The 60,861-nt window shown below is 38.8% G+C and overlaps 1 protein-coding gene across 1 annotated transcript; it reads left to right on the top strand.

Annotated features, from left to right (window-relative positions):
* Positions 1–32,325: 32,325 nt before the first annotated feature.
* Positions 32,326–60,608, top strand: LOC104469243 (mucin-2-like; the record flags this gene model as incomplete). The annotated part of the gene is made up of 31 exons (XM_010083686.1): positions 32,326–32,395; positions 34,044–34,308; positions 36,798–36,912; positions 37,567–37,657; positions 38,057–38,166; positions 38,355–38,571; positions 39,025–39,150; positions 39,870–39,987; positions 40,290–40,428; positions 41,080–41,184; positions 42,197–42,266; positions 44,040–44,177; positions 44,759–44,923; positions 45,529–45,623; positions 46,562–46,692; positions 47,309–47,575; positions 48,481–48,527; positions 48,808–48,914; positions 49,334–49,485; positions 50,442–50,580; positions 51,155–51,265; positions 51,580–51,759; positions 52,802–53,041; positions 54,243–54,399; positions 55,066–55,194; positions 56,259–56,406; positions 57,298–57,332; positions 57,564–57,638; positions 58,251–58,280; positions 58,642–59,181; positions 60,414–60,608. Coding segments are annotated over exons 1-31 (4,507 nt in total), but the record flags the coding sequence as incomplete, so codon positions are not given.
* Between the last annotated feature and the right edge of the window lie 253 nt (positions 60,609–60,861).

Here is a 60,861-nt window from a genome sequence, read left to right as displayed (position 1 = left end):
TTAATTTGAACTTAAATCTTCTTTATTTGTAGCATGCAGTTTTGAAACTCTCTGTTGAAGTGCATCACAATAATCAAAAACGTAATAAAACTCAAAGGTCACTTATGTGGATGAGGTGTATCAAACTAAATTCAGTCATGGGATTAATTTAATCTGTTTTGATTATTCAAATTTTAGTCTTAATTTTCCTTAAATTCCTTGCTGTAATTTATTCAAAAATATAATATTTATATGCTCTGCTTTAAAATCCAGTTACCAGTGAGGTGTCCAAAAAGCAGTATCTTTTTGATGTGATTTAAATCTAGTATGCTAGGAAGATACATTCAGTTCATATGTTCTAGGCCAAGAGCTGGAAATTAAATAATAGGATTTTTTTTTTTTTAATGTTTTTCATTTTGTAGATCAGTAATAATTTTGTGGGGTTTGGGGCATGTGTGTGTTTGGTTTTTAGTTTTTTTTGGCTGTAAGTACGTAAGTTTTAGGCCTCAGAGGGTCAACAGGCACTTTGCTGTCTCTGGAGTCCAGGATTCTGAGTAGGTTAATAATCTCCAGCATCACTTTTATATCAAGGAATACAATAAAATGTTAATTGTTTACTCTTAGCTGAGTTTCCAGGACTTTAACTACGCAGTCAATAAGATAGGGTATGTTTACATATTGCTAGCAGTCAGTGAGTCACTATTTAGCTTTTGCATTCAGTGATGATGTTGCTAATACCAGGTTGTGATATCTCTGCAAGTTCCATACAGTTTTTTTACACTGCTGGTCTAATAGCCAAGTTTATCTCATGTTGTACCTATGGTATATAAAGAAATTTTCAGGATATTTGTATAGATTTTGTTCAAAGGTTGAAACTAAATCCTCTAAAGCAAGTAGATATGGAGAAAATGGTTGCTTGACATCTTTTGGCAGTATTTCTTTGGGACAATTGCTGAACTTGTAGGAAAGTTTTCGGAGTAAAGTGTTGCATATCTGAAATAAGAAATAATTAAAAAGGAATTGGTTTTTCGGCACTTTTAATAAGTATTGCCAGTTAATTTAGGATCTTTGGAGCCAAACAAGTTCTCTACTTCCATTTAAAAATAAGTGGTGAAAAAATAACATTTTTTATATATATATATATATTACTAAGTATCAGGCATTGTCTAGTAATTTGTATGAGATTTGTGAGGACGGAAATTTTGTTTTCTTATAGAGCACAACATAAAATTTATATCCAGGGTCCGTTTTCTATGAGCGGGATTAAAAAAATCACTTTCTTTTTGCTGTGAGAATGATTTTATCTTTAATTCATAAAGTGCTATCCAAATAGGTCTTAATGAATAATCTTAAACAGTGTATCTTCAAATTTTTTTCTGAATTTCAGTACAGCATGTCTCTTATTCCTTCCTGCTTTCATATTTTTCAGTTTTACTTATTTCCTATTACAAAGGCCAAAAAAGTAATGCTAGAAGGTGAATAAAAACATCTAAGAATCACAGAATTGTTAGGTTTGGAAGGGGTCCTGCTCCCCTGCTCATGCAGGGCCACCTAGAGCTGGTTGCCCAGAACCACATCTAGATGGCTTCTGCGTATCCAGGGATGAAGAGTCCACCACTTCTCTGGGCAACCTGTTCCAGTGCTCAGTCACCCTCATGGTAAAAAAGTGTTTCCTTATGTTTAGATGGACCTTCCTGTTCTTCAGTTTGTGCCCATTGCTTAGTGGAGTAATTGTATTTTGATTCCTTAAGTATTGCTTAATACACTAGCCTCTCTAACATTCAAAACACTTCAGGAGCTATTATTAAGTTGCTCTGACTTCTTTGCATGCCTCCTGTCAATTGTCTGTGTATTCTTCAGTAAGATAACAAAAGTAGTTCCTTAGAGAGAACCATTACTATTAGTTAGTAACCATTACTTGTTCAAATTGCTAAAACTAATTGCTTTTTATTCTAGTGATCTTTCCTTCCTGCTGTTTGAGGACATGACTTCTGGTCAAGAACCCAGCAATCTTCCCTTACCTCTCTCCTCTCCTCATCCCTTTAATGTACCAGGGCCTCCCTGAGAGTTCTGTACCATGCAAAAATATTAGACACCCTCTGCTACTGCCTGCTGTGCAAGTGCTCTGCCCAAATGCCAGGCAGAAGGACTGCAATCACTGGGTGGGCTAGTGATTAAGAAAAAGTTCATGTCTCTAGTCCCAGGCAGAGAAACTTTCAAGGCAGTCAGAGATGGTAAACAGCATTCTGTAGAAGGTTCAGACCTAGAGATCTCCTACAGAGCTGAGACTGGATTCCTAGCTCTGAAATCATGGGAGCAGAGGCTGTTTCTGTTTTAAGGTGAGCTTTTCCTGCAAGGCCTGAAATGTTATGACTAATTTGCAAGATCTGGTTTCTCTGCCTTCCCTTGAGTTGCACAGCAAGGTGACTTTATCGTTCAATCTCTTCTATTCCCTGCTTCCTTCTATTCCCACTTATTAACTCCCACTACCACCTGCACTTCCTTGATACTTCCTAAGCAGCATATGGTTAACACTGTTCTGCCAGGCAGGAAGAAACTTATTTGTGCCAACCCAAAGATGAGGATACTAGGAGAGGAAAAGATAGCCCTGGAACTGGATCTGGTTTTACTGGTTGCTTGACTGACAAGAGTTTATGGCAGGACTAGTGTCTCAGGGTGCCCCTGACAACCATTCACCAGCACAAACCAACTACTTCCTCTGCACCAGCCTGTACTATAGAAAACTATATATGGGTCTGTGGTTGTTTTATTCACCTTTAAAATCTGTCACTCAGAATGTCTGGCTGCTTTATCGATGACAAAAGCAAACCCTGATTGAGCAGCCATCTTCTTCTAGTGCTCTGCTTCTGTCACCTACTCGGTGTAGCTTTGCATTGTCTCTGCTGTGTAGGCCTTAGTGTAGGCTGAGTAGGCACCACAGAGCTGCAGTCATTTCTCCTGAGAGCAACTTTATGCTGCTAGAAACTAATTACCACATCTTTATATGTGGTAAAAACTTTGAGGAAATGTTGACCATTTTGAGATTTCACTACCTGAAGGAGGATGGCAGCCATTCTGAACAACAATGTTTATGAGTGGTGACCTATTATCATGTTATTCTGGGGTTAGTTTATACAAAAGGCTGAAGTCATTAGAGCACTGCACAATTTATAAACCTGTACAGTATGTGATGGAAAGAAACTAATTTGGGGTGTATTGACTCCTCTGAAGAATACAGAATACTGTACAGCTGCTTCCTCTCTGTGAAAGGAAACCCCTAAAATTGCAGGAGCAAGAGCTGTAATATGCCAAACAAGGTGATTTGTAAAATTAAGCATAGCAAGTGCATGCAATATAAAGGGGCAAGATATATTTTTACTTTTCTGGTCTACTGGGTACATGGTAATTAAAATGGTACTTGGTGACCCTTCAGGTTCACATTAGCTCATGCGTTAAGGGGTCTTCATTTGTGCTTGAAAGGCTTGGATAGGACTTTCCCTTATCATTCTGTCTCATGGTAATTCATATGAAAATGCTATCTTCAGAAATTTGGAGTGGTAATATGTAGATGACCGCCCACGTACCAAATCATATATTTCTGTGAGCAGAAGTGAAAATTATTTGGTGGTAAATGGTATAATAACATATAGTAGATAAATGGAGTAATTGCAAAATTTTCTGTTGTCTGGCTATAGGCAGAAGTTTCTCAGTTTCCCTCAGTGTGGGACCGGAAATCCGTTTTATCGTACAGAGAATCCGTGTGCCTTGGCAGTTCTGCAGTTTAGACTTGATTGCCCACCCAGAACTCCCTATTGTAATCCTCAAGTAGACTTGGCTGCTTCTGCATGCACTCCACTGTCCCTTAATTGATTAATATTGCTTCATTTATAAAGTTCCGTAGGTAGAGGTGACATTTGTATGGCTGCATTTGGATGTTGTTTGAAATATTGCTGAGTACAGAATGGCTGTCACATTTGACAGCACAGTAACAGCACTACCCATATTTTATATGCAATTGTGCAAAGTGATTTGGGCATTTCTGAGTCTGAAAGCCAAAATGTTCTTCTTCAATACATGTACAAATTAATTAGAAAAAAATGGTTCACAAGTTTTCACTTTTTGCTTTACATATAACAGGAAAAAATCGGACCTGACAAGCTCTGCTGCTGCATAGGAGTAATTCCCTGGATTTAGACAGGTGTAGCACAGCAATATTTATCTACTTGTAAATAGAAAGTAGTCAGAAGTCTGAGTGTAGTTACAGGGCTGTCACCTCATTGGGATAATGAAGACATGGTAGAATAGCTCACGTGATTGGAGTGTGCCTGTGGTGGGATCCATCAAGGCAAAATCCAGCTGTTGATGCACATAATTTGCTCTCATAAATCCAATACCTTCTCAAAATGAGTATCATCCAATGTGATTTCCCACTGCTGTAGAAGGAGAACTAAGGCTATAGCAAAGATGAGAAAAATGGTGATGATAAAGGAGGAAGTGGCAAATTTAAGAAATAAAGGATCAGAATTTGCCCAAAGTAACATTAAGAGAATGACCTTATTTAACAAACTTTTTCCTCTGTTCACATTTAGATATTTCTATTTTTAAAATGTTTAGCAAACATCTTTAAAATACTATAGTGAATGAGACAAACCAATTTAGAGCTTTAAAAAGTAATGAAAAATCTTCCAACCACACAGAAAAAAATAAACAACCAATAACAAACCAAAATGAAATGCCACCACTAATAAAAGATGCGGAAGCTAGAATGATAATAAATAGTGAGACAATAAGTACTCCAGAATAGAAGTATAAATTATGTACTTTGATATCTAGTAGTGTTAAAAACAAAAACAGGAGTGGGATGCTTACTTCACTACCAACTTCTGACTAAATTGAAAATAAACATCTTAATATAATTTTATCATAATAATAGTGTTTTAATAGTGTCATATTAATTGAGGAACTGCCTTGTCATTGAGTGTTCTGAATGGATCATCATCAGTTGCTGATTTGTTATTTTCTCTGATGCTCATTTATGGCAAAGTGTTAGCCTTATATTTTTTAAAAACATCTGTCTTCTCCATTGCCTCCCTGGGCGAAATACAGATGAAAAATAAAATTAATATCTAAATCAAAAATAAAACTGTAATTATAGCCATGAGACCTTAAACAAATCTTAGAAATACAGTATGCTTAAATACCTGAATGCAAAAGTTGAAGTCACAATATACTTTTGGGGAACTAGTAATAGAAGGACTATAAACCCTTTTTTGGAAAACAAATGCTAGGAAGATATTTGTCAGTTGTCTACTGACAAAATATCTTGGTATTCTTTTTTTCTCCAGAATGGTCAGTCAGCCCGAAGGAAGGGAAGGCAACATTTCCATTTATTGACTTTGTCTATTAGGGAATTAAAATAGCATGGGGTTTATAGGGTGACTGTTGATCCCATTTGAGATGGGACAGGGAATCACAGTCATCCAGGTAGAGTGGCAGCTATGTTCTGGACTGAGGAAGCATCATTTTTCAGGAAGGATGCGTGTATGACTAGTTGTAGAATACAGATGTTATGTCATTTAGTATGAGGTCAGAGTGTGCCCTGAGCAGCTAATAGATATTTCTAGTAGAGCCTCTCCATTAGTCAGACAGAAGAAAATACTATTTGAATTGCAGACACAGTGATGTTACTTAATCAAATCATATTAATGAACTGAGTTTCATGCCTGGTTTTTCAGTGCCTTAAAAGTTTCTGTGAGGGAACACCAAAAAGACGTACAGAACTCAACTAAAACCTGCTTTTGAGCCATCATAATAGTTACTGAAGACAATGTATACTTTAAAAAGAAAGTCTAAATGACTACTGCCTTTTCCTTCTCGCCTCTCACAAACTGGACTATAGAGCTATCACAGTGAACTTGTTAGATTCTTGGCCAAGAATGAAAGAGAACAGTAGTGTAATGCTATCTAGATAGAATGAAGTATGTTCTAGAGAATTGGATAGTACTGAGTAATGAAGACCTGCGTGTCACCATCATGCAGGAGATAGGAAGTTTCTCTGTTGGGATTTTTTGTGACTGGAGCAGTTATTTCATGATACCTGCCTAGATTCCAAACACCTACTCTTAAATTTTTAATAACTGCTCTTATGTATTAAAGGCTTTTGTTACAAGATACAGACTGCATTAACAATGTCAGCTAGAAATATGCCTTGGGTTTAAAAAAAATAACGTGAGTAGTCTCATGGATGAGTCATTTCTTTTTGTCATTTCAAGAGCTTAAAAACAACAGTAGGTATCTGGAGTTGATACTGAGACAGGGTTTTAACCTCTTCCCCATGTGTTTATTTCTATGGCTTTGACAGATAGCAACTGTTCTGTAATTCTGGAGTCCAACATGATAAGATTGTTTAATTTTACCTAACCAGCCTGGCCATCTAGCCTGCAGATTTAATGTACAGAAAAAAATGAAAAAGGCAAAGATAAGAACTGTACTTGTTTTCACAGTGATAAAGTTCTATGGATAAACTCTTAAGGTGTATAGAATTTGAGGGAACACACTATGTGGCATGCTTTTGTGGAAAATGGGAATGGGCTGTCCCCTGCCAAGCAATACAGCAGATCAACAAATACTCTGCTCATTTATCAGAGCTGCAAATGCAGGTGAAGGAACTTAAAAAAAGAAACTCCTAAATGTAGGCCACTGAGCAGTCTTACCACCCTTAGAAGAGACAAGTCACAGATGTGCATTAACACTTTTCTCAGTGTGTACCATGTGCATGAAAAAAGTGGGGAAAGCTTAGTCTGAATCAAGCAAGATGCGTTGCATTCTTACTTAGCATTTTAAAAAAAGGCAGCTTACAACTTCTGAAAAATATAGACTATAGGTTTCTTCCAGCTAGTAAGAATTGTGCTATTACCTATTGACTAGAAATCCTTTTGATGTTAACTTATGATTTTAATTGTAAATAATATTTCTAAATAATAACAATATTCTGCTATTCCTGTTGGTGGTTTAATAGGGCCAGTAATCCACACCAGTATCATATTTTCTATGTGGTGACAGTTTGGGAATAATGAAAAGAATGCAGGAAAAGACAGACAAGATCATTTTATCCAGTTACTATAATTACCCCTAACATGTGAGCAGGATGACTGTTCATTGTGTTTAGCAATGCCAGGCAATCTGTTCTGGGGCATGGAATAACTCTTTGTCATTTTTTACTGATGGGAACATTTGTCATTGCAATTGCCAGACTGTTCATATGTTGGCATTAGATAAATTCTCAATATGCTGCTTGAATATTTTCTGCCTACCGAATGATTTGTGGCCGAAAGCAAATTTGAGGAACTTCTGTCTTCTCCAGTAAGTTAATCAGAAAGGGAGTTCTGTTCCCTCCTCAGTCTGTGGGAATACAAATCCACATCTCTTATGTTTCACCAGTGTGCACTGATCACCATTAGTCTGTCTCCTGGTCTGTGCAGCAATACTTTTTCCTGCCATATTGATGCTGTGACACTGTGCAGCAAAATTCATGGAAACAGAAATAAAGTGAACAGGAGCATGGTCTTGTAGTTTCCTGGGATAGGGCACTCATCTGAGAGATGTATTCAGCCCTGCAAAATTCTAGTTCAGTTATATCATGTAGTCATTTAAAACCAGGAGTAATTCTGGGATTTGTAGCTGTGTTACACTGTCACCAGCGTTATCATGCTGGTAACGTGAGCTGGCAATGTGCACTTGCAGCGCAGAAAGCCAACTGTGTCCTGGGCTGCATCAAAAGAAGTGTGACCAGCAGGTCGAGGGACGGGATTTTCTGCTCTACTCTGCTCTGGTGAGACCCCCCCCTGCAATGCTGCATCCAGCTCTGGCGTCCTCAGCACAGGAAGGACATGGAGCTGTTGGAGCAAGTCCAGAGGAGAGCCATGAAGATGGCCAGAGGACTGGAGCACCTCCCCTTTGAGGACAGGCTGAGAGAATTGGGGTTGTTCAGCCTGGAGAATGGGAGGCTCCGGGGAGACCTTGTAGCAGCCTTTGTACTTACAGGGGGCTATGGGAGAGATGAGGAGAGACTCTTGATCAGGGAGTGTAGTGACAGCACAAGGAGTAACGGCTGTAAGCTGAAAGAGGGGAGGTTTAGATGAGATATTAGGAAGAAATGCTTTCCTGTGCGGGGGGTGAGGCAGTGGCCCAGGTTGCCCAGAGAAGCTGTGGATGCCCCATCCCTGGAGGGGTTCAAGGCCAGGCTGGATGAGGCTTTGAGCAACCTGGGCTAGTGGGAGGTGTCCCTGCCCATGGCAGGGGGGTGGAACTTGATGATCTCTAAGGTCCCTTCCAACCCAAACCATTCTATAATTATAATTTCACACATACTGGGATACAGTTTAAAAAGGGTTAAAATATATGTCCTAGTGGACTTCACCTAACAGGATACTAGGGAGGTTAATGGCCACATTCCTGTGTTCATTGTAGTCCTTTGCAAAAACAGAAGTACTAAATGCTGACACATCTCAGTGCTTAAAATCTGAAACCAGTAACTTGAAAGATGTGTTTACAGACTTTTTTTTTCATTGTGGATGATTCTGAATGGGGGCAATGTTTACCTCTCTGTGCATATCTGTTTTCCACTAATCCTTACCTCAGGATATTAGAACTTCCGATTTCTGAGAGCTACATGTAAGAAATTAGTGGAGTAATTAAATCAGTGTAGTTATCTTAGTGTTTTTCTTGTCATGGCAGATTTTACTGACTGACAAAAAGAAAGGGAAAACTTAGTCCTGATAGTTATGTGTAATACATTATCTTGTTCTGTGTTATTTAAATAGTCCCACTGTGATGTCTGTGCCTTCTACCTGTAACGTGTCAGGGCAAGCAGCACATGCAAAAGTGTGGCAGAAAGTTATCTTCATGTAATTTTCTTTCCGTGTTCATTCAAGATCAGCTGTGTTGCTGCCTTTTACAGCTCTCTCGCTGAGCTAGTTCTGCATGCTCACATAACTTCTGATTTTCTCATGGTTTTTAAATACTGCTTCATTGGGTGGCAGTAGAATTCCTGCCCTTTTGGAATTGCCATTGTGTTGCTGCTCCAGGCATGTCATGATTCCAGAAAGTAAAGCCCGTGCTTGCTTTCCTCTGTGAGTAGCAGTTCTTTCCTATTTTGGAGCAAAGTCAATCTTGCCTTTAGCCAGTACAGTGGCATCACACAATTTTCACCATCAGCATTATTTGCTTCTACAGTTTGATGGCTCCGTTTTTTTTCCCCGAGACACGTTTGCATCTCCTGGGAAAGAGGATACCTGTATTTTTACCTACTGTGTCAGATAGAAGGAGAAATTAAAATCTTCCAATCATCATTATTATTCCAGGTACCTGGGGTAAAAATGCACTGGGTTAACTCAATTACTATAATTTAAAGAAAACACTCAAAATTAGATCACAAATTCTCAGTGAATGCTAATTAGGTGCCTCCTGGCATTGAATCTGAAAGATAAATCATTACACAGGTAAGTGCCTGCACGGATTAATTCTGGATCCTTAATAAGCCCTATTTGAAGCCATCCTGTTATTCTTCTTTCAAAAAAATCTGTGTAAACCAGCTTTTCTTACTGGTTGTACCCCCGAGTAACTTCCTGAGGTAGGCTGGTTGCTGCTGATTGCAACAGGCTCCCAGCAGTTCTGTGGCTGTAGAACTGTGAACAATGCCAGGAGAGAAAGTTGGTTAATAAGTGACAATGCCCTCAGGTTAGTTTATTGTGAGTGACCTGGATCATGGTGCGTGCTTTACAATGCAGTAGTTCGCAGTGTCTTGTTTTGAGTGCCCATTTTGAAGTATGTTGGAATATATGCAGTGAAAAGCCAATGGGAAACCAACAGCTTTTGTACATTACTGCAGAAAAGTAAATAGCAAACTTTCCGAGGCCACAGACTGTTTTCTTGCTATTTTTTCAGGATTCTGGAATTTGGGCAGCACAATTGGCTGACAGAGGAGGTAATCAGAGGTCACACAGGGCATGAGACTGGCAACTGTCACCCTGCTATGGGAACAAGCTTGGGTCTGTATTCTTTGGGCTTGCCCAGGAATAAAGGGAGCAAACATGATGATGAAGAGAGACTGTTATTACTGTTTGCAGGCTTCCTGCCCTTTCCCCCTTTGGTCAATTAATTCCTACCAGGGGAAGTTCCTTCCTGTTATTTTCTATTTCCTGTGCAATGCCTCTATTTTTTAACCCCCACCACGTGTTGCCAGGGAATTTTGACAGGTTACTACTGCTTAATGTTTATTCAAATAGTTTTTCTCTTTGGAACACACTGTAAAGGCTGTCTGCTGCTTGCACGTTCTCACAGGGCTAGGGAGGCAAGTGGTGCTAGTTTTGCTGTAAGAAATGGAGGAGTGACTCATCCAAGATTGCAAAACCTATTGGCATTACTGCTAAAAAGAGTCTCTGTACAAAACTGTATCTGAAAATGGTACCTATAGGAAAGGAATTTACCTTTTCATTAGGAAAGTAGTGGTGTTCTGATCAGAGTCACTTAGAATAACCCTTTCAAGCTCCTCCTCTCCCCACTGATCAACTCCTTCCCCACATGGCTGACACAGATAATCCTCTGCTGGGGTTTCTGTCTACAGTGATGCTTTTGGTATTTGTCATCTTCCAGTCAACCTTTTTATCCATCTTCACTTGCTCCACACGCTCACTTTCTTTATATCCACTGAGATGAGACATGCGCTGCAGAGTAGGTAGCTGCTTGATGTGAGTGCTGGAGTGCATCAGGTGACATTGCTGCTTGACCTGGGGTCTTGGAGATTGGGTACCAAGCTGGGAAGAACCTTATTTTTTGTGATTTTATAGTTTAGGTTATAATTTCAGCAAGTCAGTGTATTTGCCCACATCAGCTGATCTTTGAAAATCTTGCTCCTAGTTTGAGGCAATGCAAGGTAAAACAGATTAAACTACTGCATAAATTGTAGAATTTACTGTATAAATTATAATACTGTATAAATTACTGTGTTTTGCCTACACTTTCCATCAGTCAGTTACTGCGTCTCCACTAACCCAATTTATCCTGTCACCTAGCATCATCTGTGCTTTGTTTGCCAGTGGTGCGTGGGGGCGAGATGGTAGAGCAGAAAGAGAAGTGGTGACTGAAAAGCTGCCTACGGCGTGAACGCTGTCGCAGTGAGAAGCTGGAAGCTGGTGCTGCAGCAAACGCAGTGCCGCAGTGAGTCAGTGAACTGAGCACAGCTCATCACAGTGAACTGCTCTGTTTATGAACTACACATGAAGATCCCTTTGCTCAGCCACAGTTGTTGAGGGACTTACTCAGCAGAACTGGAAGCCCCAGCTCTTGCGCAGTTTGCAGAAAGCAAGCAGGTTGGTTGCAGGAGAGTTCAATTTGCGAGTCAGGAGGCTGTGTGGGTTTTGAGAGCTGTTCCTTTAAGTGGCTCAGTGCTGGAGCCAGGAAGTCTGGGGATGAGCTGCAGATACTCCCGTGCTGGTATGCGGAGACAGATGGAACTGATTGCTCAAGCACCTTTGGCCTGGAATGATCTTTAAACATCACAAATAACATGTTTTCTCTCAGAATATTGGATTAGTGTCCCAATGTAGTGAAAAATAGGCCTGATAGAGTTCTGTCTTCTTGGGCAGTATATTCTTCTGTCGAACTAATCCTGCAGATGACTATACATTTTCATATTACTGCAGGAACTCTTCTGTATTATTGCTCCTTAGGCTTAAATAGCTTGTACACTTCGTACCAGATCTAACTGTGTTACAGTGGTAGGTAAATAATAATTTTAGAATACAGGAATTACTCCTAGCATAAAATCTACTTTTTTAATGTTTACTGTCTTCTTTCTCGATAGTTATTCTAGTATTTCTAAGCAAAAGTCGTGGCTGTAGTAATACTGGAGGAGTTCCAGTGTCTGGATAAAAGATAGTATGTAAATGCATTTTGTTGAACATCTCTGCAGGAATATGCGTGTGTGTATACATCTATACTTGTAAAGCAAAAAAAAAAAAATCTAGGAGCTAATCTAAAAAAAAGTTTATGATTTCCTTTGTATTAGCTTAATTTATTGGCCCCACACAATGTTGAGTCATAGTAAGCAAAAAGGTTCATTGCAGCTGTGCTCCTCTAGCTTCGGAATTATATTTCTTCAGCTGCATGCATGCGTGATGTGTGTGGACTTCTTGTGTTTGTACAGTTAGGAAATTATTTCACTGCTGAAAAACAGCTCTCTGGTAGTTTGTATCAGATCCAATTATTTGGAAGCATTAAATAAATGTTTTTCTGGAGAGCGTGACTTAAAAACACAGTTCTCCCACCTCCTTTTTTCTGTGCTGGCTTACTAGTTTGTTTTTATTCTGTCTTTCAGGGAATCTGGCAGGCCTAGGTCTTCACACCTCTTAGCCAAGTTTTTGAACAGATTCAGAACGTTATTGTCAAACATTCATTTTAGGATGGCTTATGTATTTTCACAGGTTTGGTTCCAATTTCTCTGATCAGGAAAATTAAATATAAGGTAGTAAAAGGTGTGCTGATCTCCACTGGGTTCTGTTCTTGAAGATGGAGGGAACTAAGAAGCAGCAATGTATGTTTGGTATTTAAGCAATGGTGTGGAACAGTTCCTGAATATTGCAGGAATACTGTGAGGCTACATCTCTAGCAAGACATAAGTTATTCCCAATTTTCGGCTTGGTCATCCTCTGTTATCATTACTGAGATATAGGATAAAATGTCAGAACTCTAAGGACCTCAGGAAAAAATGTAAGCTGATGGTCTGTAGATGTGGTGGTTGCTAAAAATAAATAAGGCAGTTGAGACACTGGATTTTAAAATCAAGATGCAAAATTTGTGGAAATGTGAGGAAAAATTGGGTCTTTTTTCTTTTTAAGGGACGCTAACTTGCGGATAGTTCATTTTTCTCTAGCCACTGATTACAAGGATAATTTAGAATTATTACCTCTTCCAAATCGAGTATATTTCTTACTCTTTCTCTGTTTGTCAGACTGAATATAGATGTTGCTGTACAGAATATCACTCAATTATGCTTAATTTTGTGTAGTGAATAAAAGAGAGAATAACAGACTAATGATTCTGCAATGATGCAAAAAATATGGCTTTGTTTACAGTATGCCAGCTTTAAACAGTGTATTGTATTATATTATTGTAATGTACAGGACAAGACTCAGAACATATTAAAGAATTGCTATCTCTCAGGTGTAAGAAACCTTTGAGTTTCAGATTGAATGACAAATACCTTTATCCTAAAATATGCAGTTATACTGTATCTTCTCTGAAGTTGCAGAGAAAAAAAAAAATTAAGCCAAAATTACAAACCAGTGAGGCAAGGAAGTACTTTAGGCACTATAGCCACTTTTTTTACACAAATAATTCTTCATTGACATGTATGTATAAACTATTTCTATTGAAGTATCATTTCTATTTACAAAAAAAACTTTTCTAGTGGGCATTTCATTATAAGATATTGCTTTATACAGAGCTAAACCTAGGCATTTCCAGTTAAAATTAAGCTATACTAGAAGATTGTTGCAACCCTCTTTAGCTGTAGAGAGCTATAGGTTTTTAATGTGTAGTATTACATATTAAATAGATAAAAATACGTATCACAGTATCATACAATATCTCAAGCTGCAAGGGACCCCTAAATATCCAAGTCTAACTCCCTGTTCCTCACAGGACTACCTAAAACTAAACCATATGACTCAGAGTGTCATCCATTCAAAGATGCTCCTTTGAACTCTGACAGGCTTGGTGCCATGACCACTTCCCTGGAGAGTCTGTTCGAGTGACTGACCACCCTCTCAGGGAAGAACGTTTTCCTAATGTCCAGTCTGAATGTCCCGTGATGCAGCTTCATATGATTATGTATTATGTAGGGCTGTAGCTCTGTTTAATAGGATTATTCATGAATTATTTCATCACTTAATACCTATTTGTAGAAAGAGAAGAATCTTTTAAAAATATTGTGATTCAGGGCCTGAGTGCATCTGCAGGGGAGGATTAAAAGAAAAAAGTGTGCAAAATAGTTTTTGTATGTGAAAACGTCATAAGTAATTATTTATTATCTGGACATTTGTATGGGTATAGAATTAGATGCAAGACTGTCTCTGTAAATTCTCTCTGTGTACCTTTTTCACAGGCCCAATCTTTAGTCTGCCATTACAGTGAGATTTGATGTTTTCTGTCTCTTTCTCTCAGCCTCCTGGTGTCGTCAGGTTGTGTATGGTCTTAATGTTGTCTGTTGCTGTCCTCTGGAATTCAAAAACAGCACCTAAGGCAAAAGCTTCTATCTTATGTGAAAATAAAAGAGCAAAAATACCTACATGGTGGCCACAGCTCTTGCTGATAACGCAGATGTTTTCCTTGATCCTTTTTCCTAAAGAGAAGTAATGATGCCATCTACTGGCAGAGCACAGATCGCTTCTGGGATCTGTATTTCTCGATAAAGTTTGTGCTTTCCCCTGGTGAGTTTCAAATCATCTTTTTTCCCCATGTTTAATTCATTGATGTCGGCCATAAATATGACACTGAGGGAGTTATTTCTGTGTGAGGTCCATGAGTTGAATCAGTAAACAAAGGAACTTCCTTCCATCAACCTTCTCTTAATAAAGGAGTTTAACAAAGCAATAATATAATCCTCATTATTTGTTAATCGATTTTGTAATCCCATTTTGCTTATTTCCCCAGATATTAACTGTTACCTCTGTAGAACACCTGGAATTGCAGAAAAAGTATGCACCAGAGTACTGGGTCACCTGAAGACATCTGAAATTGTGTTCATAGTGCTGTACTCAGAGACGACCAGCTGAAGCTGGGAAACACTGAAAGGAAAATTTATGAGAACTATATTAAAAAGAAAAGAATTCACCAGGGTAAGTTTTGCAAACAGCCTTTTCTTGTTATCTGAAATACATTTTGCTTTATTATCATCCCATTTGGCTTCTTTGCTTTCTGCCTTCTGAACACAAAGTACATGATAGTGTTCTTCCTCTTTTCCGAAAACTGCTGATCCCGAGGAGGCAGATGGAGGAAGTTCCCTGTTTTGACCTTGCTTAGTTTTACAGATTTTATGTAGGTCACAGGGCACTGGTGGTTGAAAGCCCAGGCCTTTTGAAGGCCGTTGGGGATGATTTTTCGTGAGTAACCACAGAAGGGCTCTGAAGGTGTGTGATGTTAAACAATTATCTCTGAAAAAGAGCAGTATGTCTGATGTTGATCATCTGCACCAACTGCAGGATGAAACAAGGTGCATTTTGGTTGGAAATGGAAGGTTATAAATTTCTCCTCTGTGTAAAAAAAATGCTGTGTCTCATGCTGTGCCTGTTAAGTTCTTTATTTGTTGTTGGCTATCAAATGCTGTGGACTAGAGGAAGCAGTTGCTTTTCAGAAGATAGAAATAATCCTGTTTGTATGATAAGGTTGTCTTATAGGATGGTCAATGAGAAGAGTACAGGTATCTAGAGAGAAAAGCTTCTTATTTCCTGGGGTGTTGGCGATCAAAGGGCAAGTTGTAGCAAACACTGCTTAAGTTCAAGGAAGGAGGAGGAGGGAAACATGATAAGAATTTGCAAAGAACCCTCTCTAGTTTAGGCCTATGCCGATACTAGCATGGCATCCTGAGAGATCTCAGATCTCAGCCTTTGCGTGACTTGCAGGTGTTGTTTGAATTTGTAGCTCTTCTGCGTCCCTGTCTCCAGAGAGAAACAGAGGGTTGCTGCGGGTGACAGAGCATATCTGACATTCTTCTAATGAATAGACTAGAGTTTGGAAGAGTGTGTGCTGGAGAGGAAGGTCCTTGACTGTCCGGACAGCAACTATTAACATCAGTATGTTATCAGCCTACTCCACACAACTCCAAGACAGCCTCACACTAGCTACTGTGAAGAAAGTTAACTCTGTCCCAGCCAAAACCAGGACACCTCCTGTAGAAGAAAAGAGGATTTATGCAGAAACTCAAGGCTAATCCTCCCTGCCTCACACAGTTGAAACTGCATCAGACTTCCCCTTGCTCTTCCATCATCTCAGTTTTGTAACAGCAGGAAGGGAAAGGGGAAGAGGGGACTCCCTGAGTGGGACAAAGCTGTCTCCTACCATTTCATGCCTGGGCCCAGGAGGAAGGTGGATAATCTTTGAGGATGAAGGAGGATAGTAGGAGCATGCATCAGAGTTGAAGCAGGAAGCTAAAGCATGTATAGTTAATTTGGGGGATAAAGGAGTGGGGTGAGGTGAACACTAAAGGAATGAATTAGAACTTGGGGGGTGGGAGGGTATGGACTAACAGGAAATTGGATGCCCTGAATCCTAGGGCAGACTTCTCTGTAACCTAGGTTACTTCCTGTAACACCCAATTGTACTCTATTGAGGTTTGTTGATCTCTAAAGTAGCGCGGAGGCCTGAAATGAGATCAGTCTGAAAAGTGCTGCCTGAAATGCAGCACTTTTGTGTTGTGCAAGAGGTTTCCAGCAGAAAATTCCTGAAGTGCCTAAGGAGATGTTAGTGTATATGCTTCACAATCAGTGACTTTGCTTTAAGCTGTCTACATGTCCCATCTCCTTCCTTGGCACTATAAATCCAGGAACAAAGTGACCTTGCGTTCAAACTCCCTGAATAAGACTGGTATGTTTGACTTGCTTTGAACATACGTAACTCCATCTGACTGTGCTGAGTCAGACTCAGTAGGCCAACACTGACTCAAAAAATATTGCTGCAGGCTGAGAAGGTCAAAATATAAATTTCAAGAGTGTCTTCACCACCAAAATTGTGGGAATGTGGAGGTGGATATCCGTCCATTCCTACTGAGGCTAAATAAACTGTGAGAAAATCATCTAGTAAATCAGAGGGAGCTCTTACAGGAAAGAGGGAGCCCAGCTTTCTTAGTTTCTGTATCAACTTGAATACATTTCTTAATCATATTAAGTCTCTGTGTTTACCATTACACTTCTCAGATGGTTAAAAGCAATTGTGTCCAACCTGAGTGGGACTTCAGTAGAAGTATAGCTGTGGAACGGTAAGATTTACTTTACTCTGGCCCTTTTTCATGGGTATTTAGTTACTTTGCATGCAAACACTTAATTTTGACTCTCAAGCCAAATTCTATAGAAGAGTGATTTGAAATTGGCACTAACAGCTTTTTTAAAGCGGTGAAATGAAGTGGTAGAATCAGTGTGTGGCTTGTCAAGAGAACTTTTTGTTGCCAAAATTGTTACTGCTCAAAATGGCAAATGCTCTTTTGATATAAGAAGTGAGAAGTTCCAACATACGCTGCTCAGTGGTGACAGTTGCCATAAGATTAGTGAATTCACATTTATAATGAAAATGTTACCTCTGTGTGAATGCCATTAACTTTAACATTGGATTAAAAGATCTTTGAGTTGAGGAATATAAGTGAATGAGAGGTAATTTAGTGCTTAGCACAGCAGGTTCATGTCTGGGTGGACAGATCTGTGCTGCTGCTACAAGATGGGAGAGCTCAATCTTTTAAAAGTTCTTTGTCTTGGTCTAAGTCTGCCCCCAACAGATGTGGTTACAAAGCATTCATTAAAAAATACTGGCAAATCTCTCACAAACCTAAGAATGTAAATTATTTTAAATTAATAGCAATAAGGCCCATAAATTAACATGTTAGAGAATATTCTTACGCACTTAAGTGTATTAAGTAAAATGTATTTAAGTGGACAATGTATTGTACTTACTCTCAAGCCTAAGTGTAAGAACATAAACAATATTGAGGTTTTTTTCACATGTTAAAGTTCTGTTTGTAGCCCTGTGTTCAACTGAGATGCTTTAACAGCCACTTCATTTCTGTATGATGATTATAAAATACACTGTGCAACAGGATATGTGGCTTTTTAACCTGCTGTCACAGCCAAACTCACTGACTTGCTCTGTTGCGTACAAACATGACATAATATCACTGTGTTATCATGTAAGAGAACTGTCTATTGTAATGTTATAGGAAGAGGCTAATTTTCTTAGGAAGTCCTATATTTGTACAGTTGTCAGAAGGGCAATTGTTTACAAAACCGGAACTCCCCTTCCTTGCACCAGGAACTTGCCATAAGTCAAGTCACAAATGTGAAGATGGGTGCAAACTCCACATATATGTAATCTCATAGTTGTTATTTTTTTATCAGCTGTGGCAAGCAGCTGTTCTTACTTCTTCAGCTCCTCCCTGAACGTTTATTGTTTGTTCCTCTTGGAAACTGGGCAAAGATTAAAATAATGACTGTCCTTACTGGGTGTTTATCTTGGGCCAGGCAGCTACTTTAATGAGAGTGCTGTTCTTCCTCTACTGTAAAAAGAGTTTCCATTTTCAGTATCTCAGTATTACTGCAGTGTTTTGAGAATTTAAAACTCCTTCTTCAGAACTGTCAGCTTTTCTCCAGTGTTCTTCCCCAGAGCTGGTCTGTTTTCTCTGTGCCAAAGCGATCCAGTTTCAGAGATGCTTTCCTCCACAAAGAGTGATCGCTGACTATAAATGGCCTTACCTTTTGGTTGAGAATCCAGTTCATGAAAAATAAACGTGTTATGTCCAATAAATTAAAAGTACATGTCTGTGTTATGATGAATGAAATATCATTCACCTGCTGAGCTGCATATTAATGCAGCTTATTGCAATACAATTCTGGAAGGCAGAAATCCTTTCTGGATACCTTTCAATCCCATTTGTCGGTATTCTTTGACCAATATGTGCGTGATTGATCAAATACAGTTTTACATTCACCCTTTCTTAATGTGGCTTTTATTTGTCAGTCTTTTTTTTGCAAGAGCTTGAAATAACTTTTATGACATAAGAAGGAACTAGCACTAGCGTCTATAAAACTATTGTGTACATAAGTAGTTTAGTTTGTAAAAAGGATACATTTAAATGAAGTAGGTAAATAGACGTGAGAAGGCAAATCTTATCTAAGAAATGAACCTTGTAAAAAAAGTCAAGCAACTACCCAGATATTACACAAGCTCTCACTCTGAAACTGATAGGAAGAGACAGTAATAAGCAGTCAAGTCCTCAGAGTGAGAGAATTAGTGAGTGGTTCTAATTGTGGGGCTTCTATTTCATAAGTCCAATCTTGGCAGAAAGTGCTGAATATTGGTGTGTTTTTCCCTTCGTACATTATACATTTTTCTGATAATTCCAATGAGAAATTCAGAACTTTTTCTGCACTGAACAGTGTCTAAAACTGAGCAGAAATCACTGTGCTAATATAAATCTGTAGAAACAGAATCCTCTCCTAGTTTAGGGAAGATGCTGGTTGCATGTTAGGACTATGTTAATGCACTTTTGATTATACATGCAACATAGGAAGAGGCAGAAGTGGAGGAATGAGTCAGAAGAAGGAGAGAAAGCACGTAAGACAGAGAATAGAGTATTTGTCTGCTTAGTAGTGTATACCCACAGCAGTACTTTATTCAAAAGAACTGGCACTGTTTTTCTCACACTTGTTTTTTGAAGATGGTGAAATGGACTCTTGAAAACATAAACCTAAAAAAAAAAAAGCCACCGCCCTAAAAAACCAAAACCCCTTTAAAATAGTTTGAAAAAATGAATTACTTAGTAAATGTGCTTTCTAGAGTATTCTGGCTTACTGAAGAAGAGACTTGGTGAAAGGAATACTGATCCAAAATCCTGTTGTTATATGAGATAGGACTGTCTCAAATATCATGTTACCCTGTTAGGGTGTCCGTATTCATCACCACCTTTATTGAGAGGCTGTCGGGGTTGTATAAATAGAAACGGCCAAAATAGGGCACTTAGAGCATGCTGAATTACCTTGCAATGTGTTTTTCTTTATGTGCAAGTAACTGTACATCGTTCTGAAGTCTCTTCCAAAGAATACTGACTAGAGACTAGTAGCATGTGCTTAATATATGTTCTTAAGGCCTTTGAATGCAGCATGTTGTGGAATGGTTTAGGTCCAATGAACTTTATAGTTTTAATTCAGTTGAGATTTTGGCCCCACATCTCCAGGTGAGGACATTATGCTCCACTCTTGCAGTGAAGAAAAACATTTGCCCGAGCTGGGTTTTGTTTTCAGCACCATGGCCAGGGCACAAGGTCGGGAGTGCATAACAGAGGCAGGAAGAATGTGTAAATAATTTGTAATAAAAAATAATTTTACCACGGATGTTTTGCTGGCTGTACTTTCAGTGGATGATGAGTAGCATATGGTCAGCTAGATTTGCCAGTCATGAAGCTGCTCCTCATCCTGATAGCCATTTGTTTCGCCTGTATGTCAGAGCCGCCAGCAAGTATTATTTGTAGTCTCTTATCAGTAGTGAAAGACGTTATTGTTTTTACCCGATTTTAAATCAAGCCCAAAGGGAACTACACTCATGTCCTCTCCAGTGGTGTCCTATTTGATTCTTCCTTAGCATCACAAGTCAGGAGTTCAAGTGTTTATTCTAGGAAACATAGTCCATGTATGAGGAAAACACAGTATGGATAAGCATCTCAAAACTGAATCCGAAGGTGTAGTTTAGTTTCAGGGCGTGAATAAAGATTATGAAGGATGTACACGGTTGTGCTGCTTGTTCTGTGTCTGAACCACAAGTATAAGAATGGTCTTAACTCGTGCTCCTTGCCCCCAATCAGTTTGTAGTCAGCAACGTACCACTCTGTAAGAAAACTTATGTAATAAAATTAAATGTGTAATTGTGTGGGAAAGGAGAGCAATACTTATTTACAAAATCTCTAAATGAGTTTATTTTATCCTCTTACATTCCTCCTCTTCTGGGTTTCACTCATTTGCTCTTGCACACCCATGTAGTTAGAGGCATCAACCTTGAGATACCAAATTTTGCCAGGTTTGGCCAGGATTGTTGGTGTGCAAAGTAGAGGACAAGAGACACTGCTGTCAAGTCCCTATTGCATTTTTTATTTCTTCTTGATTAGTGATAACAAACTACTTTTTACGGATCTGTATACCCTTTTGTAGTCATTGGCTGTTAAGAGGTGGTCCTCTGACACAGAATATGGCTTATTTCAGCTTTCTTAAATCTTAGATCTGATTACTGCTCCAGTCTGTTTTTCTCCATTTGAATTACATGTCTTTAGTCTGTTTTCTTGTGGGAAAAGGAGTGGTGTATGTAACATGCTGGCTGCTTCATTACCATCCTCCTGATATCAGGATGCAGGGTTTTCCTCTGTCAAGTCATCTGTGCTGTGGTCTTAGCAGAGCGCAGGGCTTTTTTTCTGGATGTAAGCAACACTCTTCCACTTCATCCCAGAGAGCAGTGTCTTGGGAACAGTGTTCTTCATTGTACTGGTGTGCTGTTCTTTCAGCCCTTGTTCTGCTGCTTCTTCCAGTGCTTAAACACATACACATTTCCATTCATGTTACATTCACGTTCATCCCAGCCCCAAATCGTGTGTTGTGAATTCTGAAAATGTTTTAATAGGCTGAACTGGATCTTTGCTTTCATCTGTCATCTTGAACGGTTTTTTTGCAGAGTCGTATCTAGTTGTGACTGAAGGGACATTTCTGTTTCCGTCAGGCTGTAGAATTCATTTGTCTCACATACACTGATGTTAATGTTGGCTGTCCCTGGCCAACAGAAGCAAAACACTGTGTGAACAAATATAGTGTCACAAATGCAAGAGCAAGTGTGAGGAATTTGCTGATGCTTTGATGATACCTTTCAGGATAGAAACATCATTTAAGCATCTTGGGAGTACTCAACAAGACATACACTGTTTCATGGTGAGGAAGCCAAGCACATAATAAAATTTTCCAAAGCTTAATGCTTCTCACTTCCCCATTTTAAATTTGTGGTTTAATATGATTCTCTTGTCCTGATGGCATTACTTGATGAATTAGTCATTTTGTTTCAGATGCATGACAAGAGGTATTGTGTCTCTGCCCACTAGCCTGCTGTGTCCAACACTAAAGTGAATTTTCTCAATTTTAAACTTCTTTAAGAAAAAAGTCTTTAATGACCAATAGTGTGGTTTTAGAATAGACTACCCAGAGCATTAGTGGATCTCACTATTATCTAGTTCTGGAAATCATTGCCTTTTAGTGGTGTAACCCACACTCAATGGCACTTAATGTATAACACATACACTTAGCAATGGAAAAAATGGTATAGAAGAAGACAGAGAGCCATGGTTGTCCATGTCCTTAGCTGTCCATATTCAGTCCATGAGATGCATCTGAAGATATCCAAGGTCCTTATAAGTGGTTAACAGATCATTACTAGAACCTTACAGATGAACTTTTTGATGCTTTTGGGAATGCATTGCATTCTGACTCTTGTTTTTCTTCTCGATGCCTTTTTCTCATTTTAAAATATGCTTCTTGGAATGGACTTACCAAAATGGGAGGTAATTTTGTGTTTAAAATGTGGTCCTTCCTGCATGTATGTAGAGGATTACAGTGTTACTGGGGCCCACTGTAATTATTTTTTTGCATTTTGATTACTGCATGGGCTAATAGGAAATGAGAAGATGAACGATGGCAATGGAAGAAATGATGGAACTAAAATCCAATACATTTTTCTATCCAAATTACAGTATTTAGGCAATTGTTGTTCTGACATACCTGTCTTGGATTGAATGCAAATATCTTGTTATGGATTGTGTAGAAAGTTAGAAACTGAAATCTTCTGTTGTTTTCATTTTCACTGTGTATCCTTGTCTCTGTTTTGTTCTTTTCTCTCCCAGGTAATAAAATAATAATTTTTTTCCTAAGACTCAAGCAGACTTGCATATGCTCTTACCTAACTTAGGCTCGGTGACTCAGTAGTACATGCTAACCTTCTGTTCCCATCAGACTCCTTTTATGTTTTTTAAATTTACTTTGTGAAATGGGAGTTACCTGATAGGATGGTAGTTGCTCAGGAATCACACAAGGAGGATACACCTTCTTAGTCAATTAGAGAGCTGCTTATGAAGTTAAATGCTGTAAGTTAGGCATCAGTCACTTCCAGGTTTATTCAGGTGTGCTTTGTTTACTGGCGTATTTTAACATTACTTATATAACAGGCATCAAGATAGTGCACAGGATTATACAACTACTGTTAAGCTTCGTAAAACCAAATTCTGTTAGTTCAAAATTACTGCCTGCACCTTTCATGCAAATCTCATCTACGCATCCTATTTTAGGATGAGGTGAATAGCTCTTTTCATGTTCACTGAATTCCACTTAGTTAAAAGTTGCTTTTTCTGTTCGCAGTTTATTTTGGCTATGTTCCACATTCTAGCTTACATGCGAGAGACCTGGCACGTATGGGGTCACGACATAAAAATGGCAGTTTCATTGAATGAGGAAGTTTTTGTACAACAGCTACAAAGTAGCTCCTCTTAAAACTCAGATAACCCATGTTTTGTAATCTGTGTGTTTGATCAGAGTCTGTGTGTTTGATATAGTTTTGTGGATAATCAATACCGTCCCTTGGATAGTTGTCAGCAAATTAAAATCTCATATATCCTCAGTCAGTTCAGGAGGATTTTTAGCTTTGATTTGAATGACCCAATCTGAGAAGATTCCTGTGATGACAAAATAAAAAGAGGGTTTACAACAAGAGATGAAAGAGCTGGAAAATGGGTTTTTCTTTGACATATCTGTATTCATTGCAAAGAAAGGGAAAAGTTTACCTCCAAATGCATTTAACATTAACAGAAAAAAATATTTTTTCAGGTCACGGCTAGAAGTATGATTTACATTTTGTTTTATTGTAGTAGTCTCCTTCAAGAGCTCATGTGCCTGTCTCAGTCTTTACATTTCAGCAATGTCTTGTTACCTTGAGCACTTTGTGATAAATCTGCATTGAAGTCTGATCTTTTTTTACTGTTTTTGTTGTTTTAAATACCTTTTTTGAATGATGAATGGTTTACAGAAGAAAGGTCCCTTATTGTCAGACATTGCTAGCACTTGGATTCAAGACATGTAGAGTAAGTGTCTAACTGCATTGTTAGTTTGTAGACAAGCACATTCAGTCTGGTCTAAAATACCAGAAAAATATCCTTTTTGAAACATGTGGCTCTCTGAGATGGTAAAGAGATGTTTCAGTAATAGTTTATGTAGAGGCGTACTGGGTTTACATGGCAAGATTTTGGTAGCTGCAAGGGGGGGCTTTGCAGGAAGAGACTGGGATTGCCCTGTGCTGGACACAGATGCTACCAGCTGGCCGCAGCATACCCACCACAGCACACAGCTCAGCTCAGCAGACAAACTGGGGGAGCCTCTGTGGAAATACAGTAAGAAAGGCTCAAATGGTGTGTAGCAGTGAGAGAGAGGAGGGAGGAAGAAGTCTCCTCTTGAGGAGGGGGAGTGAGAGAGCTGCTGGGTGAGCATTCACAGCCAGCCAAGGATAACCCACCACAGCAGGAAAAATGTTTTTATCTAATTCCAGTTTTGCCCGACTAGAGCAACACTTAATGCAGTATTGATGAGGTATTGTTCTGAACTGGAAACTTTACTCTGGTCTCTGTCTTGGGAAAGTACAGAGAAGATATTATCACTTACCTCCTGAACCTGCTTTCGATATAGCCTTTTTATTAAGCTATTTACTTACAGCAAACATCTCTTACAGAGTTGTTATGAAATACTTTTTCTCTATAATGTTTCTAACATACGGAAGCGTTGCAGAAAAATAACTCTTCTTCAGACTGGGCAAAGAAAGATGATTTTACTTTGTTATCCACGTTCTGTTTGTTTACACATAGGCAACATTCTGTTGTGATATATTCAACTGAAGTGTTACTGTCCAGGTTAAGATAAGAATTTAACTTTTTAAATCTTTCTCTTTGCATAAACTGAGAAACAGAGTTGTAAATGACCTTGAACAATTTGGGCTTACATCCATACCAAAGTTTGTGTTCCCAGGATGTGTATATTTTATATTGAATATTTGGATTAACTGAGATCACACCCCTCCTCCCTGTTCTCGTCAGCAAGTCCCTTTAATTTCTGCATTGTGGAGTCATGCTTACTCCTGCTTTCCTTGCTTTGGAGCAATTAAACTCATCTAGTCCAACTGTATTCTCACAGGAGATGTGAGTGTGAGTCCCCAAGACAGATGTAGGTATGTCAGCCCTCACTGAATGTGCACTCAGTGAGCTGTAGAATGAAAAGAATGGTCTTCCTCTGGCATCATTTTGAGAAAAGACTGTTTTTTGAAAGGCACGAAGCATCCATGTTCATGAGGAGAGTCATGTCCATGAAGGTATTAGTGATGATTCACAGAAAAGTGTTAAAATGTAGACATCCTCCTTTTTTCAAGATTTTCCTCTTGCCTGGTCCAAACAGCTCCTTGTTCAGAATGCTGGATGTCTGTGTTTCAGTTTGAGCCCTTGCTGTATGTTGCCTAAGTACTTTTGTGGTTCTGTATCTCTGTCTGTGTTTTATTCTGCAGTTGTAAATATTGGGACAGGGGGTTTGTGAGACACATAATCAAAACTGTGAGGTATCCTGATACTCTGGGAAACAGTTCTTCTGGACATCCGTTACCTATAATTTGAAGTTATATTATAATTTTTTTTTCCAAATTGTTTTATCCAGCCCTTCCAAAATGTGAATGTGGGTGGTCCTAGTAGATGCACTACATCACTGGATGGCATGGACTGTCAGTCTCACTGCTGGCATTTCTGCTTCTGAGAATTGACATTTAAAAAACCAGTAAGTGAAAAGGAGAAGCCTTAAGGAATGCTCAAAAACATTTTTTTTGTTTTCCTTATGGTTTTATTCTATATTTTTTTTCCCTTTCAAAAGGCAGCTTAATAAGTGATCAGATTCAAATTGTGAAAATGCATGGAAGATAAACACAGTGCAAAATATCATGGAAGTATGTGAAGGAAAAAATTTCTCAAATTTCTCTAATTAATCTTTCCCTCTGCTATGTAGGAGGTAGCAGCTCACAAAGTGTTCTTCAGTATAAACTGCTATGTTCACACTGTTTCTGTGATGCAGTGCTCTGTATTGACTCTGTTGTCTTTCTGATGACTGAAAAGTTAATTATAAAGTAATACTGTTAGAAAATGTGCATGGCAGCTGGAAGACTTGGGTATGAGTCAGATGTGTTCTTGCATTTGATGTAGTTTTTCCTTCTCGCACACAACAGAAGGCACTATTATTTGTGTAACTGCTTATTTGCATAACAGAAAAAAAGTTAAAGTTTATTGTACCTATGGCAAGTGTAATGAATTGTACCAGCAGGATCATAATATTTGGTGGTAGGAGGAGGAAAACTAAAGATTCTTAGCTAAATGTTCATGCAAATGAACTCAAGTTTTCACAGTGTCCTGTGGAACCATCATCATAGTTGTACCATGGCTCAGAATGTTGTTTAGCTCAGCTATTTGATATTAAATTTTAAATTTATGAAGTTCTGTCAGGTCAGTAGAAGTGTTGACTACATGCCATTAAGAAAGCCATTCCATGAAGAGCTGAGCGAAAAGGGAATAGTTCAATCTATCAGCCAGGTGACTAGACTGGCAATTTTGTAAAATAGGAGAATATACTGTATTAAGCAGGCATTCAGTGTGATATTTGGAGGGTAATTCAAAAATTCTGATTTTGAAAGCTAAAAAATTACAAATGTTGACTTGGAGGCCATATCCATATGCTACTGCAGAAAGGAAGGAAAAAGCAAAAGGCTCGCTCTCTAGTTTTGTTTGTGGCAGTAAGGTGAGCCTGATTTCCCATGTAGCACCTGAAAATATTAAGTAAATGCAAATGTACTTCAGTTCCAGCATCAGTGTCAATAGGAATTTTGAGACAAGGAGATGGTAGAAAATATTAGCAGAGGAAAGTTGCAATGAAAGCAAGTATGCTCACTTTATTTCTTGTTCAGACTCTAACAGGTCCTTGATATGTGAGCTCCATTGAGAGAACACAGGTTTAGGTGCACAGGCTTTGCCTAGAACATTTCCCAGCTTCTTAGTGAGCTGTATTTGCAGAAAAAAAAAACTTCTTGAAAGGAGAGGAAAAACTGGACATTTTGCCAATATTTTTTTTCCCAGTGTTTCCTAGGGAGAAAATAAAAAGATTTGGAAAATCCCACTCCACTGGGATAAAATTGCCAAAGAGAAAATAATATGGAGTGTAGTTCCCTTGATGCCTTTTCTGTGTCATCTCTTCTTGGCTCTGTCCATTTGGCTCTAGTAAATCCTGTGGGTGCTTGAGCAAAGGAGAACTGTTCTAACCTTTTTTTAAATCGTCAGGTACTTTTCCATGTGTATTGATGTAGATGCTGTTGTGCTGAGGCTTTTTGCAGACATACCTTTTCTAGAAGGTAAGAGTTAGTAGGAGAGTTTACTAGTTGAAGTTATTACTTACTACATCCATTCCTGATCTCTGGGAATTGTGTCACATGTTTATCCCCATTTGTACTTAACTGGAAGAGAAAGAAGAGTTTTGCAACCTCAGTCTCAGAGTATGAGCTACCGACAAAAAGAAGGAAGTATTATGAGCAGAAAATGGATACTAATCTTAAAATTTCTATGCCAAACCATTTAAGGAAGAGCATGTGAGAATGTTATACTCCAGCTAGCATCAGGAGGTGTCTTACACTACTGTATTTGTTTGAATAAAAAAGAATGCCCATAAACCAAAGACTTGCTCAAGGTCACAGTGATTAAATTAGTGGCAGAGCTGACATTAGTCCAATCAGAAATCTAATACCTTAGTGTAAAATGATAGCAATTCTGTGATATTAGTCCATTTCCAGAAGGGACCTAGGATCAGTCAGAAGTATGTGGGTTGTAACATTCTCTTAAATAAAAGCTTGTCTGTTGGGTACATTTAAATGGACATTCTGTGTATTGAAGTTCTTTTCATAAAAATAGTAACTAGTGACTCCCCATTAGGAAGTCTGAGAGAGCAATAAATTGGTTGTAGCCATGGTTTTTGCTACTTGTTTCCAATTCTTTAATAGCATAAGAACTATAAATTAATAGTTTCAGTAATTTTATACCAGTTGTACATCCAAATAAATACTTGCTCCTTTTGTGTTGATAGTTTCAGGTTAATATGTTGAAAGCATACATGTCAAAAGGAAATGCATCCCCATTACTTGTACTTTGCTTTAACACTCTCTGTCTTGCACTGCTCAGCCTCAAGGAACACTGTTCAGGTCAAGGACGTACTATGATTGCGTGTCAGACATCTCTTAGTTCATAATCTGCCTATATTTTGCCAGGGCTATTTTAGAATGGCTGCCAGGGAGTCCAGACAACCTACCTCTGTGCTTGAGATCAAGGGAGTGATGTGTATATTGTGCAATTGGGTGGTCATGCAGAAGCCTTTGTGTGCTCTGGTGAAATGCTGGCAGATGGAAGAGTAGCAGAACAGGCTACTTCTGCAGAGCAACATCACTGATAGGACATTGCTTCTTGGTTTGACAGCCTGTGATCACCACCAGGTCAGGAATACAAGAGCAGATACGGAAAAAAATTCAGTCACCGGGTGTATTTGTACTTTCTGAGGTACTTGAACAATGGCCATCCTGGGATTGCTGTGGCAAGACTGCAATGAGATTTCCTGTTGGTATGTTAACAGATAGACCCCAAATTCTTCAAAAATTATTTATTCTTCCTAAAACAATAAGCCTAGCCAGGCCTCTGCTCGATTTTATCTTAAAGTAATATGAATTTTCTATATAGGCCATTTCATTTATTCATTTCCATTCATATCCATTCCATTCATTCATTTCATTTCCATATAGGCCATTTTCAGAATGTGAGTCAGAATGAGGAGAACTCTGCAGGTTCTCTCTTTAACAGAAAGTATACTGCAAAATAAATTTACACTGTAATTAATATGAACATTAAAAGTTAATATGTAATTAATATGAACGTTAAAAGTTAGCTATGTTGATGGAATGATTAGAAATAGTCTTATAAAAGTTTAAGGGTAGGGGAGCACTCAGTGCATTGACACAGCTATGACTCAAATCACATTTGTCTCTCCTTCTGCATCTGTTGCTATAACAAACACACTTGCCATGCAATGAACTTTTTTAAACTTTGAATTTTAGCATTACTGTTGTAGCACTGGTGTTAGGGCTCCTAGGTCAGGCATATATTGAAAGATTATGGGAACTTGTGTTTCTATTCATGGCCTTCAGGAACTTTTAAAAAAACTGTTAAGACTCGGTGAAAACACTCCTTCTCATTGCTTGTTCTGGTGATGCCACGTGCACAATGAGAGGTTTTACCCAGGTAGGATTCCATGGTTTCAGTTGTAGTGACCCTGCTGGGAGAGGATTGAAGTGCATGCAGAATTATGAGAAGTGTCATTGGTATTAAAGGCAAATGGACACCTGGTATTGGAAAGAGGAAGATGACTTCTGATTAAGATGACTAGAAGCAAGGAATGGCATGAAGTTCCACAGACAGGTCAATTCAGATGTAGAGAACTGTTGTAAACTTAAAGCAAAGATGCTAATGCTAAAGCAGAATTATCTTTGTTCTGAAATGGATTGACTACTTCAGCTTGTCAAACAATTTATAGTAAATAAATTAAGGCATACATATGGATGTAGAGTTAACTGTGCATTAACAGTAAGATTACTCTGGATTAAAATGCACAATCCAATAAACTGTAAGGCAGCTGAGCATGAAATAAAACAGGCTATGATGTCTACCTCAAATACTGATTATTTCTGAAAGGCGTATAAAGCAGCTGGTAGACAGTATCATTACCCTTCTGGTAATAAGGAAACAGAGACATTATAGAGACGTAAGAGACACTTTCTAATGCTAGTAAAAGTACAAACACTTAGGAACTGTGAAGATAAGGATCTGTACTCACTTCTTAGGTCAGCACAGCCATGTAAGCTTGAGTCCAAATCCTGTAAGAGTGGTCTCAATGCTCAAAGGCACGTTGCTTTCCCTTATTTTCCAGTTTGGGATGTCACAGCGAGCCACAGCTTCCTGTATGTCAGAAAAAGGGACAATGAGAAGTTGTTGGTCCCTCTTAGAAGAAAGACTGGAGAAGGAAAGTAGTAATGCTTTATAGCCCAAGAAGGAATCATGCTCCCTGTACTGGCAGGCCAGAGGTGGAGCAGAGAAAATCAGTCACTAAAATTTAGGCATACTTGTCCAAGAGTAGCTCTTCAAGGGGTTATACATATCCATAGCATCCAAAGAAAGGTGCATCTCTCACTTGCAGAGAAGAAAAACACCAGTGTATTGATCGGAGGGACGATGCATCTTTTGGTGAAGGATGATTACCCTTCACAGTCCCAGCAAATGAGTGAGGCTGGTTGCAGATCTAGAAGTTTTGTGGCACAGAAACTTGAATGGAAAATACCCAGGTTTCCAACTTACACCTGTGAACACCCAATTTAAAAAAGGGTCAGGTCTAGTGTGTACATGGAGTTGGTGTTACAGTTTGCAAAGACCGTATACGAATTAAGTCGTGGGGACTCTTTTTTTTCTGGGGCAGTAGTAGTTCCAGACAAGAGACTATCTGTAAAAAGCACAGGGAGGAAAAGAAAGGCTCAAAATAAAGTCCTTCAGGAATCTCGTAAGTATTTTTAGAAAACGTTTCTGAACTAAGACTTTTAGTGTTATAAAAGACAGAAAATTCCAAGACAGGAGATGTCTCTGAGGTGTCATAAGAAGTTAGATCTCCTAAAGTAACCATCGGGGAAAGGTCTCTGTAGACAGTGTTTCTTCTTTTTTTCCAAGAATGTTTTGTCTAACTGGTTATTGCTGGTTTTATTTTCATTTTCAAAGAAGGAAAATCAATTCTATATTCTTCTAGTGATCTAGACTCCCAAAGGAGAAAACGGCAACTACTTAATTTCAGTCGGGAGTGTTGAGTAAATGATACCCTATGTGAGGATGAGAGAAGTGCAAATCTGTGTCCTCAGATAGGAAAAGCAGAAAGTTTAAGACCTTTTCAGTTGTATTAAGCCTTTTGAGATGTACTGAGGGAAAAGAGGAAGATGTTCAGGCTGAGCCTAGGCTGTACTTAAGATAAAAGTAGCAAATAAAACAACAGCTAAAGATGTGACAAAAGGGTGTTTCTAGTTGACTACTAGAGCAGCCAAAAGGTCTAAGTGAAGAGTTTCCTTGGTGTTTTACAAAATATAAAAGTTCTACTTGTGATTTGAGCAATGCAAGTAAGGAACAGTCTGAACAATTGAGAGGATTAAGATTTCTAGACACTGCACTGAGAAACTTTTGATGAGAGGATACAGAACCTGGCCTGGGAGATTTAAGAAGTAAACCCGAAAAAAATCTGTTGACATAAGTGTATTTTACCTCAAGGAGCCTGTGTTTTGTCTTCTGAAGAGAGTTGCAGAAACACCTTTTCAAAGGAATTTTTCAGAGTAAAATAAAATGCATGTGGAAATCTTGTATTTCTGAAGCAGCGTTCTCAACTGGTTCCTGGTCCTGTTTTCTGCTTTCTTCTTCTCCCAAATTTTTTTTTTTCTCTGCACATAGCAAAGCTGACCTATAGCTTTTGTAGGATCTGATCTGGGACACTAGACTGTAAATGTCTCATTCATGTGGAAGGGAAGAAAGAATGAGCTGTGTAGGGGGAATCTGAAAACAATTGTTATCCAGTCTGGACAGTAATGTTTTCCCCTTTTTCCTTCCCACCCTCCCCACCCCAAAAGCTTAATATGTTATGAAAGCCTCTGTAACTTTTTTGACAGGCTTTCTGTTGTACCTTGACAATGTTTGACAGAGCATCTCTTTTGCTGTGAATTCCTTGAAGTTGCCTTGTCGCCCCATCTCAGTTATGTTTTGGGCACAATATGCAGTGTGGGCCATACCTTCTTTTAGATGCTCACCAGAGCTTTACAAATGAAAGGAATCCAACAATTGCCTGCAAAATAATTTTACGATGCATGGTGTATAATTTTTATTTGTTATCTACAAGGAGCTTCACAACCACAATTTAATTTTTACAGAAATCTTTCTCTGTGATGATAAAAAATGAAACATCCCTTGTCTTTGAAGCCATTGTTTGAGGGTGTCGAATTCTGAGCTTCCTTCAAGGGATTTCTTTCTTCAGCCACTCCAAAATTCACTATTTGTTGTAGGAGTTACTGGAGGTTAAACTTGGCGTGAGCATTTGAAGGATTTAAAAGTGTAGCATCCTGTAGATTAAGTAGAGCAATAAAAAAATTACATGATTACTGTATCAATATTGTAGCCTTTCCTGTATACTGAATTCCTTCATTTATGGTGAAAAATGCCTATCTGTTTACTTCTTATCTTCTGTAAATATCACGCCTATTTTTTTACCCCTCCTCTTCTCCTCCCTTTGCATCTCCTCCCTTGTGATGGAGTCAATTGCATCTGTGGATATTATATAAAGAAAAGTTTTCAGTGGAGTTCCTAGTTCACCCACCTTAGCCACCATGGGGCTAAGAGCTGCCAGCCTTTTTGTGCTCTGGCTGGCTCTTTCCTCTGCCAATGAAATAAGACAAGGTAAGCTTTAGAAATGAAACGGTAGCAGATTGCCTTCTGGAAAAGGGGGAGAGAATTAAAATACCACTGCAGAAGTAGGAGGAGGCAGTGAGGCAGGGCATTTAAATAATGCACTGGAGTTTTAAGGTGCCTTAAATTTCTTGAATTTTCAAATACTGGGGCTACATGTCTCAACCAACATAGGTAGATACTGCCCTCTTTGGAGAGATTAGTAACTATGTCTACTGCTTTAGTCTCTAGTTTGATGTGCCTGGAAAATATTTTCAGAGTTACTTTTCTTTTCATGTGTTGAGATTTTTCCTAGGTATGGCAACTGCTTGGCAGAAAGTAACTACAGGAGTTTGGGAGGTTTCTTGTTACAGCAATGGAGAAAGTGGATGATTGTGCTTTCCGTTACTTTGGAATAACATGAATACTTTCTTCAAAAGTGAATGTAGTAACATTGGGCAAAGCTGATTTTGTCATTAATAATCCTTCTGTAAAAGCTCTAATTTACTCTATTTGTTATCAGCTTTGTTTGAAGGTTTGAAGTGGAGCTCTCATACTGAAAACTATTTTTGGAGGAGTAGGTGCTGAATTTTGTGCAATGACCAGGTTTGGGGTATTGATCTTGGTCTGCTGGGTCTTGAATTCAGCCGCGGGAGGAAAGCATAATCCTGGATTTGGTATCCCTGCTGTGATCTCTTGGAAGATTTCAGTGTCACCTTCTTTCTGGGGAGAGCAGTAGAGCAGCTGGGCTGGATGTGTCTGGTATGACTGGTACCATCAAAGGATGATAACTTAGAGGTCCCTTTGGTAGTTTTGCTTTCTCAAATTAAACACTGCAAGAAAATCTTGTGAAGATGAGTGACACGTATGCTTTTGATACGTTGCAAGCTTCTCAAGTTGTTCAGCTTTTGTGTTCACCCCTAATCTACAGCATTTTGAGATGTATGAGATACTGTCTTAATTTGTATTATTTGTTGGCACAGATGGCTGGGAAGGGAACAAATACCATCAGTTTCATTCTTTACTGTTGTAAAAAAACTTTTTTTTTTTTCCTACCATGGTTATTTTCTGACTTATCTTCTGAAGAATTTCTGTTCTGTAGTAATAGAAATCACTACTTCTGTTAAGAAAAGGAGGAATTATTTAAAAACTCCTGTTGTGCACAAGTCCTTTCGTAACATTAAACCTACTTGCTTTCCAGGGTAGGAGTGGTACTTCCTTGGTTTCCTAGCTCTGTTCCCTTTCTAGTGCATGTTGCATCAGGGAAGTAAATAGCTCTTAGAAATGTTTAATATTGCTAAAAGTAATACTGTGATTCAGAATAAGTTAATACATTTGGCCAAGCAGCTCCATTGCACTGATGCACCAGCTTGTGAGTGGTCAAAGGGTTACGTTTTCCCACCTCCTGCAGACAAGTTCCTTCACGTCTGTGAGGATTATAAGATATACCCAGGTCTCAGGAGTATTTGTCTTATTTTACATCAGAGATTCCCATCTCTTCTGCTTAATAGGCAGATACTTGATCAGGCTTGAGATCTGTGGAATCACTATGCACATAATTGCAAGTGGTTTCTGCTGTGTAATGCAACGCTTACCTTTTCTTGAGCTAGCTTGTTCATTTCACTTTTTTCATTCCTATTTCTTTTTCATCACTTAACAGGAAGGACAAGAAACCATGGCCACTATGTCTGCAGCACTTGGGGAAACAACCATTTCAAAACATTTGATGGAGACATCTATCAATTCCCTGGCATTTGCGAGTACAATTTCGTTTCTGACTGCCGAGACACTTACAAGGAGTTTTCTGTCCACATTCAACGTGCTCTGAACAGCAATAACCACCCTGAAATCCAGTATATTCTGCTAAAAATCAAGGACTTCACGGTGTACCTCAGGCCAAAAGTGGCTGTGGTGGATGGGCAAATGTAAGTTTCTTTAGTGTAATAGTATTTCAGAGAAATGTGCTGGGAAGATAAAAGCAGGATTGACTCTTTACACAGCTGTCTGTATACCGTTAGGGTAACTGCTACAAGCATTTCCAAAAACCAAAAAAAAGCCCTGAGAAACCCATCATACAAATCGCTTTGGGGAGGGGCTTTAGTGTTAATTGGCATTTCTACACTGGCATAGGGATTATTTAAATGCAAGTCAGGAAGAGGTTTGAGTGAATTGTTCTTTTTCTGGTTGTGTGGGCAACAATGGAGCTCATGAGCCAGATCTTTCACTGGCATAAAATGACATAGCTTCGTTTGTTTTATGGCATCACCTTGAGTTTACCTTAGCAGATATTCTAGCAAATCCTCAAAAACGAAGATGCATTTCTCCAGGGTCTTTTTCTCTTATTATGTGTCAGAAGAGAGGTGTTTTTTTTCTGATCTTCGTAAATAAATCTTAAAGGTCTGATGGCTATTCCTCAAGGGATTATAACAGATGCAATGCAGGTAAAAATTTACAGTGATTTGTATGTGGCAATATGGGCTTTTTCACAGTGAACTGCAATATTTTCTCCTCCTGTAACATGGTCACACGAGTAACTAGTCTGACACCATTACTGGTGCTAAGTAGTGTCTTAACCTAGCCTTTCCTGTTGTTAGCCTGTCCTTTCAGTGTGTGTATATATACACACTGAAAAAGGTAAAGCAACTCGTAGGCTAAGAAGATGGAAGAAACTAGCTGTTAGTATGTCTTAGCGTAATTAAAAAAAAAATCCTTCTGTTGTCATTAAATGACTGGGTTTTGTCCAGGACTCGCCTTTTGCTCTGAAGTTTGGAAGCCACTGCAATGAAAATCTGTTCAAAGATAGAAAACAACATTCAGTTTTCCAAGGATCATACCAGAATGCATAACAAAATGACACGAAGTTATAAAAGATGCCTCTTGCACCAGATTGAAAAAGCTCTTTGTTGTGTACTCAGGTCTTAAAAAGAACTCCATGAAAAACAAGTTTAGAAATACTTTTGAAATTGTTTTTCTTAAACCAAGCCTCTTTTTATCTTAGGTAGTCTTCATAAAACAATAGATCCCTTCTGAACAGAAGGCTTGTAGAACAGGTTTTTGCTATATGGGAGATTTAGTTTTTTGTAGAACTTAATTTACCATGTTGCTCTTTAAATGACATATGATCCATTGTTGTGTAAAAAAAACATTTCACACTATTGAAGTGAAAAGTATGAAGTGGAAAAATGTATGAATTTGTCTTTTGGTACCTGATCCACTGATTGATTGCATGGCTTAGTATTGGAAAAAAAAATCAAAAAAACAAAAAACCAAATATTCCATGCTGTGATAGCTGAAAGGTGAAAAGCTGCCCAATGTTTTCTAACCCATCTTGAAAAACATGATGTCTTGAGGCCTCCTAGTCTAGAGGATGAACAATGCAGCCAACAGTAGAAATAATGACTTCTGATTTCCAACCTAGTATTTAGACTTGTAAGTAATTTGTCCATGTTAAAAATGCCTGAGGTAAATAGTTGGAAAAATCCCAGATAAAATTCTCCCAGTCAAGAGACCAGTTAAGAGGAGAAGCACATAACATACATGAACCCTGATACACTGATATTGGCAAATCTGTAGAAAATGAACTGGTTATTTTGACTGGATTCCAGTTTACACTGCTTCTGTTTGAACAGACGCCAGTTCTTCAAATTTTATAGGATGAGGCTGCCTGCCGCGGTCCCTTTATTGCTGAATAACATTCAGCAGTGTGGCTTCTTATACAGTGTACTGTAAGACAGATGTACAAGAACAGGAGAAAGATCTGGTGAATTGATTCTTTATCAGACAAAACATCTGTGCTCAGCCTTCTGCAAAATGTCTTCTGTCACATTAACATGCCTTCTGTCACTATTAACAAGCTTGATCCTCTCAAATGAAAACTAATGAACTAACTACTGAATTCCTCTTAAAATGCTCCTTTCTTTCCGAACTTTTGTTGGCAGTCCCTGTATCTGCCTGTGCTTTTTGAACTCTCTCTTGAGGAGGAAGATCCTTGCAAAGGAACATTTATTCTCTCTGAAATGGTTGTCAGATCTTTTGGTAAAGAAAAGCTTCCATTTATGTTGTTACTTCTTTCATTTAAATAAATTATTAGTGAATGTTTGAGTATCCTCTGTTATTACCACAATGATGATGGGTTTTCCTTTGATTAAGATGAAGACATCTGACATTTTGGCTTTTTTTCTTAAAGAACCCACACCCTCTGAAATTTCTTTGCCTTTTAAAGGCAACAAGTTACCATGTCAAGTGTCAGAGAGAGAGGATTTTATGGCTCATTAAAACAAGGCATCCTCTGCAGCTAGGATCAGGCAGAGGGAGACTGGTTTCTCTATTCTTTAGGGTATGTGGCTTATTACAAATATGCATGTCACCCCTTACTTTTTTTGTACTAATGCAAAGTCTCTGATTTTCTTCATAGTGTGAAGACACCTTATTACAGCTCTGGTGTGCTCATTGAGACCAGCGACATTTACACCAAGGTTTATGCCAAATTAGGGCTGATTCTGATATGGAATCAGGAAGATGCACTGATGGTATGTATGATCCAAGTCGTTTTTATTGGTGTTTCCTGGGTTTAACAGGCTACTGTATACTGAACAGAAGTAGAATCTCCTGAACTGAACAGAGCTAGAGAGTTAGGCTGACTCATCCAACTGACACTCACAGTACCTTATTTTAAAAACATAAAGTCCCTTTTTCTGCAATGTGATAGAGGTAACAGCATGGTATACAGATGATCCTCCCGGTCTCAAGAAGGGGAGAAGGAGCTTTCTGAGAAATAGCTGATGTTTTTGACAGCACCCCTACAACCCAATCTGTATTTTCCTTTATTTGTCTTTTAACGGCCTGGCATCATCAACTTTCCTAGTTTTATTCCAGCAGAGAAAAAAAAAAAAAAAAGTCCTGCGATTTTAAGAATGCTTCCCTTTTCATCTCTGTCACCATGGTGGTTACTGCTGTTATTGAAATACAGGAGCTTCAGTCACTTCTTTCTGTTTTCTGTGTTACTTTTTGGACCTGAGTGTGTGTTTATTAACTATGTTAGAAATTCATTTGCAGTAGCTACTTCTCTGAGAGTTTTGGGTTCACCATCACTCCTGTTACTAAGCAATTTCCCTTTAAGTATGCGTATTTGCTTTGGAATGTTTTCATGCTCCAGATATTTTTTTTTTTTTTCTCTTACCTAGGTGGAGCTGGACAGCAAATTCAACAACCTCACATGCGGTCTCTGTGGCGATTACAATGGAGTTCAAATCTACAATGAATTTATCAATGGACGTGAGTCATCCTGCCGTACTGACAGTTGTCACAGAAGATAGGCTGATAAGCATTGTGCATAGGAGCATCACAGGAGAGCCAATCTCACCTCAGAGGTTTCTGTGATTGCCCCAGAATAAGCATTTTGTTCCAGTGCTACATGCCTGGTTTTAAGGTTATTTTATCCCAGATGAATCATCTTGTTCTTTTCTCTACTGGCCTTCTTTTCTTGTCACCACTTTACACTTTTTACCACACTTAGACATAATAGACACAATTCAGAGCAGAGACTTGTGCCTGACAGACATTTTTGATACCATAGTAACGATTTCCCTTGATCAGTAGAGTCCCAGGAATCAGATGCATGTTATTGTCAGTTTTTGGGGCTCAGCAAGTCCTCTTTGTAATTTTCTCTTGTAGTTGCAAGCTACAATTCAATTACGTATGGGAATTTACAGAAGATCAGCAAACCCAATGAAGAATGTGAAGATCCCGATGAAACTCAGGCGCTTCCAAGCTGTAACGAGCACGTGAGTATTCGTAGTGGTGAACTTAATTTGCATGGGCACAGGGAGACATCCTTGTGCCATGGGCAGTTAATTCCTTTCTTGAATCGCTGTTGCTGTTCAGAAGACAACAGTTTTTATGACAAGACAGGAAATGTCTAGAAGCTCAAGTGCTTACAAATCTCTTCAATATTATTACTCTTCTTCCTTAGCATGATGAGTGTGAGAGGTTGCTGACTTCCTCTGCGTTTGCTGATTGTTGGTTGCGTCTTAATTTGGAAATGTACATCCAAGCCTGCATGCAGGACAAGTGTGCGTGTAATGGAAATGAAGACTCCTTCTGCCTCTGCAGCACCATCTCTGAGTATTCTCGCCAGTGTTCGCATGCGGGTGGCAGACCGGGTGAATGGAGGACGCAGGACTTTTGCCGTAAGCAGTTATATGTATTTTACAAAGAAACAGATATTTAATGGATGTAGCCCTGTGAAACATTTAAATTAATTCATTTTTTACAAAACTATAAGCATATATTATAAATTTCATGCCAGTAGTGCAATGAGCTACATAGCATGTTCTTTCTGCTTTCTTCTTCTGTTACCTTTGTTAGTAAGAAATCTTTTTTCAGCAAGTAGAAATTCTGTTCCTGTTAAAAACCTGTGACATCTGATGCTGCAGATGGCAGGGATAATTTGATCTATTTGAGACCAAAAGAAGAAAATATAAAAAGCAGGGAAAGCAGTTCAGAAACAAACAAGCTTTGACAGATGGAGTCTGGCTTGGGACAGCACTGACTTGAGGGGAGTAGGGGATATGATCTGTGGTTTCTGAGGAATGATAGACTTCACACACAAATAACTGGTGGTGTCTTTCTCATTCTTTCAGCCAAGACCTGTCCTGATACCATGATCTACAGAGAAAGCGGCTCACCCTGCATGGATACTTGCTCACACTTGCAGGTCAGCAGGCTTTGTGAGGAGCACTACATGGATGGTTGTTTCTGCCCCGAAGGCAAGTATTATTCTAACTGTTGTGTATGGAATAAAATTAAGAGCTCTGGCAAAGGAGGTCATAACTAAAATCTTAAATGTAGTCAAATTATATCATAAAAATTAGTACGGCTACTCATTATTTTCCCTCCTGTGGGAACTAAATTCTAAGGTTTTAAAAAAAGGAGGTGATAATTGATTAATTAATCAATTATTTTATAGTTAAATCATAGTAACATAATGACAGGTAATAAATCTGCTTTTCAGTTCTGAACAAATAGACTTCTGCTAGTATGTAGAAGATCATGCTTTTTAGCTTGAATAATTCTGAGACAATGGATGTCATTTGGCCAGAGGGTGATAATGAGGGCCAGTGAGTGAAATTCTCGGGCTTACTGTCAACCATAGGAAAAAAGATAAAAATTATCGTCTACAGAGTATGCCAGAAGGACTGAAAATCTCAACATGTACAATTCTGAGATTGTTCTTGTATACTTCTATTAAGCTTTTCATCTGTGTATAGTTATATAAATGGATAGACTTAAATTTTCAAAGATCAATAAAAGTGTTTTCCATGTATCTTATATTACAAAATGTAGAAACAGTATTCTTCACATTTTTTGTAATCTCAGCCTCTGTTTTCAGTGTGAAGTTGAGAGCATGCCTGCTCTGAGAGTTTCTCCTCTGTGGAAACAGCTTATTTCAGAAAGAGCTGGAACAGTTTACTGTTGTGCTTTACAGGAACTGTGTATGATGATATTACGGAGAGAGGCTGCATACCTGTTAGCCAGTGCCACTGCAAACTCCATGAAAAGCAGTATTCACCTGGAGCAAACATTACCAATGAATGTGAAGAATGGTAAAGATCGTGTTTGTTTATACAGCTTTCTTTGAATGATTGTAAATAGGTCTGTGCTTTAAAATCTTCCACTTAGTCACAGGAGACTTCCTGAAAACATTCAGAACTTCAGGTTTATGTTGTGTGTCTATACTGCCAATTTTCTGAAAAGTTTTCTTGTATCTATGGCATACGGCAGAGGGGATATCTTAAGGAAATGGTCAATGGGGATATCTTGCTGTCTGCTGGGTGTACAGATGCTTGCAGCGCTCTCAGCTCCTGTAATATCTACAAACATTTTAAAATTATTTTTCTATTTATAGCATCTGTGATTCAGGCAGATGGACGTGCAAAGATTTACCCTGTCCTGGCACATGTTCAGTGGAAGGAGGTTCCCACATTACCACCTTTGATGGGAAGAAATACACCTTCCATGGAGACTGTTACTACGTGTTGATCAAGGTACTGTGTGCTGTAGGGCTTTTCTCTTGTAAATACAAGTGACTGCGCTAATATGTAACAGCTGTGAATTGTTATTTTATTCCATTTTTATTGGATGAGGGAAGCAGAAATGCTAAAAGCTGTCCTGGAAAATTCAGGAAGGGCTGTAATAGCCCTAGGGGGGGAGTTGGGCACTGACTGCAACGGGTGGTTAACTCAGTTGGATAGCAGACTGTGTATGCTGTCATTGTCCAGTGGAGTCCTTCATATACAAGGAATCAAAGGATCACTCTGGCTGCGTGGATAGGTAGACTGCAAAAACTGGCAGTTCTCAGGGTGAGAAGCTCTCAGCCAGACTTGTAATAGCTGTCTCTGTGACTGTCAAAGTCATCTAGGGAAAGGAGCTCAGCAGCTTTTTCATTCATGTGTCCCTGAAATATCTGGTGCCTGTTCTTCTAGAGAATGGCAAAGATCTTGTTGAACTAGAAACCATACCACAGATTTTTTTTTGAAAGACAGATCAGCTTCCAGAGCCAGCGCTGAAATGGTGGTCTTAGAAGCTAAGTTCTATAGCAATTGTTATTGTAACTGATTACTTTAGTCTTTGTTTTGTAAATTGTCTTCTGAGATGTTTGATTGGACTAATGGACATTTATTTCCCTGTGGTTGTAGGGTACTGTAAATGACAGCCATGTTCTCCTGGCAGAGCTGGCTCCCTGTGGCTCCAGGCAGACCTGTTTGAAGAGTGTTGTGCTGTTAGTAGATCACAAAAAAAATGTAAGTGTTCTGTGGGTTCTGCCAGGTATGTTGAAAAGTAGCATATTTCCCTTACTGTGAAGCAATAACTAATTCTTCTGGAGTCACTCTTGTGGATAGATAAGGCACCTCAGACAGGCTGAAAAACAACTCAGGCTTCTGCCTCAAGAACTCAAAATAGACCCAAACTGAATAAAAGATGAGATTCAAATAAGCTGACATTTTCCCCTGTTCCCTTCTCTACTCTTCGCTACATGATTATTCTCCCTGTATTCCAGGCTGGCTGGAAGTGACAGTACCATTATTCCTCCTCTCACAGGATTTTACTTTATTCAGATTTAATTTTATAGATCTAATTAGGTCTTTTTTTAGAAGAGATCTCATCTTAGACTGTTGATACAACCTAACCTTCTTAAATGTTTGTATTTTCATTCACTTTAGCATTCTGTTTGATTATAGAAATATCTGTACTATATTTATACATAATTTTACATACATGTAGACATAATTTTCCTCCTGTGTTTCTGATCTTCCTTGTCCTTGTCAGGATAACTAAAACAAAACCAAACCAAATCAAAACCCCATCATTTTGTGTTTCTGTATGTACAGACTAGCATACTATGAGGAAGGTTAACAAACTGCTTTGTTACTGTGCCAGAATCATGCTAAACCATTACACTGAAGCTGTGGCACATGCTTTTATAGGGAATAGGAACTTGCTATATAGATCCTGAAGGCCCAGTATTTCTTTTTGCTTGCTGAAACCAAGGTACCTGATACAAACAAGCTTTGCATTTGTTGCTGCTGTAAATTGTCATAGGCAGGTGTAGGTGAAACACTGAATAGCAAGACCGAACCTTACTTGTATCCTGCAGGTCTGCTGCCACATTCAATTTTCAGACAGATTCTTCCTTTCAGAGATTTGAAGTTCTAGTTGCAGTCTAAATATCTCCCCTCTTACTGGTTTGGTTTATTTCAATTCCTCTTACTCCCAGTACCTGAAACCTCACTGATTCTGTTTGCTCTTATACAGGTGGTGGTTTTCAGATCAGATGACACTGTGTTACTCAATGAGATGACAGTGAACGTGCCTCATGTGTCAGGTAAGGCATGCAGCCTTGTGTGTCATGTGTCACACACCTGATGTCTCATGTGGGGATGTATTTTTTCAAAGGCAGATATGGAAAGGAGGCGTATTAAATTTGTTCAGATTTTGCCACAACTTGAGGATGAATGTGACTGAATAGCTGTCACTGAGGATTTCATTGGTAGACTGACTGTATGCAGTGGATGATTGAAAAAACTTCCCTTTCACTTTTTTCATACATCTTGAATATACTTTAACATGTAGCTTGAGAAAGAGGAATTGTCATGGCTTAAATTCAAAGCAGATAACTTAACCTGCCTATAAAGATGGGTATTTAGCACTTTCCAAGTCTGGCTACACAGTATGGGCATGTCCTGGCTCTCCATCATGGTGAGGCTCAGGCATGTCTACCCCACTCCACTTCCTCCCCATGCTTTGTTTTATTCCTGTGGGAAGAAAGCCTGGCAGAAATTAACTGCTCTATTTTCAGGTCAACCAGGGCAGGAAAGAAGAATGTACTGTGTAGTACCCTCTCATCCTCCCAGCTACTTGAGACTTTAGCATCTTTTTATATGATCAGTGGATAAAGGCAGACACTTCCAGAGGCTAACTAAGATTATCTAATTTAGGAGCCTAACTTCTGGCAGAAAGTGACTATCAGACAGCAACTGTGAGCTCCGGGAGTAATTTTTAAAAGGAGTGTGGAACTTCTCTTTGTCACTGCTTTTCAGATATGTCCAGGCAGCACCCTGACACAGTATGTGTTGCTGCTTATTTACTGGTCTGTTTGCAGATGGCAAGTTACTTGCAAGAAAGTCTTTATCTGAAAGGACAAGTATTCATGGCATGATATGTTCATGAATGCTTCTGTAAAGAGAATTACAGTCTATAGCTGAAAGTTTAGAGAAATGAATGTGCTCTAGGCAATAAAACAGACCATTTAATAAGCAGATTAAATAGATAAATAGGGCATATAAAAATAGATTTGCTATAAGAATTTTGTTAGACAGTAGGGTTTTTTTTTTTTATTATTTTAGCAAAGCTTTTGATACTGCCTCTCATGGTATACTTCTGGACAAAATGTCCAGCACACAGCTAGACAAATCCTTATGTAATACATTGGGTCAACAATTGTCTGACAGGTCAGGCTCAAAGAGTTATAACAAATGGGGTTACATTGGGCTGACGGCCAGTCACCAGTGGGGCTCCCCAGGGCTCAATTTTAGGGACAGTGCTCTTAATGCTTTTATAAATGGTCTGGATGCAACAGTCAAATGTACATTAACTAAGTTTGAGGATGGTACTGAATTAGTAGGAGCGGCTGTGGACTCCCTCAAGGGTAGCGAGGCCTTACAGAATGATCTGGAGAGACTAGAGCTGGGCAGTCACCAGCTGTATGATATTTAACAAGAGCAAGTGCTGGATTCTGCACCTGGAGTGGGGCAATCCTGGTCATACATATACGTTGGGGGATAAGAGGCTGGAGAGCAGCCCCATGGAAAGAGATCTGAGGGTTCTGGTCCCTGGAAGAGACTCTTGAGGGAAGTGGTTACAGCACCAAGCCTGTCAGAGTTAGGAAGAGCATCTGGATGACTCTCTTAGTCATATGGTTTAGTTTTAGGACCAGCATTGTATCTAGATGACCAGCGATTTTTAGAGGAACAAAATGATTAATTTGATCCTGATCTCAGAGTTTTCATGGCAGATGATACCTTAGAAGCTAATAAGAAATGTTTCTTTCGGCACCCTGTGTGTGTGTTTACTGCACAGATCATGTTTTGTTTTTCAGCCAGCTTCTCAATCTTCAAGCCGTCTTCCTACTACTTTGTTGTGCAAACTTCTTTTGGGCTTCAGCTGCAGATCCAGTTGTTTCCAGTCATGCAGCTGTTTGCAACTGTGGATCAATCAATCCAAGGAAATCTTCAAGGCAAGTGTCTATTCAAGAGGGAAGCAAAGTCATGCTTGTTCCACAGCTGAAGAGTCATGTATTCTTTACACGGGTGATAATTCATGCTATTTATTGATTCAAGAGGAGGAAACTCTTTTGGAGAAACCAAAACATTGGAAGAGAATTGACTGAAGCAAACTAGAAATGTGTTTTTATGATTTCATATTGAAGTGACCCATCACTCCAGTTCTTGTATATAAATGATTCTTAGAATATTCCTTACTTTTCTGTTCAGTTTAATTTTTAACTATTGGCAAAACCATGCTTTTGGTGCATTTTGCAGTTTTAATATCATCAGAAAGCATAAAAAATACAGCTTAGGGCAGTGATTTCCTGAGGCAAAGATACCTTCATGAATACTATTCTTCTCAAGAGGTTGAAGATTTAAAATAGGGCTCCTAAATCTGCGGTACTTGTAGTATGCATTAATATTGAGGTGGAATAATCAGGTGTAAGAACTTCTCTTTTTAATGTTTGTGATCAGTTGTCCCTTTCCCTTTGACGTTTTAGAATGAGAATGAGTAATAATTAGGTAAAATTTTCACTTTCTTTTCCAATAGGTCTTTGTGGAAACTTTAATGGAATGGAAGGTGATGACTTTAAAACAAGCAGTGGGCTGGTAGAAGCTACAGGATCTGCCTTTGCTAACACATGGAAAGCTCAGTCCACCTGTCCAGACCAGGCAGAAAAGCTGGAAGACCCCTGCAGTCTCAGCATTGAGAGTGGTAAGCACACTAGTGTCAGATGGTTGGCTTCTGCCAGAATGAGCAGCGTTTGCTGTATATTGCTGCAACAGGTGTGTAAGGGTTGTAGTGGGGCACTGAAGTTTTTTTAGAGGACTATCAAATTAATAATTAATTTCTGCAAGTGTGTACACACAGCCGCTCTGATTTCCCATCAAATTGAAATGAAAGTTTAGGGGGTGATTGTAGAGGAATGCTGAGCTGGAAGATAGGGAAGCAAAGCCATTAATTTATATTACCTGCAAAGGCAGCTTGTATTTCCTGGTATTATTTATCACTATGCTTAACTTAGCTTTGTGGTTCCCAAATAGAAAGGGCTGTTACAATTCCATGTAGACAAGTTGCAGCAGTAAGATACCATTTTTGATTTTGTGATTGGTTGTCTCTTGCTAGATAACTGAATCGGAGAATAGAAATGTATGTGCAGTGATTGCATGTAGTTTCTCCACTCAAAGTGCACACAGTTCTCTCGTTTGTACTGTTGCATTGCACTTATGTGACAGCATAACTAGACATGGCACAAGGACAGTAAGTGAATGTAATGAAGATAATGATATAGTTTCATTTTTCTCCTTTTTTTTTTGCAGCAAATTATGCTGAGCATTGGTGTTCTTTGCTGAAAAACTCTGAAGGTCCTTTTGCAAGATGTCACTCAACCATTGATCCTTCAGAATACTATAAGGTATTGTAATCTTGTGCTCTTTTTAGTACTACTTTATTTCAGATGGATGACTGTAGACGTTTATCATTGTTCAAACATTTGAGATACTACTGAGTAGCTTGCCCATAAGACACTGGTGAAGTTTTTGCAGGGATTAACTGAGGCATCATAGCATGCATCCGAAGTATCTCCTACAGTGAGATTCTTATGGAGTGCTGCTTAAGAAAAAGGTAAATTTGTTCTTCTGGTTTCTTATGTTTTTTATTTAATGTAATTCTTTGTTGGATTGGATTTTTGAGCTGGAGGAAAGATTCAAGACATGCCGGTGTGCACAGACAGTGTAAGTCTGGCCTTCTTACATATTAGTTGCTATTAAGTCAGAAAAAAAAAAAGGTAACTATTTATTAAGTTTCCTGTGTTGTTTGGAATGTAACACCAAATCATTTTCATGCCAGAATGTCCATGGTTTCTTTTTCCTCTGTGCTCATCACTGTTGAGTGGTAAGGGAGGCTTACCTGGGCAAAAAAGAAGAAAGTCCTACGTCTTTGCTCATACCTGGAACTCAATCTGAGCTCAAATTTTGTAAAGATCCTCATAGATCTGGTTAATACTTTGCCATTATGATTTTTAATTTATATGTATCTCTGCCTTTCTAAGCTGTAACTGAGAAAGAATGGTATCAAAATCCTTTAAGATAGGTGGTGTTAGGACGCTGGCTACTCTTCAAAGGTTCAAGAGGCTTGGCTTAGATTAGGATAAGCATCCAAACATTTTCTTTGTGTATGAAATGAAGCGTAACTTTCAGTCTCTTGTCTTTGTCCATTCCTTCCATTGTTCTCTGATCATGGGTATTAATAAAAACAATGTCAGAAAAAGGACACATGGTATTTCATAGCAACTGAGTTGTAATTGCCAACTGGATTCCTGTGGGCTTACTGACCCTTTCGTTCTTTTTTCAGAGATGTAAATATGACACCTGCCTCTGCGAAAACAGTGAAAAATGCTTGTGTGCTGCCCTGTCCTCTTACTCAAGAGCCTGTGCGTTCAAAGGGATCATTCTGGGAGGCTGGAGAGACAGTGTCTGCAGTAAGTGGTGGAACTGTAATCCCCGTGGAATTCATTAGCCACCCGAAATAAGCAGGTTCTCTCTGAACTTGATTGTCAATGATCTCAATGTTAAGGGGTTCTGGAGTATTTTAGAAATGTCTAATGGACTGAAAAGTAGCAACGCTTATAACATTTACAATTTCATGTGATATTCTTTAGCTGTCATTTGTTCATGGCATATTTAAAAGTAGAAAGCAATATTTTTTACTTGCACCTTCTTTCTCCAGTTTAAATAATAATGCTGTCTCTGTCTTTGACTAATGGAATCCCAGCCATCATGGCTTTTACATTTTCTTTGCCTATCACTGTCTTGATTTATCATTTTGCTTGCTTTTCATCAACAATATTGTTGAGACTAGGAGTTTCTTATATTGTGATCTCTCTCTGATTATCAGTATGTGAAACAAATATGGGTATGAAAGTAGTAACTAGCAGTTAAAAAGAAGCAAAGTTAGGCTAGAATTACTTGTGACGTAGGATATTTTTGTACTTTAATAAAATCTAAGGGAGTATTTTTACCATTACATGCTGCACAGCCAAAGAAACCAAAATGGAAATGTCAAGGTTAAATTGTCCATCCTGCAACCCTTATTTATCAGTTTGCTTATTTTCCCTCCAGCGTCTACCTGCCCAGGAAATCAAATCTTCCTCTACAATCTTACAAAGTGCCAGCAAACCTGTCGTTCCCTTGCTAATGGTGAAAAACATTGCTTGCAAGACCTTGCTCCTGTGGATGGCTGTGGTTGCCCAGATAACACATACTTGGATAACCAGGATAAGTGTGTGCCTGTCTCCGAATGCCCATGTTATTACAGGGGATCATACCTGGAACCAGGGAGATATGTCACAGAAGATGGAGAACGTTGGTATGTTTTATTGTGGCTTCTTGTTTGTGGGGATAAATGCTCTTCTAAAATTTGCTTATTAGGTATAAGCTACTGAGCTTTTTTGGTGCTTTAATGAACATCTGTAATATGTTTCACACCATCTTTATGCTGAGCAAATCATCATCCTGTTGCAATGTAATTTATTAATGAATTGCAGCTTTTTTGGAGGTGTGAGTACTGACCTTCACAGATGAATGTTACTCTGAAGCTGCACTTTTAATAGAGCTTCGTTGAGTAGAGGAGTAAAAGCAAGATAAAAGACCAGCTATAATGTTATGTTGTTTTTTCCTTTTCTGTCAGAGACAAATTGCTTGTGTTTTCCACTGGAAGAATATCCCCTTAATATGTATTTACCGTAGCATAGGCTTTTGAAAGCAACTTTCACAATTCTGATATTTTTTTGTCATTAACTCCGACAACTGTTTGCTGTGTGAATCATCAGTACAAACTGTGAAATACTTCTCTTATTTGGCAGATGAAGCATACAGGCCAACAAATTTGCAGCAAATGAGTTGAACAGGCATGAAAATATACTGTGTATCCAATTGAAGGCTCTGATTTAAATTGTCATTATTATCTGTTTCCTTATTATCTGTTTCCTTAGTTGTCAAAAACCATAGTATTAAGGATTAATAGAATAGGTGTCATTCCTTAAAACATAACCTTTCTTTGCATTACACCTAAGGTGTTGCTACACTTTTTTTCTCCAAGTGAAAATTAATGAGTGTGCTTCAATAGACTTCACCTTGAAATATCAGAACAACTTAGGCAAGACATCTCTGATAAACACTCTCAAATGTATGAAAACAAATCCTTAGACTTAAATTGAAGACACTGAGCTGACTGTGTTTTTTAATTTCTGTCTTACTTCACTTCTTTTCTAGTGTTTGCCGAAATGCAAAGGTCGAGTGTACATCAGTGACACCGATCAGTAAGTGACTTTCTGTAAAGTAAAAAAAATAAAAACCGTAACCCAACCTGCAAACCCAAACCTGCACTTTCCATTTGAATTCTCCATTTGTTTCATTTGCATGTTTGTTTTTTCTTTCTGTGGAACAGTTATGCATTTTCACTTTGTTCTGTCTTCACTGAGCCTCTTTTTTTCACAGGGATATATGTACCCTGAGATCTCTGTCTCAGTAACTACCATCTTTCACACACATTTCTTTTGCCTTTTCTTGATAAATCTAAACCAACAATTGTCCTTTCAGCATGCCCTTCTAACAAGATATACTTGGACTGCGACGCCAACACATCCACAGAGGGGACTTCGCAAACGCCTGTACAGCTTAGCTGTCATACTCCTCAAAATGATCATGTATGTATTCAGTTTTTCTCCATGTTATGTTTCCTTTGTTCTGTTTTCTTTAAATTACACAATGCAACACAGAAAATGCAGTTGTAGCTAACAGTTTATTTCTCTTTCACCTAATCTTCCTTTCTTTTTTCCCCCATGATATTACTCTGTTGACAGTTTTATGATGATTCCCCTTGTGGTTTCCCTCTCCTTTTCCTTTTTACTGTGCCTTCAGTAGAGTGATCCCTCCCAAATGAAATACGATTTGGGTTCTGAGAATCAAAAAAGAAAAGAAAAACATTAGAAACCTAGATGAAAAACCTTGTAAAACTAATCAATATTAGGCTGTTTGGTTATAAATGCAGTTTTCCCAGAGTGATTATGAAGAAGTGGAAGAAAAATGCAGTGCTTTTCCATAAATTTCTCCTTCTATTCCTTAGTCACAGACAGTGTGTATCTCAGGCTGTGTGTGTCCTGAAGGTCTATATGATGATGGGAGAGGGGGCTGTGTTGAGAAGGAGGACTGCCCATGCGTCCATAACAACCTGTGGTATTCTTCTGGACAAGAGATAACAGTGGACTGCAACACCTGGTAAGTAATGATTTTATACTCTCTTCTAGAATATATCCTATGCAATAAATTAATAGTCATGTCCAGGCTTATCTTCTACAGAGGCTGTGATGGATGCAAGCATAAAGCCTTATTTTCAGGCATACTTTTTGCTATCTGAGAAAATACAGATTGTTCTGAAAATATTGGGGTAATAGCTACCTCTGTTTCATAGAATCATAGAATCATAAAGGTTGGAAAAGACCTCAAGGATCATCAAGTGCAACTGTCAACCCAACGCCACCTAAACCATGTCCCGAAGCACCACATCGACACGTTTCTTGAACCCCTCCAGGGATGGTGACTCCACCACTGCCCTGGGCAGCCTGTTCCAATGCCTGATCACTCTTTCTGTGAAGAAATTTTTTCTAATCTCCAGCCTAAACCTCCCCTGGTGCAACTTGAGGCTGTTTCCTCTTGTCCTGTCACTTGTTACTTTAGAGCAGAGCCCAGAACCCCCCTCACTGCCCCCTCCTTTCAGGTAGTTGTAGAGAGTGATGAGGTCTCCTCTCAGCCTCCTCTTCTCCAGACTAAACCCCCCCAGCTCCCTCAGCCACTCCTCGTCAGACCTGTGCTCCAGACCCTTCCCCAGCTTTGTTGCCCTTCTCTGGACCTGCTCCAGCCCCTCAATGTCCTTCTTGTGGTGAGGGACCCAAAACTGAACACAAAGTTTTGAGTAGGCATCTCTTGTTGGGAAAGTACACTCATTTTTTAAATAGAAATACTATGAGATCTAAAAAGGCCAGAGTTAAAAATCATGTTAGAGGCTTAAAAGCAGGCTAAACTATTGACATTGAGATTTAAAACACTCTAACACTGAAATGGGTATTGTGCACATTATCACATTGCATCAGGTAGCTGCTTGGTTTGTTCTGCAGTTTTCCAAACAGCATAATCTTGGTGAGATCTGAAAATTCAACTCTTCTGGTCTCTTGTAGTATCTGCCAACAAGGATCTTGGAATTGCACAGAAGAGGCATGCTTTGGGACTTGTATGATATACGGAAGCGGACATTATATCACCTTTGATGGAAAATTCTATGATTTCGATGGGAACTGCGAATATGCGGCTACTCAGGTAATGCTCATCAGGGGGGCTGAAATTGCATCCAATTGCCTTGAAGATCCACTTTCATCTTTGCTTTTGTCATTCATTATTGCCTGCCGTCACTATTCCTGAGATTTTTACACCTTCTGCCAAGATAAATTCTGTATTTTCAGTGCAGGTGATCTGTGTGAATGGTTTTTTTTTCCTGATACTGTGGTCATAAATTGTATGTAACAGGACTATTACTATTATGCAGTGAGAGCTAAGAGTTCATTAGCAGTTGTGAAATAAATCAAAATTCCAAGTTTACAACACAAAGATATTTTTATTTAAAGATATTTTCCTCATTTGGTTTTGTTTTCCTGCTTGTTTCCCAGGTTTTGCCACACGTGAGACTGTATTAACTCTTTGTATGTATGCAAAGATGTATGTGTGTATTTTTGTGCATCTGTAGAAATATAGGTATGTAGGATTTCACATATGAAGCAGCAGTAACTATTTATAAATTGTGGAGATGGAAATGATTGTAATTCTTATTACATTTAACTAAAAATTAAATATTCTACCTAATTTTCTTATGCTCATTTTTTTCCTTTTTCAATAGGATTTTTGTGGTGACGGAAATTCCGGCGGCTCATTCAGTATCATCACAGAGAATGTCCCTTGTGGAACTACAGGAGTCACCTGCTCAAAGGCTATTAAAATGTTTCTAGGGGTGAGTAATGGTACTCAGCAAGTATATAGCAGTATTCAAGTATTTCTCAAAAAAGTAACACTCCAAAGCCACATCCTTAGAAGTGGCTATACCAAGTAAAGGTTAGAGGTCCTATCAAATTAATCTGTAAAGTTGTAGATGCTCAGGTACTGACATCTTTCTCAAAAAAAGGTGCTACATCGCTTTCTGTCATCTTGGAAAGCTACCCCAGACTTTGAGCGATTTATTTCTGATGACTTGTATTGTTATGAGTGTCTAACATTTTACCTCATCATAAAAGTTAGTGTTATAATATTTCTCTTTTTACCTTTCAGAAAACTGAACTGAAATTGGAGAACAAGGATTACAAAGAAATTCAGCGCGATGTTGGTGATGATGTGCAGTATTGGAACAGGACAGTTGGCCTCTACCTCGTTATTGAGGCTAGCAATGGTGTGATGCTTATCTGGGATAAGAAAACGACAGTTTTCATCAAGCTGACCCCTCATTACAAAGTTAGTACCTGTCTGTCTTTCTGAAGTAGTCATACGGATAGCTAAGGAAACACGAATGTTCTTTAATTCTGATTCTATGTTTAATCCCTATATCCCCTGCACAGTGATGATTAGCTTGCATTATTCCTATCACAGCTTGCAGAGGTGGTGCTGGAGTTTCTTACAGTCCATCACAATGCATTGCAGAGGATGCATAGCATATGATTGCAATAAAGCTAAACGTCTAAGGCATCCTGAGTTTGTGAATGTAAAGAGCCAAGCATCAAAAGTAATAATTTAGGGGATGTGGACTGACTGTACATGCACTTGGAAACCTCCATGGAATCTCAGTCCTGAGTTGAAACCAAGCTCCCTATGCAATGTATGGAGATGCTTTGGTTTTCTCAAAATCATCATGCTGACTTACAGAGTACTGAATTCACTGGGCTGAATGAGGAGGTGTGGGGTTCTATAAACAGGGACATACTGCTGTTTGAAGGGGCTGATGTATCTTAAATAGCACTATCAAAAATTCACTATTGTGGGTAAATTGATAAATTCTTTCTTTTGAGAAAAATGAGTCCCTATCTTTTTTTTTTTTTTTTTTTTTTTTCCCCATGGATGAAGAAATGGTGCTCATTATATTAGAAGCTTTTAATAAAAACAGTTTTGAGCAGAATGAAATTCCCTCAGGCTTATACTAATAGCTGAGTTATGATAAATTAGGAATGGAAAATAAGTCAGTTCTTCTCATCTGAAAGAGGCTTAGCCACTCTTAATGTTATAAGTTGGATGAAGGACCACAGAGACATGGAAATATAAACTAGATATAATCGGTTTCAAGGAGGGAAGACATGGCAGCTGACAAGTTTGCTGAGTACATGGACAAATAAAGGTTTGGTTTCTGTACAAATGATTTGGAAGTAAAGGTGAAAATGCACCACTTACATGGAGAGTCAGCTGTTCTTTTTAGTGTCAGTTTTTTGCTCTTACTTTACTAGAGTCTATTTCTCACTGCCATGGTACATTTAAAAGCTGTGGATATGTTAATTTCCTTTTCCAGGGCAAAGTGTGTGGTCTGTGTGGCAACTTTGATGACAAATCAATCAATGATTTTACAACAAGGAGTGGGCTGCAGGAAGCTAATGCTCTGACGTTTGGGAATTCCTGGAAACAGTCTTCCATGTGCCCAGATGTCACACAGGAGATTAAGCCCTGTGACGTGAAACCACATCGGAAGTCCTGGGCGGAGAAAGAATGCAGCATCATCCAGAGTGAAGTCTTTAAAATCTGTCACTCCAAGGTTTGTAGAGAGCTGTAGGTGATGGGACAGCACAGTGCATTTCTGTTACTGCAGAAGCAGAGAGATCTTCAGAAATGACTGAAGAGATGGTTAAACAGAGTAATCTTCAATTCAGTCTTCAGCACAGCTGCAGGTGTCAGCACATTCCAGCTAGCCTAAGTAGTTTGAGTACCTGTGGCAATGGGACTGCTTAAGTAGTGGTGCCCTCCTGGCTGTACAAGCCCCTGTTCATCACCACAGTTTCACTGCTGCTTCTGCGCATATTAGCTTAATAAATCTAACCCGAACAGGTCTGTGTGTACTGCTGTTGCACTATCTCTTCTCGAGAGACTGTCAATACTGTAAGTTCTGAAAGGCCTTGTGATCATCAGCCCTGTCTTCTGACTACACTTGAAAGGTGGCTGTTGAACAGACCACTGCTGCTGGTAATATTCAACCCACAGACGGGATCTTTTTGGAAATCACTGATATTGTGCGGTTTAGACGGGCTTAGCTGCTAGTACTGTGCCCCCAAATTGTCATAGCATACACTGTGTCAGGCACACAGCTTCCAGAGCACAGCGCACAGGAAGCACACCTCTATTTCTTGCGTCTCTTCACCTGAAATATGGTGACGTTAACAATAGCTTGTTCTTAACTCACAGTGTAAAAGTCACAAAGAATTCTTAATATCATTAACTTAATATGTTTCTATGTTGATTCCTTCAGCAGCTAAAATCCATTCTGTTTCTCCTCCTGCAGTCCCAAGCAAAAAAGTGGGAATGTTTTGCTAATATGTCATTGGATAAACTCCAAAAACTGGCAAGCACAAATTCTCTGCTTCGTATTTGCTGTGAAGTGCAGCCTTTCTGATATTGCTCACCACTTGCTTGGCAAAGCTTGCTGGAAGGTAGTGCTTCATTGGCATCAGTCCAGCTTGGTTTTGAGAACAGTAAAATGGAACTCTGTTAGAAAATGTGCGCACTGCCACGGACTCTTATTTTATTTTTTCAGTCATAGCAAATTATGAATGTGCTATATTACTTTACGTCTATTATTATCCAAAGTTTGTTAAGCAGCTTCAAGCCTAGAATGTTTGTTTGAGATTTGATTGTTCTTAGAAACAGTCTCATTCCTGCCCAGCTCAGTTCTTATATCTCAAGAGCTTTCTCAGCTCACTAGTTTTGGAGATAACCTGGGGCATCATTTCTTTGCGCAACAGGTGGACCCAATTCCTTTCTATGAAGCTTGTGTTCATGATGCCTGCTCTTGTGACAGTGGTGGAGATTGTGAGTGCTTCTGTTCGGCAGTTGCTGCATATGCTCAAGAATGTACCAAGGCTGATGCCTGTGTTTTCTGGAGAACTCCTGATATATGCCGTGAGTAACAGTTAAACACGATTGTATGTTTCTGGCTGCTGTCAGAAAGCCTATCAAATAAACCATGAACACTATCCCTGCAAGGTCGTGCTGGCTATGCAGTGCAATTTATTTTCACAGTGTATCAGGGAACAAGCAGAAGTAGTAAATTTGTATATTTCAATTATCTTTTATTCAGCCTGGCTTTTATTTCCTTTCTCTTTTCACTTGTCTTCTTTTCTCTACTTTTCTTATCAAGGCTAGGTTTCAAGTCATGCTTCCATGTGCTTGATAATTGGGGAACTGCAACTCCTGTTATCTTTCTCATCTTTTTTTCCAATTATTCAAAATTTTGTTTTAGCAAAAGTATATAGAAGTACTCCTGTGTAGATGAACCTAATCAGTATTGAGGTGACTCTCAGCCCACGTGATTCGTCAAGGTAGAACTATTTTGAATATACTGCAGGGTTTTTTAGGAGTTTGTTAGTAGCTAGGGAATAAAAATGCTCTCAGAAATCTACCTTTAATTTTAAATTAAAATTGACACTAGAAGTTCAGGTCCTACACCTCAAGAGAAATTTTGCTGCCTTAATGTGGAGATTCATTTAGCTTGTACCTTTGCAGACCTGATCAGAGCTGCATTCTGGCTACCATGTTTTTAATCAGCTTCTCTGTTTTTCTCATCAGCGATATTTTGTGACTACTACAACCCTCGGGATGAGTGTGAATGGCACTATGAGCCGTGTGGCAGGCAGATCATGACCTGCAGGATGATTAATAATGTCACCACCAACTTTTCAGTACCATACCTGGAAGGTAATAAATTCTTTGCCATTTTTGTGTTTTATTTCATATAACTTTGTCCAGGTATCATTTAATGAATATGGAATAGTCAGTCAGCCTGACAAGTTGTTCTTAAATCTGTTATCTTGAATTTGTCTCCAGTTTTGCATAAATGTTTCCTATAATGTAATTTATTATTTATTAACCTCAGTGGGTGATAGTTACGTTGCTGTCAGCCATAAAACTAGGTTATCTCTGCTTGGGTAACATCCTGAAACAGGTAAGATCATTACACCATTGTTATTTCACATCCCATCCTAAGGGCATTTTTGATACAGTCTGGCAGTGTGATGTGACTTTTAAGTACCAGTTAATTATATGGTAATTTAGATTATAGGCTATTTAGAACTCCAGTACAGTAGAAGGAGGAATTTATGTAATTAAGGATTGGATTTCATGAGAGGTTTTTTGGAAGCAGGACACAATATTTTTTATAAGTGTATCTACATGAAAAATGCAATGAGAATTGACAGATTATTAGTCCCTTGCAGGTAGGGTTTGGGTTGCTGGCCAAGGGTATGGAAAAATGTAGATAAACTATCTGTTTCGTGTGGAGATACCTGGTCTACTTAAGGCACATAGATAAGGTCTAGTGTTCCAGTAAATGTAGTGAAAAACCTGTTCATTAATGAATCCACTTCCATATTCTTCACAAAAATATTATTGATATATTGACATTACAATATCTGTAGAGATATAGGGATGTTTCTTCATTTTAAGATTACTAGCTGCCCGTAGAAGTTAATATAAATGAGGGGTTTCTCCAAGATCCTGAACTAGGAAAAACTGACTTCCCTAGTTTTCAAGACTAAGCTGTTACTTAATCCTCCTCACCCCGGTATTATCAATAAGAATTGTTCAATTTAATCTTTTGGAAAGCCTGTTTGTCCAAGGATTAATTTGAATTGGAAATTTTCAATTTCTTTCACTATGCTTGATTCAATGAGCATTATTTACCTTCAGAAGGTATCTTGTCATTGAGTTAACTCTTTATGCTTTTTCTTCATCCTGTATATTGTTCTACTTGTCATCAACAGGTTGCTACCCGAGATGTCCTAAGGACAAGCCTATTTATAATGAAGAGACCGAGGAATGTGTGCCTGAAGATCAGTGTGGGTGTTACGTCAATGGAATTCCTTATCGACCTGGGGACGAAATACCCACAGAACGCAACTGTACAAAATGGTATATCAAAAATGCAGAAAACATTTGCAGTTTATCAGGAAAGAATTTACGTATGCTTGAGCCCCTAATTGAGTTTACAAATTGCAAATAGAGATGCAACTAGAGATGCAACTTCAACTGAAGAGCTGGTATACTCTTGCATTTATCTATACAAATCAGGGGAACAGTGCTGTTTGTTCCAGTTGAGACTTAAACCCAGAAAATGCTCTACTTACCATATGTATAGATTCTAAACTTTTCATTCATAATTTTGCAAACCTGTAATAAACCAGATTTCAGGTTGATAGTGTCATTATAATAAAGGTATTAGCAAATTCATTAAATACACTCTTCGAAGTGTCATAAATGATATAATGGCATGAAACCTGGGTGTGTCTCTAGAACAACTTTTGATTCTCATGGCTCTTTGGGAAGAGAGGGGCTACTTTGCCTTGCGTTCTCACTTAAAACTAGGATTTCAAAATCACTGCAGTCTGAAATGATCTGTACTAGCCCTGAAAAAAATAGTTGAGTCCTAACTTCTCATTCCTAGAGCTTTACTAATGATAGCACTGGCATCTATGACTCCACATGGTGACCAGAGACCAAAAAAAACCCTGAGCTAGTTACAAGTTCACTGCTCTGAAAAACAGTTGTTATTGTATTATTGCAACTTGCAACACAAAGTGGTTCATGATGTTGTTTAAGATGTTGTGCTTAAAGAATGAAAGTGATGACTTAGTTTGAATGAAATAATCATAGGCAATATTGGAAAATATTACACCTACAAAAATATCTAGTAGTATGAATGAAGATCAAGTGACAAATTTCTATGTTTCTATGCTATTGGCTCTGATAACAGGTGCCATAAAACATCTGCAACCTTTTAATTTTTGAAAATTTTACTTTTAGTGTCTGTCGCGCTTCAGGATCTGTAGAGTGTACAGGTAAATAACATTTGTTTTTTTCTATGAATAAAAAAGAAAAAAAAAAGCATAGAACTGCTATGTCTGTCTCTGAAATAGTCTTAGTACTCATTTGGAATAATTCTTTCCAGTGCAAGTGAAAGTTGCCGCCAAAGAAAGGCAGCACTTTTGTTGAACCTTGCTGTTAGTATTTCTTGTTCAATTTCTTCCTCATGTCCCTTTATTCTTTCTCCCCATGTTCCATGCCTGCAGAGAGTTCTTGTCTGACAACTGTTTCACCTACAACCATTTCAACCTCCTTTCCTACCCCTACTCTTACCACCACAGGTAAGTCTTCAACAGAGATGTGCATCTAAAAATTATTTTCTTTGAGGAAAATACTTGAAAATGTACAAATGTATGAGCTTATAGTTGACATAGATAGAGCTATGCTTATGAATAGTTTTATCACACTACACTAAGAAAGATTTTTAATGCTTTGAGTTGATTTTCTTCTCATGGAAGAAATTGTAACTATAAATGTACAGGGTGCCTTCCTAATTCTGAAAAATGTGTTAGTATCTTAATATGCTGCAGGGATAGTAGAAGTTGTCTCAGTAGTCTCAGCAAAAAATAATAATTAGGATATTTAAAACTGCTATTACATTTATTTCTAAAACTTGCAGATGATGGAGTAATCTTTTTGTTTCTATTTCAGTTACCACTACAAGCCCTCCAGTAACAACTACATGTAAGTTTAAAATAGAAAACTAAGTTGTTAGAAAATATCAAAGGAACATTTAAAGGAAGAGTAAATTAAAGATGGCCACTACAGAAAAATATTTTTGAAGCTGAAATAAATAATCTTTTTAAATTGCAAAAATGTGATAAGTATAGACAGAAGAAAAACCTCTAAAGACTTCAACTTGGTGATGGAGTAATCTTTTTTTTTTATTTCAGTTACCACTACAGGCCCTCCAGTAACTACAAGTAAGTTTAAAATAGAAAACTAAGTTGTCAGAAAATGTCAAAGGAACATTTAAAGGAAGAGTAAATTAAAGATGGCCACTACAGAAAAATAGTTTTGAAACATGAAAAAATAATTTTTTTAAATTGCAAAAATGTGATAGGTACAAAAGACCTTTAAAGACTTCAACTTGGTGATTTTATTTTTATATGAAGCTTCCTGTTGAAACCCTGGTAATATAGAACCAATTTTAGAACTTTTTCTCTTGGAAAAATGACATGTTGCAGCGCATTTCTCTAGTCCGTAATGGAATAGATTAAAAAATCAACCTTCTCAGAATGTTCTCTGTAAGCTCAGATGCTGAATCTCTGTGTTTTCTTGCAGCTCCATGCTATGGATTCATCTGTGACTGGACTGAGTGGTTTGATGTTAGTACACCTGAAAAAGATGGTGGTGACTATGAAACTTACGATGCCATAAGAAATGAAACTGGAAAGCAAATATGCAAAGCTCCTGAAAAAATTCAGTGCAGGGCTAAAAAGAACCCTGATGCGAAGTTAGAGGATCTTGGTCAGAAAGTAAAGTGTGATGTTACATATGGACTAATCTGTAAAAATGAGGAGCAAGATGTAACTTTGTGGCAACGTTGCTATGATTATGAAATCAGGGTGAGCTGTTGTGAGTGGGGTGAAATTCCTTGTGAGACTACAACTGCACCGCCGACTACAACTGCACTGCCGACTACAACTACACTGCCAACTGCAACTTCAACCACCACCAGCACAACGGTATCAACCACCACCAGCACAACAGTATCCACCACCACTACAACGAGGCAGCCAACAACAATTACCACCATGCCTACACCCGCCCCAACACCCACTACAACCATCACCACCACCCCAGTACCTACAACCTCTCCAGGTATTTGGCAGATCAATCCTCTCTGCTCTTGCTTTGCCATAGGAGAAATAAAGGGATGCCAGCTACTAAAGGCATGCCATCTCCGTAGCTGATATTGAGCTAGCAAGAAGTGTTACTTATTCTTGTTGGGAGCTCTGTCCTTCTGCTGGAGAGAAGATTCCCAGAAGGACCTGTTGTACAAGATTAGAAAAAGCCTTGATTTAGAGTACCGTGTCTGGGTGGGGCTGTGCAGAATTTCTTCTCTTTCTCCTCCTGCTTTCCCTCTGTCAGTGCTAGTGCTTGTCTGTGGTTATAGATCAAGGAAGGAAGGATTCCCCTGGCAGGCTTTCAGGAACAATTTCACTCTGCAGGTTGCCGCTTGCTGTGAACTGTGGTCTTTGGTTGCTGAGAGCCACTGGTACTCTGTGAAACTCTGCATCAGGCTAACGTTGCACCACAGGGAAATGACATGACAATCGGGCACAAACAAATTCCTGTGCATACTTCCCTCCCAGCCCACAGCTTCCCCTCTCAGTTCTTACTCCATGAGACAGCAAGGTGTTCCAAGTAATAAGGCAGAGACAGAAAGCGTCACAGAGCCTTACTCCTCCTCATATCATACCCTTTGGTGGGTATTCTTCGTTCAGTGAGAAGCACAGTACAGCAACATCCGTAATATCTTTGCTAGGAAAGGATTGTTGTGACCCTGTCTGTTCACTGATTTGGAACACACTGCTTCCTGGGTCCAGAAAGGAAGGCCTACTGATAGAGGCCTTTACAGTGGTATGAGTGGGCAGACTGGGATAGGTTTGTGGCAGCTGCCTATATTGTAACTTCTGTTCAGCGCATAATGTGTGCCGCTCATGCATCTCCCACCTTTGTCTATATTCTTTGTCCCTGTAGTTTGTAACCTCAACTATGTACTTTCTGTGTGGGATCAGGGGTGGCAGTAATTGTTATACTTTCCTCGCAATAGCTGGTGGCAAAGCTACACCTAGGGTGAGATGTTGCCTAAATCAAAAGAACTCTGAGTAGTTTTTTCGTCCTCATGGCTCCGCCTAGGTTAGATGGATCCTGAACTGCTGGGAAGTCTTGCTTTAGCTGCTGTTGGACGTCATCGTTTAGCAGGAGAGAACGTACACAGCGGGACGTGTTGTGTGCGACGGGAGTGGGGCTTGTTTGTGTGGTACTGTCATTTCAGGCGTTGTTGGAGTACAGCTGTGCAGACTTTCTTCCCTTTCTTTTGAGCACAGTGTCCACTCCACACGAATCAACAACTATTCCCACGCCAACATCATCGAAACCTCCCACAAGCACCAGCACCACCAGCAGCACCCTAACAACAACGACGACTGTTCCTACCACATCAACACTGACCTCGACTACTACAAGCATGACCACGACACCAACAACAACCACCATAACCCCTCTCCCTACGACTACACCAAGTAATTCTCTGTCTTTGTTGTCATTTGTTGCCTTGCTGTGGGAGGAATCAAGCTTTATTGGCAGCTCAATGTGTGTCTGTGTTTTCGTACTCTGAGTAAGTGTAGTTGATGTCTTTTTCCAAAAAGAAATCATAGAATGATAGAATAGTTTGGGTGGGAATGGATGTTTTTAAAGACCTTTTAGTCCAAGCTCCCTAGTATGGGCAAGGACATCTTTCACTGGCTCAGGTTGCTCAGAGCCCCATTCAACCTG

Source organism: Pterocles gutturalis, unplaced genomic scaffold (genome assembly GCF_000699245.1).
Source record: "Pterocles gutturalis isolate BGI_N339 unplaced genomic scaffold, ASM69924v1 scaffold4715, whole genome shotgun sequence".
Taxonomy (NCBI): domain Eukaryota; kingdom Metazoa; phylum Chordata; class Aves; order Pterocliformes; family Pteroclidae; genus Pterocles; species Pterocles gutturalis.
Note: the sequence above shows the minus strand (reverse complement) of the source record. Positions and strands in the feature narration are given on the sequence as shown.